This window comes from Haliotis cracherodii, unplaced genomic scaffold, assembly GCF_022045235.1.
Source record: "Haliotis cracherodii isolate W230 unplaced genomic scaffold, xgHalCrac1.p SCAF_16, whole genome shotgun sequence".
NCBI classification, from domain to species: domain Eukaryota; kingdom Metazoa; phylum Mollusca; class Gastropoda; order Lepetellida; family Haliotidae; genus Haliotis; species Haliotis cracherodii.
In genome coordinates, this window is record NW_027266271.1 from 27064640 (window position 1) to 27136728 (window position 72089).

General features: G+C 39.4%; 2 protein-coding genes and 1 pseudogene across 2 annotated transcripts; 1 reads left to right on the forward strand and 2 right to left on the reverse strand.

Annotated features, from left to right (window-relative positions):
* Positions 1–852: 852 nt before the first annotated feature.
* Positions 853–21800, reverse strand: LOC139464040 (cytochrome P450 3A29-like). The gene is made up of 14 exons (XM_071245556.1): positions 21636–21800; positions 18198–18285; positions 16003–16055; positions 15434–15530; positions 15111–15227; positions 13258–13346; positions 12232–12383; positions 11271–11407; positions 10655–10763; positions 9670–9827; positions 8287–8375; positions 7411–7548; positions 4123–4273; positions 853–985 (listed from the first exon to the last, which is right to left on the reverse strand). The coding sequence occupies exons 1-14, from the start codon at positions 21707–21709 to the stop codon at positions 908–910; spliced, it is 1530 nt and encodes a 509-aa protein (XP_071101657.1). The 5' UTR covers positions 21710–21800; the 3' UTR covers positions 853–907.
* A 12240-nt stretch (positions 21801–34040) lies between these two features.
* LOC139464030 (fibrinogen-like protein 1) lies at positions 34041–58306 on the forward strand. Its single transcript, XM_071245545.1, has 3 exons — positions 34041–34337; positions 57198–57300; positions 57648–58306. The coding sequence occupies exons 1-3, from the start codon at positions 34041–34043 to the stop codon at positions 58304–58306; spliced, it is 1059 nt and encodes a 352-aa protein (XP_071101646.1).
* Positions 58307–67775: 9469 nt separating this feature from the next.
* LOC139463522 (techylectin-5B-like) lies at positions 67776–70994 on the reverse strand (annotated as a pseudogene).
* Positions 70995–72089: the final 1095 nt, after the last annotated feature.

Genomic DNA, 72089 nt, shown 5'->3' on the forward strand with positions numbered 1-72089 from the left:
TGGGCAAGCACATCCCTCTCTCATCTGACATTACATCAAGACCAGTGGTTGTGTGAAGATCACATTTTCACCCTGGATATCCAGCCTAGGCCTATTTTGGAAGCTTTGACCACTGTTGCTGCTAGGTGAATATTATTAGACTTTATTGCTTTTACCACTGCTATCATATGCTATACTGCAATTGTAATTGTATTGCCACTGAATTTTGTACTTCAACTCTATTGTGTACTGCCATTGTAATTACTATGCAGTAATTTGCATTGATTTGTAAACCTACTTACTTTTATAATACAATTGTTAGTTGTAATACATTTCTTTGTTGTTTGTTGGTTTCACACTGAATTGTTTGGCGTATAGATTCCTGCTTTAACTTATAGTTTCAAGGGAGCACATTACAGCATGATAGAAACATGATAGAAACATGATTGTGTCAAATCACAGACAGTAGACATTTCCCAACTTGAAAACCATTGAAAAACATTGAGTAATAGATAATGTACTGATTTAACACTTCTGTATGACGAAGAATTGTTCAAGATCTGGGGTAGAATTGGCCTTCAGCAACCCATGCTTGTTGTAAAAGGCGACTATGCTTGTCGCTAAGATGTGACTAACAGGATCAGGTTGACATGCTGCTGACTTTGTTGATACATGTCATCGTCTCACTATTCCACAGATCGATGCTCATGATGTTAATCACTGGATTGTTTGATCCAGACTCAATTATTTACAGACCACCATCAAATAGCTGTAATATTGCTTAGTGTGGCTTTAAACAATAAACAAACATGGACTCTTCAACAAACAAACATGGACTCTTCATAGAGATACAGTTTTGTAAGTTATCCAATAGGCTTTTTCCCTTGATATTATCATTACATGAGCTGCTAGTGCCTCTTCACCTTGGTCAGCATCTGGAAGATAATTTCAGTCTGATGTCCTTTTCTGTTTGAAGAACGTTGGCCACCTTAAACGTCAATACTTCCTGTAAACAAACAACAGTATGAAAGTAGTGAGTGTATTATGCTGAATGTCATTGACAAAAGCTGCTATTCATCTCCACCGTTAGGACTGTGCCCTGGGGGCGTATCAGAAAACATGATGATACGAACAGGACAGTCTTGATGCTGGTGCAGTTATGGCCTCTTCAGTGAGTGAGTGAGTGAGTGGGTGGGTGAGTTAGTGAGTGAGTGAGTGAGTGAGTGAGTGAGTGAGTGAGTGTTTGGTTTTATGCCTCTTTATTAGCAATATTCCAGCAATATCACAGCAAGAGACATCAGAAATGGGCCTCACACATTGTACCCATGTGGGGAATCGAACCCGGGCCCTGGACATAACCAGCAAACGCATTAACCACCAGGCTACCCCACCAGCCCACCTGGCTTGAAGCACAGGAGTCCGTATCTAAAAATAGACGCCCTCATGCATATTCATGACCATCTCCACACGCTTGAAGACTGTTGAATAGTTATATGATTTATTCCTTCAGAGTGAATGTGGAATGTCCCCAAAGACATGTCACCACATGTCTGTCTGAAAGTCTGCTGTACAACAACAGGGACTGATGTCCCTTCGTCGATGTACTGGTTGTGTAGCTGACCCTTCTGACAGAACATATTATACACCTGGAACAACATACTTTCATTAAGGTCATGTGTCATAATAGTCCGGAGAGGACTTTGCATTACAATGTTAATACCACCAGGGTAGGCTTATGTTAAAATCCTCCAACAAAACTTTCAGATACTGAATGTCCATTAAATGTCAATGTTGATAAAAAATAACATGATTCTTTGAACAGTTTAGGAAATAATAACATATTTGTCTAAAGCAAATGCAAACAAATATTAATTGTATATTACACAGGATGTGATTTTCCATTGACAAGGCTGTACTGGTGAAGGTTAAAATCAGCTTGGACAGCCGAAGTTTATAAGCAGACAGCACTGAGTGCAGTCGGTAACTACTCCACACACAGGCTAATACCAGTTGCTTCAAATTTATCATATTTACACCATGTCTACAAAATCTAAACAAATTGAAATATAATTGCATTAATTTCGCATGCAGTTATGCTAACAACCTGTTTATGTACACTACCGAATGCCAATCTTCGCTGTATACCTGTTAGTTAATCAAATCCCTCTTCGTCATTAATTTACACACACATTAATTCCCCTAAGAAAAATGGAAAATGATGACAAATCATATTACACGGTTTCCTCTCTAAGCTAGAAAAAGAAAGCCTAAAAAACATGTAGTCAAGTTTCCAGAGGCTACAGAACAAAGCTGCAGTCTGCATATAAAGAGTTTCTTGATAGTTTCCACCGTAAATACATTAGACAGAAGATCATACAATATTAGAGCACTATAATTTAAAGTTGTCGAAAGAAAACAGTTGATACTGTCTTCCTTTTTCCATTAGAAAAACGTGAAATGGGACACAGTGCCCAAGGTGATCAAAGTTGACATGTCAAAACATGACAAAATCAGCTGATCATACTTATACCGATATGCAACAGACAATGTAGAAACCTAGATCTAACTCAGAACATCCATCACGTAGTGGGACGTTGTCACAGACATCCTCAGGTTTTAGCTACACGAAGAATAAAAGTTAAGACGTACAATTTTCAATCTGCATGAAGTGAGGGATGATATTGGCTACTATATAATGAAGCAGTTGTGTTCATGTACTGTATGTTATGCCAAATATATGTTTTAATTGTAGCATGATTATCATTATGAGGTGATTATGATCATATATTACAGTAATGTTGAAGTGCAATTGTACAATATGTGAGGGCACGGGTGGCCCAGTCGTCTAAGGCGCCGTGATTCGCTGTGCAGAGTTGCGTCCCTTGGGCACGCCAGAAACCTATGATTGTGGGTTAAAATCACAGTTCGCCCCGATTATGTTTCTAGGTTTGTCAGTACCATACCCGTGCTCGTGGGTTTCACCGAAGTGGTAAACGTCTGAGACCTGCATAACTTCGGGCTTTCCTCCCACATTAAGCTGACACACCGTGATATAACTGGAATACTGTTAAAACGGTGTTAAACCCAACTCACTCACTCACTCAATATGTAGTATAATGAGTTAACTAACATTGCCTCAGTTCAGGTCGATTTGTCTGAATTTTCCAGTAACGTATGTAAGTGAGTGAGTGAGTGAGTGCGATTTTATGGCTCTTTTAACAATGTTCCAGCAATATCACAGCAGGGGACACCAGAAATGGGTTACAAACATTGTACCCATGTCAGGAACCGAACCCAGGTCTTCAGCCTGACAAGCAAACACTTTAACCACTAGGCTACCCAACACCCCTCAATAAAGTATGTGGTGCACCCAGTCTATGTGTTGTGTTGACAGTCGTTTACTGCAGCCTGTACCAAGTGCACTGGAGAAAACAAACCCGAAATCGCGCCGTGTTACGTATTGCACCAGTTGGGTCTTCTGGCAGCGTATTGTTCAAACCCTAATAGAAACTTTAAACGCAAGGGACTAGGATCACCTTACTTACAAAAGGTGAGCGAAAAACATACAAATGGCTTTAGATAAGAACATGGATGTGCAGGAAAGACTTGCTGCTCAATATCACTTTTGGCAGATACTCATATAATCTGTTTGTTTGTTCGTTTATTTGCCTTTTAACGCTGCTCTCCAATATTCCAGCTATAGAATGGCGGTCTGTAAATAATCGAGTCAGGACCAGACAATCAGTTACGCCCTCACAGTTGACAACAGCATTACTGCATCTTCCCTTTAAATTAAACCCTACAAATTGGATGTTTCACAAAAGTCAGGCAGGGTTCTTTCTATGCCTGCTAAGAGGCTGATATTCAGTCCCAAGTCTGGAGCAAATATCAGAAAATATCATTAGAAATTTCACAATTCAGTGAAATATAGTTATAGAGATGGGTTTACTTCTTTCGAACAGTGTTCTAGTTGTACCACGACGTGTCAGCTTGAAATGGGAGGAAAGCCTGAAGTGATGCAGGTCACTGACGTTTACACTGGCCCACAAGCATGGGTATTATGCTGACAAACCTAGACACAAAATCAGGGTGAACCGGGAGGATGAAGATGACTGAGGTTACAATGACAATGAGGAATCATACCTGTGTGTCTGGCATAGGTTCCAGCTTTGTAGTTCTCAGAAGATGAATTAGGGCAATCTTTGCCTCCACCAGCGCTAGCCGCATCCCAATACACATTCTGGGACCATAGCCGAAAGCCAGGAAGGACAGTGGATTGGACTTTTCATCATGTCTGAAAATTAATTTATGAGAAATAATATCTGAGACCATCAGTCAACTATATTCATAAAATCATGAAATAGAAAAAAAAACTTTATCTTTATTTCAATGACAGTCCCTTTGCTAACAAAGGTCTCATGGTAGAGCATCAGCCCGGAGAGCGGAAGGTCCTGGGTTCGATCCCTGGCCACGTCATGCTAAACGACGTTAAAAGATGATACTTGTTGTTACCCTGTCTGGCGCTCGGCATTAAGGGGCTAAAACAAGGACTGGTCGGCTCGGAGTCAGTATACTGTGTATACATGTTAAACCGTGGCATGGTATCTGAGTGTGCTTGCACTATAAATCGTCATCAGCCTGGACTAGTACAAGCAGCCAAACACAGACGTGCATGCACGTCGCTATATAAGTGCAATAAACTTGGACGCCATTTCACCTCACCTCATCCCTTGGCTAACATCATGTGAACTTAGGTTATAAGTGTTTGCAGCCTGAATAGAAACAAAGCATACTGAGGATCTGAAAGGGGGATCTGTTTTCATAATGATTGGATACTGACACAAACTGTGAATGGTTTGTGTGTGTGTGTCAGTGTGCATGTGTGTGTCAGTGTGCATGTGTGTGTCAGGGTGCATGTGTGTGTCCGTGTGCATGTGTGTGTCCGTGTGCATGTGTGTGTCCGTGTGCATGTGTGTGTCAGTGTGCATGTGTGTGTCAGTGTGCATGTGTGTGTCAGTGTGCATGTGTGTGTCAGTGTGCATGTGTGTTTCAGTGTGCATGTGTGTGTCAGGGTGCATGTGTGTGTCCGTGTGCATGTGTGTGTCCGTGTGCATGTGTGTGTCCGTGTGCATGTGTGTGTCAGGGTGCATGTGTGTGGCAGTGTGCATGTGTGTGTCAGGGTGCATGCATGTGTGTGTCAGTGTGCATGTGTGTGTCAGTGTGCATGTGTGTGTCAGTGTGCATGTGTGTGTCAGGGTGCATGTGTGTGTCAGGGTGCATGTGTGTCAGTGTGCATGTGTGTGTCAGTGTGCATGTGTGTGTCAGTGTGCATGCGTGTGTCAGTGTGAATGTGTGTGTCAGGGTGCAAGTGTGTGTCCGTGTGCATGTGTGTGTCAGTGTGCATGTGTGTTTCAGTGTGCATGTGTGTGTCAGGGTGCATGTGTGTGTCCGTGTGCATGTGTGTGTCCGTGTGCATGTGTGTGTCCGTGTGCATGTGTGTGTCAGGGTGCATGTGTGTGGCAGTGTGCATGTGTGTGTCAGGGTGCATGCATGTGTGTGTCAGTGTGCATGTGTGTGTCAGTGTGCATGTGTGTGTCAGTGTGCATGTGTGTGTCAGGGTGCATGTGTGTGTCAGGGTGCATGTGTGTGTCAGGGTGCATGTGTGTCAGTGTGCATGTGTGTGTCAGTGTGCATGTGTGTGTCAGTGTGCATGCGTGTGTCAGTGTGAATGTGTGTGTCAGGGTGCATGTGTGTGTCAGGGTGCATGTGTGTGTCAGTGTGCATGTGTGTGTCAGGGTGCATGTGTGTGTCAGGGTGCATGTGTGTGTCAGGGTGCATGTGTGTGTCAGTGTGCATGTGTGTGTCAGTGTGCATGTGTGTGTCAGTGTGCATGTGTGTGTCAGTGTGCATGTGTGTGTCATGGTGCATGTGTGTGTCAGTGTGCATGTGTGTGTCAGGGTGCATGTGTGTGTCAGGGTGCATGTGTGTGTCAGGGTGCATGTGTGTGTCAGTGTGCATGTGTGTGTCAGGGTGCATGTGTGTGTCAGTGTGCATGTGTGTGTCAGGGTGCATGCATGTGTGTGTCAGGGTGCATGTGTGTGTCAGGGCGCATGTGTGTGTCAGTGTGCATGTGTGTGTCAGTGTGCATGTGTGTGTCAGGGTGCATGTGTGTGTCCGTGTGCATGTGTGTGTCAGTGTGCATGTGTGTGGCAGTGTGCATGTGTGTGTCAGGGTGCATGTGTGTGGCAGTGTGCATGTGTGTGTCAGGGTGCATGCATGTGTGTGTCAGTGTGCATGTGTGTATCAGTGTGCATGTGTGTGTCAGGGTGCATGTGTGTGTCAGGGCGCATGTGTGTGTCAGGGTGCATGTGCGTGTATGTCATGTCCCACTGCTAGTGGGAGGGGGAGTGAGCAGCTGCTTGTTCGCTTAACCTGGAGAATTGAGAAGCACAAGTAACTCATGTGCATGTGACCTTGTCCGAAATGTGCCTCTGTTCACCCAGCAGTGAATGGGCACCCAGTAGGATGAGAGGGCAATGTGGTTGTTAATAGTTTGTGTGTGTGTGTCAGTGTGCATGTGTGTGTCAGGGTGCATGTGTGTGTCCGTGTGCATGTGTGTGTCAGGGTGCATGTGTGTGTCAGGGTGCATGTGTGTCAGTGTGCATGTGTGTGTCAGTGTGCATGTGTGTGTCAGTGTGCATGCGTGTGTCAGTGTGAATGTGTGTGTTAGGGTGCATGTGTGTCAGTGTGCATGTGTGTGTCAGTGTGCATGTGTGTGTCAGGGTGCATGTGTGTGTCAGTGTGCATGTGTGTGTCAGTGTGCATGTGTGTGTCAGTGTGCATGTGTGTGTCAGGGTGCATGTGTGTCAGGGTGCATGTGTGTGGCAGGGTGCATGTGTGTGTCAGTGTGCATGTGTGTGTCAGTGTGCATGTGTGTGTCATGGTGCATGTGTGTGTCAGTGTGCATGTGTGTGTCAGGGTGCATGTGTGTGTCAGGGCGCATGTGTGTGTCAGGGTGCATGTGTGTGTCAGGGCGCATGTGTGTGTCAGGGCGCATGTGCGTGTATGTCATGTCCCACTGCTAGTGGGAGGGGGAGTGAGCAGCTGCTTGTTCGCTTAACCTGGAGAATTGAGAAGCACAAGTAACTCATGTGCATGTGACCTTGTCCGAAATGTGCCTCTGTTCACCCAGCAGTGAATGGGTACCCAGTAGGATGAGAGGGCAATGTGGTTGTTAACCTAGTGCCTAACTTGCAGCTTGGGTTGTATACTCCCCAGGGAGATGAGAATGATTCTTGAGTGTACACTGATCCAGGTAATAATAGCGCTTTGAGCATGCCTCTTCATCATCATCATCATCATCATCATTATTATTATTATCATAGAGTCACTGCAACAATATCATCAGATACATCTGGTGGATAGAGTTACCTTTCTGGTTTGAAGGAATCTGGATCCTTGAAGAGCTGGGGGTCTCTTTGCATAGCAAACACTGGGACAAAGACAATTTGTCCCTCAGTGATTGTTAAGTCTTTGATCTGAATAGTATCTGAAGCTCTGCGACTTAACCTGAAACACAGAATCAAGTGTGACTATGGATGTAAACTGCCTCTTGTACATATGCCCTCAAAGTTGTTCAACATGACAAATAATATGTCCATTACTCAAGTTATTGTTATCGGACGAGTGTTTTTACAAGATTTTTCAAGTATGTGCAGTAGTGGTACAGATCATAGATGGAGAACATTAGACTGTGACTATTTTATCAGGCGCCATTGTTTCCTTTGCCAACAAATTCCTAAACATATGGCTTTGACTTTGTCATGTAATACACAAAATTGTACCAGAACCAGAAATACCCTGTAGTCACTTGACCAACGTATTTCGCATAACATATGAAATTGTGCAGAAATTATCAATTCATTTTTGGTATTAATTTTGTATGGATGCAGAAATTACTTTTTCATTTTTGGTATTAATTTCATATGGATGTCAGCAACACTCTGTTTGATGCTTAGGAAATTACTACTTTTGAGGGGTAAAAATCTTTTTATAAAAGCTTTAATGCACCCCTATCCTGCCTCCTGCTAACTCCTTTTAAAGATGCAGCAACTAGAATGATGGAGGTTCACCGGTTGACCAGAAACATCAGTAACATGGACATGGACCACGCATGTACAAACCAGGTTAGTCATGTCTTATGACACAATCTTACTATCACTGTAATCTTACACAAGACCTGGGGTTAATAGCATGAGCAGGTTAGTCATGTCTTACGACACAATCTTACTATCACTGTAATCTTACACAAGACCTGGGGGGTAGAGCCTGAGCGTCTCTGTGATGACGTTGTCCAGATACTTCAGTTTCCCTATGTTGTCATAGTTGGGTTCCTCCTGGGGAAAAGAATAAGGACAATGTCTACTACTGACTGACTGATGTAGCTGTATCGAGTGCTGCAAGCAGAACTTATTTTAACACAAAGATGTCTGTTCCTGAATAAATATACTGGTCATCTTGCCTCATGGTTCCACAAAACAATCTCAGACAAAACGATCGTACACCCCATACTACAACGTTGACTTATGACAGGTATATAACCTGTTCTTTTTCTCATCAGAAGATGATAAATTCCCCAAGCCCCCACAAATTCGAAAAAACAAATCAACGGATTGTTAAAGCAAGTCCAACAAGAGTGATCTGTCTGACTGGATGAGAGTATTCCTGTCTAATCTGTCTGTCTGTATACAAGAGGAGTTATTGAACTATTAAAACAATACCACAGAAATGGGATTTGGAACTTGGGATTTGGATGTCAGGTCTTTTTAGCAATGATAGAAATTAGTGGATGACACACAATTGGTTCATTTGTTTGTTTGTTTGTTGTTTAACCCAGCACTGTCTGTGAATTATCTAGTCTGGATAAAACAATCCAGTGATTGATATTAGTCGCATCGATCTACACAACTGGGATACAATAACATGCATCAACCAAGTCAGCGAGCCTGACCACCCGATCCTAGTCGCCTTTTACAACAAGCATAGTCGCCTCATTTACAATTGCCTTCTTATCATACAATGACAATAGACTGCTTTGTGTTAATCACTCAGGCACGCATGTGTGCCTCATAGTACATACACACCGCCAAAAGAAACACAAATACCACACGTTGGTAATTATATGAAGAATTACTCATATTCATGAGATATTAGATTGGTTCCCTGCACAAACGAACATACTGATATGTTGTGTGAACCGATGCTCATGAATGCATCACATGCGATGTCATCGATACATGACCCGAGATGCAGGATAAGTGTGCAGGATTAGCGTGTTGGAAAGTTTGGAAATCACGTGCAACATATTGTGATAAGAATAAAGACAATGTGATAACACTTGATTGTTAGTCTTGTCATTGAGTGGTACGCATTGGAAACATCTCTTCTTAACGTACAAACCTCTCTATATATTTCTGTGGTTCACGTTTCTTTTGGTGGTGAGTACATAATAAGTTTGTTTGTTGTTAACGCTGCACTCTGCAATATTCCATGTATACAATGGCTGCCTGAACACAAGTCGGGACCAAACAATTCAGTTATCGGTATTGTGAGCAGCAATCCACGCCATCAGCGTACGAGGACACGGCCACTAAAATGATTACAACAATGCACCCCAGTATTTCTACTGACATTTCCAAGCATTGCTTTGATTTCTTTATACGCCTTCTCCTGTACATCTGGGTTCATGGCAAGACTGTGTGATACAAAGGCCAGTGTCGACGCAGTTGTTTCGTAGCCAGCAATGAAGAAAATTATCCCTTGGCCAACTATTTCATCTGTTGTTAGACCTGTAAAAGTCATTTTTTACTTAAAAAATAAACGACAAGTAGGAGTAGTATATTGCATACTACTCCACTGCAGGGAGAATAAACCATGAGGGGCACAAATAAAGAGATATCAATATAACGTATAACCTCTTTAATGATGTTAATAAAATGTACAAGCTTCAAAAACATTTACCTGTATTTAAATAATGATGACTCCCTGAATAGAATCTGACCCTGGCAATGAAGGACCATTTCATGAACAGGAGGTGGGTGGGTGGGTTTGTGTGTGTGTCTTTCTCGCATATTCTCATGATTTGCACATTGATTATCTGTACGTTTTCTCCTAATACCGATTGTAATATCTCTCCCACTTTTGGATGTGATTGTTCGACCATTGCATTAATCTACATTGCCAAGCTACGTCTACGGGGAACAATTCACTGGACACCTCCCTCTCAAAAATAATATCGTCCAATTTACGACGTCATCAAGTTGCTAGCACATTTTAGAATCTCCAGAAATGACAGAAATTAAATGTTTTATCGTGAAATAAACCATGCTTTGTTGTTCATTGTTCTTTATTATGTAGCTATCTCATAATAGAATACAGAAACAAAGTTATGTTATATAAGTATTTGTTGTCCAAAACCACACTGGGCTGCATTCCAGAAATAATCTTGACGGCAGCCAGTGAATAATCTGGATCAACCAAACCAGTGATTGATGTCATGAGTGACGTCCCATGCCATTGGTGTAAGATGGCACCTAATCAACCAAGTCACTACCAGCCACATGACTGACCTACTGTTCAAAGTGCTCAACTCATTCATGAGAGTGTCTGTACTCACGTCTCACTGTATGTTTCTCCGAGATCTGACCACCGGCTGTGTCAATATTTTCATCAGCATCGTCCTCAATCTCAGCATCCATCAAGAGTTGCAGAAAGTCATTTCTCTGCTATTAACGAAAGAAGTTTACTGGTATAATTTTCAACAAATAATAACAAAAACAGAAATGTTCAAAGAGGAAACAGCCACCTTCTCCCAGACAAATTTGTTCCGGTTTGTTACAGTCTGAGTGTTGCTGTTCTTCTCGCCTCATCCCTTGATGGACAGGTCCTATGAACTTTTGATCATACTCTCCATTGATTGGCTACTGACTTCGTGGGCGTGTCAAGTTATGTGCATAAATTAAACAATCACCTGATTCATGTCACACCACAGTATATATTCCTGGAATGTTTATCAATCTCGTCATTTTTGTCTGCTTTCATATATAAAACTGTTGTTGGTCCAACTTTTGTAGAAAACACATGTTTTCGTTGTCAAATTTAATTGTACAGATTGACTGAGGATTTTTTTAGGTTCATTGAGGTATGAATCGAAAAACTGAAGTGCAAACTGAATGAATCCTCTTAGCTGATTCTTACAAAGGTTTGCACATCATTCAACAGGGATATCTAACCTCCTGCTGTTCCTTTGTGTCATTCTGTCGCTGTTTCATAATTTCGGTGACAGTCGTTTGAAAAAAGTTGATAACGTTTTGTGGAAATAGTCCTATTCCCATCTTCAATAGGATCTGTTCAAGTGGAGGAACCAAACCTGCACAAGAGGAAAGTTAGCTGGGTTTCAATAATAACTATTTATATCACGGCAAAGAGACCTACCACTCAGAGATGACGATTAATGATTGGGGTCAGCGTTTTACCTTGGTCAGCTCACTCTCTTGAATCGTGACCAATTGAACGACCTCTAATGGTGAGATTAGAACAAGATCCAGCCCTCCAGAAATAGCCATGACTTAATACATGCACTCATGGAAGAATGAAACCAAATACAAGACGTTGTGTGTGGGTGTATCTTGAAGTCAATGTGGTACATGTGTGAAACTGACTGTGATCATTTTAATTCCATCACACCAGAGTGACTTATATGTCAACAATATGCCATGGTGAACGCTAGTGAGAGAGTGAGTGAATGAGTTTAATTTAATGTCGCATCAGCATTATTTCAGCCATACAGCGACGAGAACAAGTTCGTATATACACAAGTGAGTCAGTAACTGAACACTATTATACAGAAACAGTGATCGTCGTCAAGTAATCTCTTCACTATGACGTCAGGTCACATGATGCCAACTCTGCTCATCAACTCTCGGGAATTTCAGGAATACGGATAGGTTTTTAACATATTTTGCCTACTTATATTGACATTAGAATGTTTTTTTTCAAGATACTTGCTCTAGCATGCTCTGTAAATGATTTAATCCCACATTTAGACTCCATCTCCTTTAAGCTTGATATATAGTGTGGTATAGTTTCTTTTCAGTGTCAGCATATTGCCTGAAAATCAAACCAAATCAGACTAACAAATCCATTCAGCGTAGAATTCATAGGTAAGGCTGTAGAAAGAAGCATGCAACATACCTGCTAGTATGGGCAACATCCTTCTTGCTTTTGATAGTGAAAATATCGCCTTAGCATGAGTGACAAAAGGGTGGTTCAAATCATTTTGAGAATCGATCTTTATACCAAAGACAGTTTGAGAAATGACATCCATAGTGTAAGCTCCAAAGTATCTGAAAGAGATTTATCAAAGATTATGCTTTGTAATGTATTTCCATTTCATGCACCTACTCCTAAAAGGGACACAATACTAGTGGCTTTCTGACATGGCGACAACAACTTGGAGGTTTTTTTGGTCAGACTTATTCACCCCACAGTCAATGATGTTTCAGTTTTAGGTCGGTGGCCTGTAAATAATCTGGGTCAGGCATATCACTGATGATCTATTCTGCCCCAAATCTTGTAAGGTATTAGTTGTCGCTGATGAATACTTCTGATAACACACGATCGAGCAGTTGGGAATAGATACAAGACAAACAATGTTTGCTCTCTGAAAGGATTTTGCTTTTTCTAACATATATATGACATACAGCATGCCCAGGATTTTCTGAACAAATTACTTTTTCATTCTTATTATTTTGTCAGGCCTAATTAAAAAAAAACAAAGATGGGTTCCACAATGGGTACAAGGTATGATGTCCATTCTTGGATTGTCTGCCCTGACACCACTAGGAAACTGCTAAAAGCTACGTAAAACCCTAGTCACGCCTTCATTGACATAGAGAACACTGGGAGTCGTAGTTACAAACAATGTGTCCTCCACGTTATACCAAGACACAAGTATTAATATAAAAACAACGTTCCTCTACATTCGTGTCAAATCCCCAGGATTTGCAAGAGAGTTCAATTATAGGTAGAATGTAATTTCGCAAAAAACATATGCACATCTAACAGTGCTGCTGTATAGCTAGATTAATCTCTAATGCCATGAATACAAAATCTTGAAATAAATAAAACACTTATGTCATCGTGTATATAAAGTTCTTAAAAATTAAAGGATCCATTTCAAGCCATATGATAAACTGAAATGTTTACTACCATACTTACTCCTTCACATCCACCCCTTCCTTTTCCCCATAGGTTTTAGAGAAGTTATTGGACAGAGTCTTTCCACAGTCGTTGATGGCAGCACACATCTTGGAACAGATGCAAAAACTCATTCCTGTACAACACTATATACTGTAAATCATGAAATTAATGCGTCTCCAAAAGAATGTGACCGCTGGTCCCTAGCCAAAAATGCGACTCAATATGAATGCTGCTCAATAAATAGTGATGTGGAATACAAAGTTGTTTGTTTTCAGCGTATATCTAAGTTGGTATTTCTGCTATCCAAAATGTCTTATTGTTGATATAAACCAGCAAAGCAAAAGACCTCTCGCATTTTTCACATTCAATTCACGCTCTCGTTAATTTCAAGATTTACAGTATACTACACCAAAGAAGTTAAGGACAGCCGATTCCTTCATGAACGAATCCGGTTTTCCTCAACTTCTTTTGAGTAGTATCCTGCTATATTTGTCTCAGTAAAATGAGCAGTTGCCTTAGATACCTAACAACATGCATGAAAACTATATTCATTGCAGAGATTAATATGAATTATTTATTTTGGAGGTCAATGGGACTCAAAGCCTTTTCTTGTATGGGTCCCTAGTTAAAAAAAACGAAGGTCCCAGAAAAGCGTACATGCTCAGAGACTGTTAGTTAAAAATGGATACCGAGTTACCCAAATGATATAAATCTACAAGTGCTAGCACTGGAAGGTCGTGAAGCATTCGACTCTGTATGGTATAATTTAAAAGATTTCTACAGAAATTAATTTAAAGTGGTACCAAATCATGAAATAACAGCATTCATTTCTAAACTTGCATACAAATTGTCCCAGTGGATGCACTCTGAATTGTTTTTTAGTCCCATTTCAATTTTTATGAGTAAAAGATACATGATTATGAGTCATCCGGTAAATCCCTTGATCACCTGCTCCAAGTTTCTTTTCAAAATATCAAATTTCTCATCGTTTCTTTATATGTCTACTTCTACAAAGTCAGATGTGCATGTATGGCTAAAAAAAATAATCTTGGTTCTCAGACACAGCCCATATCATCATAAAGTCTGCCGAACATTTCGTTTTTATTTCCATTTTCAAAAGAATATAAAATCCCAATACTTAAAAACAATGGGATCCAATATAGTATAGAGTTACTTCCCTTTACATCAGCACTGCTTTATTGCGCATCTTGTGTTATGGTAATGATGGCAATAGGAGTTTGCATGCAATCCACAGCAATGTTCCAGCTGTTTAACGGCAGCCTGATAAACTTTAAAGTCTGGACCAGACAAGCCAGTGATTGAACATACATGTATCAGCAACTATAAGCATACATGCAGATTGCTGGGGACCTACTGGTATTCGAACCTCTCTACGTGGGATATATACTAGGGCTGGGAGGAATCCAAATTTACTACCCGGGTACCCAGCCCCCTATTACCCGACCCTACCCGTGTACCCGCTGTTGGTGTCAAGAGATAGGTACAAAATGGGGATTGGGAATAGTTTGACAGTAGCCCTGGCAGAATGTATTTCGATACACGTATAAAACGATGTGGTCATGCATATACTGAAGTTGACTGAAGTTTTAGTTTTGTTCAAACATATATAGGTTAGAATTAACGTGTTCATAGTCATGAAGAAATGCGAACATTAGAGACTTAAAATTGGAGTGTAACTATGTAGTTATATAGCGAAATTTTGTCATGAAACAATAAATCATGTGACTAACCACGGGTCCGGGTAGTCCTGTTGGTACCCGGGTTCTACTCAGTACCCACCCCACCCGAGAACCCAAGTTACCCGTCCCAGCCCTAATATATACCCAACAAAGACAATGAGAGTGACTCACCCGTCTCAGTTTGCCGCCGCTGAAACTGGGTGAGATAATGCTTCTCACCCTCTTCCAGGGGGCATCTTCCAGGAAAAATATACTCACACTCAGTGGGTAGGGAATGAGTAAGAATTTCTGGAAATATAGGTACAGAAACTTTAACATTGGATTTGTAACACTTAAATGTAATATGTATGAGTGGTTTTAATATCGCATTTAGCATAATTTCAGTTACTCAATACAAGCCATCGGAATAAGAGCAATTCTTCAATGTTTATGCATTATAGTGTTATGTTCTTTGAAACAATATGATTAATGAGCTAAATGAATACATTGCTTACAATCCGGTTCCTGAAAGTACTGAAGCTCTTGACAAACACCTCCTTCAGAATGTCCAGATCGGATATAACAAGGGCTGGCTTTCTTCCAATGAATACCCTATAGTCAAGAAACAACAAAATACATGAAAAATCATTGTATATGACAAAAGAACATTGCATCCAACACAACAATGTTGGGTACAAGATGTCCTGCTTTTAAACAAAGACTTCAAAACTGACAGTTGTTATTATTGTGACAATTTTATTTTTCTTTCTGCCATGATCTCTCGATGGTTAGTTTGAATCCCAGATTCAGACAGATTATGATCCCTGATTTGTCTGCACCAGTACTGTGATTACAGGTTTTACCTAAATGATAAACATCTAAGACCTGCATCAATTCGGCTTTCCTCCCACATGAAACTAGCATTACATCCCATTCACTTGCCTATATAATGTTCATCGTTGAGTTGATAATTTACTTTGGTCACCAATTCCGACTCTGACTTATATGACTATCAAGGACAGGGTGCTGCCACTCAGAGCATGAAGATACATGTCCAATCTTGATGTGTACGAGATGCACCTACCCATATACATCTCCATATTGTCGTTTCCATTCTTTGAGTTTGTGGAAGAAACTCTGTTAAAATAGAAAGCAAAATATGTTTCTTGAGCATTTCATTTTGTTGTCACCTCTCCTAAAATATTAGCCCCACAGCATTGTATCTCACCTGGATATGTAGTCAACGGTTTACAATGTCAACATCGCTGAAACATTTCTGCATGATAATGAGGAACAATTGATAAACATAAAGTGACTTCATGTCAACATGAATCATGGATTCTTGCAAACAAAGGTTCAGCTTTCTAAGCCTTTGTGTTCTTTAAAAATAAATGGTTTTTCTGTACCTTTGGCCCTAATTTTTATGCAGTTTGGAAAACTTTCATCTGAGAACATCACACTGTCCCAATTGAAATTTCTATGCTCCAAACACCAGTTCAAACGTCGCTCTTGCTGTTCAGCTTTTAGGAGTGGTGAAGGAATTCCTCGCGATTTCTGACAATCCATTGCATGCAAACATGTTCTTTTTGTCTTCTTAGAAACATGAACTGTTCCTCTATAAATCATTTTATGCCAAATATTTCTATGCTAATGTGTCTGTTTTTAGACGACAGCATATCAAGTCGCCTTCTGTCACAAACAGCCAATTTCTATGGCCTAAACTGATAGTGGAATGTCTGTTCTCTCTGTAATGACCTGTGCTGATCTGATTCCTTGATTGTATAATTCACAAATAATCTTTCTTTTTTCCAAAGCTGCCATTTCCACAATGGTCTTGTTTGCCGTCTGCTAGTTTCTTTACAAATATGACACACAGATTTGTCTCCCTTGATTTAAAGTCAGAATACGTTAAGTTCTACATACACATTTGATATGCTAAATACTGATGGCCAAATGTGTATGAAAAATTCTCAAAAGTTTCTGGTTAAACTACATGTTAAGTCCTACTACTAACTCCCAAATTTGACTTGGCTGAGAAACTTAAATGGCTTTTAATAGGTTTTCAATATAGTTGATGTGGTGGCAACTTGGATTGAGCTGTCATAATTGCTGGCAACAAGTACATGAAGTTCCAGCTTCAGTGGTCCAGTCAATGGTTTCTGAAGAGATTTTTATAACAGATGAAGCACAAATCAATGTTGTTTAATGCCACACTCAGCAATATTCCAGCTATATGACGGCTGTCTGTAAATGATGGAGTCTGGACAAGACTATCACTGATTGACATCATGAACATCGATCCATGCAATTGGGATAAGATGACAAGCATCAACCAAGTCTGACCACCCGATGGGCGTCGTCTTATACACAGGGTTGAAGATTTTTTTTTCTCCAACACAAAGACATTACTCTGAGCACGTAACACTGGAGTTACCATGTCAACAAATCCGTACTGAAGTACACATGTAATTACACTATCTGGTTGTAAAAAGAGCTCATAATATTTCTGGACTTATATTGGTAATCTATTTTATTAATTTTATTCAACATTTCATTCAATATTGTTTCAATTCATTTCGGCGAAATCGTATGTGAAGTGATCAGAAGATCACACAACTCAATGTTATTTACAACAACCACGGTCATATTACCGCTATTGACGCCTTGAAACGAACTTTAGTGAATAGAAAAACACTTTCGGGTCACCTGCCCAATTGTCTAGTTGGGTTTTAAAATTATTTTGTTCACTGCAGCAGGCCTCACGAATATGTATATTACACACAACATACAATAACTACAGACATTCTGAATAAATACACGGCGCACATAGTTAATCGGTCTTTTGTAAGTACACAATTTGTGATGAACATTGCATAATTCCACCTCCCTAAAGGCATTGACTTCAGCTATCCAGACATGAAGTGGGCGATCCGGAGGACATTGAGAAGCTGATCAAAAAACATCAGACATTCGAGACATGCAGGACACTGTAGACAGGGCATATATACATCACTGGCTACATGAGAACCAGAGAGTTCAATATAAGCTTATTTCAATACCATCTATGGAAAGTCATTTCTGAAATGCAAGATCATCATGATCATTTTCTGAAATATCTGACCTAACATTTGTTTGGTCATTTAGTTGACAATATATCTTGTACACAGTAAATATTTCAAAGACATTGTTTATCTTGATCAACAGTCTGTCACAAGCATGCATCATCCAAGTTGATATCATAAGAAATTAAATGGTATTAATTATTATTTGTGAACCTACAACGCCAGTGGTGTGTCCAAAAAGGGGTGCAGGTGGTGGTCCTGTGATGCCCCGATCCCTGAAGTAGCTGTAGGTCCAGGTTGCATATCTGTAAAACAAATGTCACGGTTATGCTTTGTTTGTTTGTTAGTTTGTTGTTCAACGCCGCACTCAGCAATATTTCAGCTATATGACGGTGGTCTGTGAATAATTGAGTCTGGACCAGACAATTCAGTAACTGACATGATGAGCATCGATCCACGCAATTGGGATACAATGACATGCATCAACCAAGTCAGCGAGTCTGACCACCTGTTCCTGTTAGTCTCCTGTTCAGACAAGCATAGTCGCCTCTCAAGAAAAGCATAGGTCGCAGAAGACGTATTCTAACCCGGATCTTCACGGATCAAGATAATAGGACGTCACAGTATATACTGCAATACGCTTCAAAGGATACATATTACAGTATTGTTTGTGTGTTCCAGCATATTCGGTACAAAATATGTTACATGTTTCGTTATTACTTGTATCATTAAACCAAGAATCTACACAATAATTCATTCACATCTGATGTTTCCCTTCAAAATTGACTGAGAAAATACAAAATACGAAAGTGATTTTTCTCTCAAGTTATCTCTCCTGCATCCTGATAACAAAATGGCGACTGACCATGCTGAATTTGACATCAATGCAAAAATCGGTGCTTTTGCACAAATTTGGCCTAAAAAATGTAAATAGCTCCCAATATATCGCATTATGTATTGCAATACAGATCCCTGTATCACAATGCCATATTTTTATAAATTTCGCCATAAAAGAATTATATCTGATAGCCGATATCTTAAGCATTTGACACCATTTTGAATATACATGATATAAGGAGCAATTCAAAAGCAAATCTTTTCTCGAGATGAGTGAGTGAATGAGTTGTGTTCAAAGACGCTTTGAATAGTATGTTAGTTATATCACAGCATTTCAAATTCTGAAGTGATTGACGTCTTGGCCATTGACCTCTTTGATGAAACCCAGAAGCAAGGTTGAAGAAAAACCAATCACAATCTGGATAAAGCTTGGATTCGATCACATGTATATTGTCATAGGAATCTGTTCTCAAGATAAACAGATTATATTACATCAAATAATAGCATTTAAAAACAACACACTCAAAGAAAAGAGATGCAGATTCATTGGGATTATAATTATACATCACTTAGATCTCACTATCGAGCCTTTGTTCTCGGACCATATCATATTTCTTGGTTTGACAACACCATGCCATTCTTCTGGATTTCATCAAAGTGGTCAAGTTCTTTAACATTTTCTTTTGGCATTTTCATAAGTTTAGGCATTTTCTCTACTTTGCTGACCATGCTGACAGGACTTGATATAACTACTTCAAAGCGGAATAAAACCCAAACTCATTAACCATGTTACCGTATTTTCTTGAGTATAGTGCACACTTTTTTCTCCAAAAAACACAGCTTTGTAGAAGGGGGTGTGCATTATACACAAATTAATGAGTTTGGATGTTTTTTTCCCCCATGGAAAGTCATTACCGTGAGCACGAAACGCCGGAAATACCATGTCAACAAATCCACACTGAAGTACGCAAATTAATCATGTAATTACAGTCTGGCTATAAAAAGTATTCTTTGTATATCTGGACTTATGTTTGTAACTTATTTCATTAATTTTATTCAAAATTCCTTTTAATATTGTTTTTATTAATTTCGGCAAAATCGTGTGTGAAGCGATCGGAAGATCGCACAACTCACCGTTATTAACAGGAACCACGGTCAGAACGAACTTTTATTGACAGAGAATGGATACATATATCATAAATGCCACACTTTGACTCGTTAAAAGTCATATTTGCTTTTGTTTGACAATTCTATGTCAACATGTAATTCTCGTAGTAGAACTCATTTACATCCTAGAGAGATGCACAAATATATGTTGCATTTAACATTAAATTACAAGGTCAAAGTTACAAACACATAATACCCATTTTAAATAAATCCAGTAAAATCTGCTTCATCTCTGACGTAACTTCCAAAGGACATTATTTATTGATTATTTCCCTTTGCATTATTGTTACGAGGTTAGCAAGTGCCACATGATCATGCACACCGCTTCAGTTAGACAAATTAAATTTTCTGTTTTCTCTAGTATCACACTCAATTTTCATATTCATTACAATTAATAAGAAATGCTTTTATCAATATGTTGTCAGCAAACTGACGTAAATGAATGTTCTCCCAATTCGATTTACACATCACCTTAACACTATGACCATGGATTTCGCGAAATATACAAGGTCTTTTGGTAAAAATAGCTCAAATATATTAGGATTGCATTTTGGGGAAGAAATAACAGACAGATAGTAAACAACGACAGAACTGAATGTGCATTATCATGTTGTTGGATTTTTGTTCATGCAAGAATTAGTCACGTGACACCTCCCGCGTGTCTATTCTTAAGTTGTATTAGAGCAAGGCGATCATATGGTGTTTTTTAATATTTCCTCACAAGAGTCACTTTTGTTTTTCAATTTTTGGTAAATGATTCTCTTTCTAATGAGCAAAAGTGAAACGAGATGCAAACACGTGTGCGCTATAACGAGGACTTGGTGATAAGTGGTCCTCATGCAGTGATAACTGCATGCATGGTTCCTAGCCAGTACAGAATATCTTTCAACACATGTTCAAATACCCTCACCAAGTTCACCATGAAAGGTGGTGGGTAGACATACAGGAAGTGAACATGGCAAATCAGTATCTGTTCCTGTAGTGATAATGTCCCTTTGTACTATTTGTCTCGAGGGGAATTATTCCCATGGAACGACAAACTGTTTCCACGGTACATGTACACAGTCAATATTTGTTCTGGATGGAACTAATTCCATGTGGAACTGTTTTTTCTTGTTTTATTTGTGGTTTAACCCCACACTCGGCAATATTCTAGCAATATGACGGCCGTCTGTAAATAATCATGTCTGGACCAGACAATACAGTGATTGACATCATGCGCATCGATCTACACAATCGGGATACGATGTCATGCATCAACCATGTCAGTGAGCCTGACCATCTGATCACGATAGTGACCTGCAATTACAGAGTATCACGATGGGGGATCATGTAAGGATTCGATCCTGGTCCTTCCACATGATGAGCCAACGCTCAAACAACTGATTCAGATAAGGCTACTCCACCGGACCCATACCAACATTTGTTGAGGAGCAAACATGACAATTACACAGCAATGACATCACATATACTGAGAGATGTCGCAACAGAGCTGCACTGCACTGAAAACACTCATAACACTGGTTATAGATCTGATGGGGAAAAAACCCATTCAGGTGAGATTGTCAATGTCCACCTGAGACACCTGAGGCAAGTTGGGACACCTGAAAAAAGCGCAGAACATGGATATTATGAACAACTGTCAACTTACATGTATAACAGGACGGCTGTCGCTAAAGCAAGCAGCAGATACAGCGGGACATACACTAGCCCCAGGATCTCCATGCTGATGTGACGAGTAAAATCCCACAAAGTCACTTCCTTTAAATACTGCTGGCTGTCAAAGCAAAACAAATATTCTTTTGCACAACGTTCAACGTACGACAGACGGCTAAAACGGAACCGCGTCAAAACAGCACCAACTTGGATAAAATATTTCATTGGCTAAAACGGCTCTAGATCTATTTATGTTTGGATATGTGTGAGCAAAACAAATACTAGTTTACCATTTGTGAAAGCTTTATTGCCTATTTAACAACATTCAAAAGATGTCTTTCTGTTCATACATTCATTCAACGTAGACAACACACGTAATAAACATTCAACATATATTACCGTTTCAGCTTCGTGCAGTTTTGACGCAGTGCCGTTTTACCTCAGACAGCGAGACCAGTTCATGGACTGTGTAAACAAGGTAAAGGGAACCGGCCTACTTCGAATGTCAGTGAGGCGGTGATTCATGAATATGCGTGTATATTTCGCAAGAACGTCGTACTGCAGTTGCTATTTCTTATGTAACTTATTGCGACACACGTACAGGTCTTGCTCTGTGAGAGAGAGAATCTCACCCGAGTGTCTTTTGATATCAAATATATCAACACGAGTTGATAAAAGTAGGTAAACTCTGAAGCTTGTCGAGTTTTTTCCCCACTTGTCAACAAGTGTGAGATTTTATTTATCATCCAACATCATTCTTCCAACTTTTTCAGTTTGTTGACAGTAATAAGCAGTGTTTAAAAAGTACTGCTTGCAGCTTCAGTAGCAGAGCCATTAGTGATGTCATTTGATTGTGACGTCATGTAACAATGACGTCACGATGGTCTGCAAACCATTGTGATGCAATTTCATTGCAGCGATATCTACAGTTTACATAATACTAAACGAGCTCCCGTGTAATACCAATTCTATTAAACGAGTGAATAGTTGTGGTATCTGACGAGCGAAAGCGAGTCAGATACCACAACTATTCACGAGTTTAATAAAATTGGTTTGTTTGTTTGTTTGTTTGTTTGTTTATAAACACGGAAATTAGTTCCTACTTGACCTTTGGTATTTGCATCTCTATCCGCATATGACCTTTTTGATTATTCGTGCCCCCTATATCAGATGTCATTTATTTTATCTAACTATGCATATTTTCGAACTCCATCGTATCGCGGTACAGGGAAAAGTTGTACTTGGAGGTCCAGACCATGCACGGATGTTTTCGAGTAGGTGACATTTGGCGCGGGGCTGGGGTTGGTGTGTATAACTTACTGTCCTCGTAAAAGGAACTGGCTGTGCTTGCCAAAGTTTGTGTTTTTATTGTAGCTTTAAGGCCAGACTGTGCACACATGGAAATGTAGTGGCTGTTGAATAGTTATTTATGTACATACAAATATACAAATATACTCAGACAAAAAAGCCTCAATGTAGAATTGGCGAATTGGGTAGAGTACCACTAAGCATTAAAATTGCTAAACGTGCCATACCATAACTGGTGTAAGTAAGTATTACCTGTTACTGTTCACAAATGGTAAAGTAGGTACTTTTAAAAAAAGCAGTAAAAGTTCCTCAGACATTTGAATGGTATACTGTGACGTATTCTAACATACATGCCATCTAGCTGTACTTCTATTACTGTAATCTTTGTTGTTGTACAACTCATGTACCACCGATGGTTGTTATCGAGTAATAAAAGAGAGAAAAGAAAAGAAGTTCATAGGAAAACATTTCCTTTTCGCGTAACTCCAAACCACGGGTGGGCCTGCTCTGGCAAAGACGGGTTTCGCCGGCTCGACTTCTCCTAGTTATTCATGTACCGGTATATATTCATACATACAAATATACGAACACACTCAGACAAATAAAAGCCCCAATGTAGAATTGGTTAATTGGGTAGAGTACCACTAAGCATTAAAATATTAATAATAAGATTTCATCATTTACGTTGAAACACACAAAAAACTTGGTCATATTATCCCTGGCTGATATTTACTTCTCCATGATCACATTTCTAAACCTTTACTGTTTTTGGAACTGGTAACTACAAACTACCGACAGAAACAGGCCGATTGGAAACTATACCACGAGAACAAAGGATATGTACATCGTGTGACTCCCAAGTAATTGGTGACGAGTTCCACTATCTATTCAGCTGTAATACACCTTTAACCTTATGCACTGAATGTGTTAATGAATACTAGACACACTGGCCAAACATAATAAGATATCGTAAACTGTTCACAAATGGTGAAGTAGGTACTGACAAAGTTCCTCAGACATTTGAATGCTATACTATGTCGTTTTCTACCGTATATGACTTCTAGCAGTACATCTATTACTGTAGTTTTTGTCGTTGTACAACTCATGTACCACCGCTGGTTGTTATCGAGTAATAAAAGAGACCCCCAAAAAGAAGTCCATGTGAAAACATTTGCTTTTCGCGTAACCCCAAACCACGGGTGCGCCTGCTCCCGACTAAGACGGGTTTCGCCGGCTCGACTTGGGTAGGGGCAGACGGGAACGTCGGCGCCGGTCGGAAGGCGAGGGGCCTCGCCTGGGTCAGGCCAGACGAGAGCATTCATGACCAACACGTGTTATTCCGGAACAAGCCGAAAAGCGACTCGTGCCCCTCTCGTGGCCATTTTTGCGACCGGGTTCCGTCTTAGCGCAAACGGACCGCCTCCGTGGTCTAGTGGTAGAGCGTCCGCCCGGAGAGGGGAAGGTCCGGGTTTCGATCCCCGGCCGCGTCATACCAAAAGACGTTAAAAGATGGTACTTGTTGTTTCCCTGTCTGACGTTCGGCATTAAGGGGCTAAAACAAGGACAGGTCGGCTCGGAGTCAGTATACTGTGCCTGAGTGGGATATTCATGTTAAACTGCGGCATGGTATCTCAGTGAGCTAGCACTATAAAATCGGGATCAATCCGGACTAGTACAAGCATTCACACAAACACACACACGTACATGCACGTCGCTATATAAGTGCAATAATCTTGTTAAACCTCATTTCACCTCACCTCACTTTAGCGCAAACGGGCATAACTAAAACAATTGTCAACTCGTTGCGTAATGGTTCACATATATTTCCTCATATATTACATAAATTTCAGATGCAATTGAAAGCACATCGGGACATGCGGAATTATCCAGTTTGATTGAACACATTTAACTGTGTCTTGGGTACATTTTGGGCAAGACATATGTAAAATCAAAAATTATTTCTGAGGGATTCTTTGACGGAGAACTTGAAATCATAGGCGCATTCTGATTGATTTGTCGTATTTTCGCACATAACATTCATTGATCGGGGACGAGTCTTCTTGCAGGTTACGGAAAGGGGCGAGTGGTGACGAATGAGACGAGAGAGGACCGGTCGGACAAAGACGAGTCTCCCCGGCTCGGCTTGGGTCAGGTGAAAAGGGAGTGAGTTGAAATGGTACGGCGCGTCGGCATTATCAGGCGAAAAGATGACTGTTCAGCTTAATTTGTTCAATATTATATTTCATACTGGTAAGACACCAGAAGAATGGTTAAAGGGGTGTAAACAAGCCAATTTGTAAGAAGAGTAAGCCCTAGTTACCAAACAACTACAAAGCACTTCCATGAACACATCCCACAATCCATAATTTAGATAAAGTCAAAATTACAGATGCCAAGGCTCGACGCACTTTTAAACAAAATAAGCGTCAATCGTGGAGGCACCGTGTCTCCAAAATAAATTCCCGTACACCGGTGTCCCAGGTGCGGAACATGTTTCACAAAATGAAAGGCAACGGTTCCAAATCTCCTGTTCACCATCTGAAGGACGGTGATCAATTATAAACTGATAAAATAGACATCGCATATATTTAAACTTGGTGAAACACTTGCTTAACATTCTCCATCATCTAATTATTCCTGAATTTCAAAAATATCAGGAACAACATGAACAAAATGATATAAATGTTAAGTCTGACAATGGTGAAGACTATAATGAAGTCTTTTCTTTACTTGAGCTACAAACTGCCCTTGGGCAAGCTCATGATACTTCAACAGGAACTGATAATATCCACTACCAGCTAATGAAACATTAACCTGAATCATGTCTCGTAATCCTTATAGATATGTAATCAAATATGGACATTAGGGACTGTTCCTCCTTGGCACAATGCCATTGTAGTCCCGATACCAAAGCCCGACTGGAATCATACAGGTCCCTCTAATTACCGCCCTATATCTTTAACCAGTTGTGTCTGTAAAACAATGGAACGAATGGTAAATGACAGATTAGTTTGGTATTTGGAAACCAACAACCTTATCACAAATATGCAATGTGGTTACTGCAAAGATCGTGGTACTATTGATCATTTTGTACGATTAGAATCCTTTTGTAAAAAATGCTATAGTAAATAAACAACAAACCAATGATAGACCTAACACTTGCTAATTTTAGAAAATCCGAAACAAACCAATCAGTCTTCCAACAGGAGTACATTCAATTAAGATCCAAATATTATTCTCACCACTCACCATCAAAGGATGGTGGCAAATTTGTTAGTGCTACTGTCGTTGGATCAAGAATGATATCTTCTAGAATACCAGTTATAGCTCCATATTCACCGCTGAAGCCAAGGCTATACAAACAGCATTCGAATCTATTCAGCAACAAAAACAATGCAAATAATTTATCATATTCTCCGATTCAATGTCATGCCCACAGACACTACAGAATGTCAACACTACTCATCCACTGGCCAATACGACATTGTTTTTTGTTGGATACCCTGCCATGTTGGAATCGTTGGTAACACAATGGCTGATCCAGTAGCCAAAGCAGCTCTCAACAAATCTGTGGCACCACTTCTTCTTCCCTACAGTGACTATAAGCTTGTTATCAGATGTTACATGAGCGATCTAATGCAGAAGAAGTGGGACACCCAAGTGGGTATGAATAAATTGTCCCTGAAGAGTACTCTTCGCCAATTTCTCTGCTGCCACTGCTGTACAGTCCTAGCCCATCTTAGTCTTTGACGTCGGTGTAGAAACGTTAACGTCATGCCCCTGAAAGGTCGATAGGCACGATGACCATACAGGCGGAGTCATCCAGCAACGGTTCTTCTGTTGACTGGATGTCCAAGGATGTTTGCGGAAAAGAGACCCGTGAAGATCCGGGGTAGGATAGGTCTTCAGCAACTCATAGCCGCCGTAATTGGCGACTATGCTTATCGTAAGAGGCGACGAACGGGATCGGGTGGTCAGGCTCGCTGACTTTGTTGAAGCATGTCATCGATCGATATTGCGTGGATCGATGCTCATGATATCAATCACTGGATTGTCTGGTCCAGACTTGATTATTTACAGACTGCCGTCATATAGCTGGATTATTGCTGAGTGCGGCGTAAAATGTGAAGCAGAGGGGCATGTTCACAGGTAAGTTGGATTCCAGCTTTGTGTTCCCAACTGTTTTCGTGCTGTTTGGGAAATGTGTTGAAAACTGACGACCATTATTTATTTGGATTACGTTTCTTTTGCCCGCTATTTTCGATATTGAAAGGTGAGGATCCCCCGTTCTGTATTCCTTGTGATGAAAGAATCACGGTCAAGCATGTCCTGCTAGAATGCGTTGATTTTTCCATCGTAATGGATAACAAGTGTCATTGCTCAAGGAACTTTTTAACAATGTCAGCTATCATTTAATTTTTGTTTCGTTAAAAGAAATAGAATTGTTAAATACATTTTGAAACATGTGTTTTGTAATTAATAAATGTTCTTTTTAATATTTGTAGAATAAATTGGATAACTAAGATTGTTAGTGGCTGTACCCTCGAAAGGGGTTGAAGTAGTGTAAATTTATTGTCCCCCGGAGGTGGTACGTAAGACCACATCATTCACAGTATATTTATTACTTGCACGGTTTTAATCGTAGAATAGGTGTTCTTTTAATTCGGCTAAATTTGTCAATAATCGCCAACACCCGACGGGATGATGTAAATCCTGCTAGGTTCCATGCAGGAAGCGGAAGTACTGTAAGTCCCCATGGTCCCTGGTGTTGTGATCTAACTTCAGTTGTTGGCGATTTATAGCCCGGTTTTATAATCTATTGTTGTGTATTTTTATGTATTTTTATGGTTCCATGCTAGTTTTAAATATAAATCTGTGATATGTTTAGTTATTTTACTGTCCGTTATTGACAGGCTTTTATACTTTCCATGTTTTTCTTATGTATAACCTTTGAAGTCTCGATATGGCTGAGATACCACCAATGTAACATTAAATTTTAACTTATTCACTCATTCACTTTAACCCAGCTCTAAAAGTCTGAAACAAGCTTTTGCTATATCAACAAGAATATAACCAAATACGAACAAAACATAATTCTCGTAGATCCACTTTTGCAGACGGGTCTTAGGATGGTGGCAAACTTGTGTCACCATCATTGGATGAAGAACTGTCTCCTCAAGAAATCCCAGATAACCGCGCCAAATTTAACATTTGAAACCTCACGCTGCGCGTTCGGTTCCAAATTCAATTTAGCGGGGTTAAATCTACAGGTAACCTAGCTCTACATTGAAAACACAGTATGTTTATCTCCTAATTGTCAATGCTGATTTATGTGAAAAGACATGTTAAACGGAGGTAATGGTGTTTTCTAACAGAGGACTCTGTGACGCTTTGTGAATATGTATCCATGGACAGAAGATTGAGGTTATGTCATTTTATAAATATTAGGTTTACTATTTACACCCAGACCAGCTTGATCAGAAACACAACCCTGCCTTACACTACACACAAGTGTTCAGATATCAAAAGAGAGAAGGTAATAGTTTTTTAATTGTTCATGTCATATTTATTGATGCAATGGTTACACCAATAGTGTGCTGTGGGTCAGAAATTTGTGAAACAACTGCTGGAAATGTCATACACAATGTGCAAATATTTCCCGAAAGAACCACTTCAACTTACACACATGTTATGGGCTGTTAAGTATTGGTGTCGATTAATCATTAAAGTCTCTTTGGCTACGCATATGAAAAATATTCTATGTTAATTTGGGCTTCGTTTTGTACGGATAAGGTTTCTGGGAATATTATGCAACACTTTTTTGAGAGGCCAGAGACGTTGTAGGTAGGTTGGCTGGTTTTGATTCTGTTGATTTAGTTGTCCTGACAAGAATATGAATATGAGAAAAAATATCCGTGGATTGTTATTCCTTTACATGTGGGAATGCGTTTCACAAGACTTAGATCACAGTAGGCGAAAGGACAAAATGCACATAGAAAATGAAATTCGGGTTTTACTTGTATGTTATGTATATACCTCTTGTTTGTAAATATATCAGCAATAGCTGCAGTAAACACATTCTTGACTATAATGAAAATTCAAGAGACACGAACAATGCATGATCTGTGTTTGTACATATTAAATATGCAAAATATACACCACTTAATATGAATAATATAATACTACTTAGAATACTACAAATGATATGTGTCTCCGCGCTACATGTGTATATATGTCTGTCTACGTACCACCTACCCCATGCCAAAAAACATCTATCACACTCTACCTTTCTCCTAGTATCCATAAGTTGTAACGCTTAGAAATGTAGTCCGCGAAAAGTTTGTATTTCGAGCCTGTGACCTTTATATTAAATAAAGATGTGTTTCTGTGTTTCACAGGATTTGAGACAAGTGTAAATGATACCATGTGGATTCTCATATTGTAACAGCCTCCTTGGAATCAGTAAATAAAAGCACCGCCTCATGACCATTTTCATTAACCCACCTTAGAGCTTGAAGAATAGCAATAGGTTCAGCAGCAAATGCTGAGAGATGGTCATTTAGCCTTAACACACCTGAACTGCAAAAATCCGGAAAGCCTGAGATACGGCTTTCATGGCATTTGGACTCATTCGTTCGCAAATGATTGAAGTCAGATCATAACAAAGCCCTGGTTTCAGAAGCAGCCACTGAGCAGAGTCTTGGGTCGCACTGTGTTACCCGATGAATAACCGCACGGCCTTGCTATGTGTCTAATGGCAAATTACATACTTAACACAATCATCAACAACATCATAAGCTGCATTGAAGTTGGTTTTAGGTTTGAGTTTGGGACAATGTTTGAGACACGAGTTCACGACAGAGGCCTGGTGGCAATTCTGCGAATTCAACCTTTATGGTTGAAACTGCATTAATCTTTCCATGCTTTTGCAGAAATAGAAGTTGGTGAAATTGGTCTGTATGAAGCAGGCCTTGTTGGATCTTTCCCTGGTTTTGGTACTTTGACAGTTATGGCATGTGTCCAGGCTTTAGGAACTCCAACAAATATTAAGCAGATCTGAGATAACTGAAAGAGAATAATCAGGCATGTGCTTAAACATCTCATAACATAAATCATCTGCTCCAGGAGAGGAATTGTGTGCTTTGGATATGGCATCTGTAATTTCATCGTATGAGAAAGGGGTGTTTAAGTCAGAGCTACATTCCAATATGACCGCCAAAAAATGTCAGGTAAAAACGCGGTCTCACAAGATTCTTTGACTTCTCTGAAATCCCTTTGGAAGTTATCAGAGCTACTAACTGTTTTAAATTGTTCAGCTGGTTCATTAACATTCTGAAAATTGGTCTCTATGCTGCCCTCTACACTTAAAACAGGTATAGGACGCTGTATATGAGTCCCATTGATACTTTTCATTCTCGACCAAATAAAGGAAAAATGAGTAAATATATTGATCCTTGAAATGTAGTGATGCCAACTCCAGCGTTTTGCCCAACGAAGAACACTTTTAAACTCGACATGCTTCTTTCTGAACCCAGCATGATCACAATGAATAGATGTATGACAAACCCTACTATAGGCTTACATTCCTTATATATTCCTTGTTTGGTTTGCCTTTTAACATTAATCGTTCCACCACACGATTTTCCAATAGTAGCCTGTGATATGTAAATAATGTATGAAGTAATTTGAAACATAAATGTCTTCATTTATTAGTTCAGAAACAGTATGGTGTTCGCAAAGAGAAAATTTGGGCCAGTTTGCATTTCAAAATTTCCATCGTGGAATTTCAATGAATTGTGGAAAGTGAAAGCATCGTCTTGGAACCCATCCCAGTTACATTTAGATGTTTATGAGAAGGATATCAGCGAAAGCCCCAAGGGAGAAACCATCCATCTACCCAAAGCACCAGGTTGTCCAAAACGTTTTCAATAACTATTCCGTTGTTGTCTATTTTATTGCTTCCCATAAAAACACTGTGACTGTTCGCCACTAAACACTGTGACTGTTCCCCACAAAACACTGTGACTGTTCGCAACAAAACAATGTGACTGTTCGCCACTAAACACTCTGACTGTTCCCCACAGAATACTGTGACTGCTCCCGACAAAACACTGTGACTGTTCCCCACAAAACACTGTGACTGTTCTCCCACAAAACACTGTGACTGTTCGTCACTAAACACTGTGACTGTTCCCTACAAACAATGTGACTGTTCTCCACAAAACACTGTGACTGTTCGCCACAAAACACTGTGACTGTTCCCCACAGAACACTGTGACTGTTCCCCTCAAATGAAATTGGGTTCATGACCATCCTCTGTTAATTTGATATAATCGTATAAATTAGGCTTTCCAGTGTTGTACACATTAATCATTGTCTTTTTATTTAGTTTCATCAAAGGAAATGCATTGGCTTCAGTCTCCTCTACTTGGAATCGCGACATTTGGATTGCTCATTACTCTACCCTGTCGGAAACTGGCGTATCCCTTCATATTAAAAGTACCCTTTGGCCACAGGAGTGAGTGAGTGAGTAAGTTGGGTTTAACGCCACTTTTAACAGTTTTCCAGTTATATCACTGCGTGTCAACTTAATGTGGGAGGAAAGCCCGAAGTCATGCAGGTCTGAGACGTTTTCCACTTCGGTGAAACCCACGAGCACGGGTATGGTGCTGACAAACCTAGAAACATAATCGGGGTGAACCGGGATTCGAACCCACAATCATAGGTTTCTGGCGTGCCCAAGGAACGCAACTCTGCCCAGCGAATCGCGGCGCCTTAGACGAGTGGGCCACCCGTGCCCCCTGGCCACAGGAAGGTCTCCTGGACACAGATAACATCTGTAAGCTTAGATTATTTGAAATCTATTGTTACAGATTATCACCATGAGCTACCAGACTCTGAGAATTCCATTGCAAAATGGTAAGGAAAATATTAGTTTTATCCTCATTCGTTTTCAACACGTGAAGTGTGTATTATATCTTTTGAGACATCAATCAGGAGATGAGTTTTAAAAACTGACACTATTCAATCTCTGAATATCTGAGGGGAAGTGCCGAGGATAGGAGTCTGAAGTACCGTTTGATACAAGTATTTGGCAGGTACATAAACTACCAGGAACAACGTGTGGACCAGCAGACGAACTCTGTTTTTATCAGGAATGTCTTATGATTATGGGAAGGGTTTATCTGCGTTGGTCTTGCTTTATGGTCTGGTACTGCATAAGGACAGGTTAACCAGCTCACGTTGTGTCATGGTGTCGGTCTTAACCTTATTGCCCTGTTAATCGAGCCACTGGAGGAATGGCGGGGAAAGGAGGAATGTGATTGAATCTGATCCATGGAATGTAATTTTCCAATCACTGTCTAGCATCTTAACATATTGTTGCTTGTTAAGAGTGGATGCTTTCGTAGATTCACATTGTTCAGAAATATATAGACATAATGTAAAGGGATTTTATATGTTTTATATGTCATATATGCATATTACCACCCACTGATATGTGAATAAAATATATCACCGTTTGTTCAAATGATATGAATAATTACTTGAGTTCTAGCGATTCGTCACACGATTGGACTAATCAATTGTAGTTGTTTGGTTTGTTGCCTTGGTACATATTCTTGGAGAGTTGTTGTGTTCACGGTTACTGGTTAGTCGTCATGCATATACAAACGCAATATGTATCACTATAAAATACCCGAGACCACATTAATCGATTTCGATACTCTTATAATTGCTGATCAATGAGAACTAATTTGTATTGATTCACACAAAAGCACTGAATTCAATACCCTCAATAAATGAATTCTTCTTGGTGTGTTTATTCTACCAGATTATTACAAAAATCGAAAAGCATATTGATCTGATATGTACAGGTTACCTTGCCATAGGATGAACATGTCTCTTTCGGAGAGGGCAAAATGTAATGCCAATGTTTACATACCGCTTAATTAAAAGCAACGAATCCATGTCCAAAATAATAAAATATGTCGCAGAGTTTGTATACAAATGTGAGTGTTCGGTGCCTGACGCTCTTCAGCAGTAATCCTGCCATACGACGTCATTGTAAACAACCAACACTTGACCAGACAATTAAGCAATAAGATGACATAAATGATAAAATATATTCAATTGTATGAATGTTGCCAAGTAATTTTGACATATCTGCCAGTTCACACAAGGTACACGTATGTCAATGTATAACGCCTACAGAATGCACCGGCGACAATATATGCCGTCATGTAACAGGTTTGATGCCATCATTGATACCAACAATACTGTAACCCCTATGCTTGTATTTACAAAGAGACTACTGCACAAACATATTTGTCAACATTGTACAAATATTCCAACTGATACTCGTAATTGCTAATGTGATCGCCAAAGGGAAGCTACTCCAGTATATGCCACGTCACATTTGTTCAAGAGTCTGCCTGGTCTGCTATATCACGTCATGAAATGCACTAAGATTTCCAACACTGCAACAAAATGAGACAAGGTAAAATATTTCGACCAAATCAAACTGTCTTGAATTCTAGAAAAGATGGTCGATTAGTTATGGAAAAGGATCGCGGTAGCGTCCTCGGCAACAGCAAAGGTGTCAGCTACGCCCTTGCTAGACACTGATTTTCTTACTGTAATTTTGATAAAGGTAACTGTATATACTGTATTTCCTTTTCGGCTAGGCATTGGTTTATATGCAGGAGGTTTGAGTATTTTCCCGTAGATTACGCCGGACATAGCAATCATCGGTACATACGTCTCCCAATGTACACAGAATTGCCTTAGTGGTCGTGCTATGAACAAACCCTAAGTGTTTATGTTTAGATAAAACCTTATGGCATTCCCTTGAGGATGTTTAATAACTACATTTGCTTTCCCTATGTTAAAACAGTTTATCGCATAAGCAGTTTGTGAGGTTTATGTGCATAAATAACATCCGTATCTGTTTAGTTCGTGGGCGTACCAATATAATTATCATATTATGTCATATCATTACATCATCTCTCTGCTTCAGTGTCGTAATTGTGAATCGATGAACACTACTGCTAATATCACAGGTGGAAGAGCAACAGTCATTCCTACAAGAGAAATGGCAGCCCTAACCATGCTCGCTATTGTCACATTGTTCCTTCATCACAAAACTAGTGCTGAAGATCATACTAGGAGTATCTCTGTCAAACCGTATTCTGAGTGTACTCAGTTCGTCTCTCCCATAAATGAGACTGTAGTTGACAACATACATAGCATTGCCTCATGTGCTGTACAGTGTGCCACAGACACCAGATGTGTGGCTTTCAGCGTGTCTGCAACTGACCACATGTGCTTGCTTCACCATGAGATGTTCCTGACAAATATCTGCTACAGTGGAAATTGGCGCCATTACAATGTGAGTCAAAACAGTTTTGTTTCATCATATAAATATATTTGCAATGGTTAGGTTACATGATATCCGGATTTGTTGCTTATCATTTAGATACTTAAGTCTTGGGTGTTGTCGTATATCCTCGACCTGTCGACCTATCCTGGTAAATAAAACAAACCTATTGAATACTCATTGGGAATCTTGTACGACTGTACGACTATATCATGAGCATGTGTTTATAAGTAACCACCAAATAGGGATGATACCAGATGTTTGCGGAAAAGTTGATCGTGCCCTGTACAATCGGTTGCACCTGCCACAAACATATGCAAACAAAAAAAATTCAAAACTCCCGACAAGATGCGAGTATACTGGTTGATGACAGTTACATCGATTTTGATAGGATATAACGTGTCACACAGGGGTACAATAATGTTACGGCACTTCAACATCCTGGACAGAGCCTTCAATAATGTCAGTTGGTAAAATCATCACACCAAATTTATAACGAGCAATTATTTATTCACATACGTTTTTAAAATTTATGATGCAGGCCAGTTTCGTTCAAGTAGCTGAGAATAAGATGTCCGCTTACACGGAAAAAAACAGATCTTTCAGATTTACTGTTTGATAATGTGAATCCCTTGCGATTGCAAAGTCCACACAGTCAAATAATATATGTTTGACGGTGAATCTTTCATCACAAGGAATACATTTAGGAGGTTCGTCCTCATCCCCCTTAAGCAGATATGCGTCGGTAAACCGTCTGTGGCCAATGGAGTAAAACAACCTCATCGTGTCTTGACTGACAACTCTAGTAGGTATGACCAACTGTTGGTATAAATTCGTGAAGTTTATTGATTCCTACCTGGGTGTGCCACCGTCTTTGCATGAAATCCCGAGTATAACTCTTGATGGTTGGTTTGAAATCAATGTACGGAATAAGTAGTGGAGTTCGGCTTCGGAGTTACCTGCTATGCCTACACGGCTTGGTAACCAGCAAAAGACGATGTCACATTGGCCAGTAGAAAGATCATTGTATAGTTCTAAAATGTCTAGGATAATAGGATGATATGACGAGACTCTTTTAAGTGCCTGAAGGCAAGACAACGGAGCAGATAAAATGATGATTTTGTTGTTTAATGCAGGTCAAAGCTGTTAATATAGCTTTGGCCTTAGCAGTGGTGATTGAACTATTATCTGGGATTCTTGACTAGACAGTTGATGATGGCATTTGCCACCATCCTTGGACCCGTCTCTAAAACTGGATCTGTGAGAATTTTATTTTGATCGTAATTGGTTATATGCTTGTTGATAAACCAAAGGATTAGTTTCAGTCTTTTCTAGCTGACTTGGAGTTAGATCTACCACTGGCTTCACCATCTGCCAGGGAGGAGAAGACAGAAGTCGGGAATATTTAGATCTATTTTAGCTGCAGTGATGTGTGGTTGAATTCTGATTTCCAGTGTTGGACAGATTTCTAAACAGGTTTTCATATTTCTGGTGTATGTTTCTTGGAGACAAAAAGCTGATGGTTTAAAATCTTGGAATAAGGGAATAAACTATAAACAAACAAACAAATCATCTAGACGGATGGTAGAATGGACCCGGGTTCTATCCATTGGCTGGTCATGTCAAGCCCTGGGCAAGAAAACAGTTTGTTTATTTTGCTTTGTGACATTCTATTTGTGCTCTAAATGTTAAAATTATTATGACTATGTTTACCTAGAGTCTTAGGTGGCTAATCCGGTGAAGTCAGCGGCTGAATAATATTATTCTGTTTGTCTCAAATATCTTGTTATGGGCCAAGCCAGTCTGAATCATATTTGGTAGACAAATATAAATAATCATGTTGTATTTTGCTGCTACACCTTGTAGCCCTCCTGTTGCAGACTGGGTGCTCATGTAGCATTGTCTTTGTTGACACTTGATGGCAGGTGGGGATCAGGGAAAGCCAATAAAACATCGTCATCTGATAAAGATGTCTCTCCAGACGTTCTTTAAATTCTTGGCCAAGGTTCATAGTAATATCATCTACTGATAGAAACCTTCTCAAACATAATCCTTTTGCTGTCTCCTAGGGCATTCAGAGTGCAGAGAAGAAATAAATGTAACCGTCTCTGAACTGGTGTGGAGGTAATACCTTACCTACATTTTGGACATAGTGCCAAGACCTTTTACTGGTGCTAATGTATACATGCATTACAGTGGCACTAATTTGAGCCCTGAGTGCACTAAAGAAATCAAGTGATGCCAAAAACCCTTAACATTAAGTACACAAACAATATATCTTTTTCTGAAGCAAAAGAATGTTCCCCTTCAGTGTCTAAATCCTTCTTTTGCATATTCTGCTGTAGTTTCTATTTGTGTTACTACGGAAGCGTAGTGGGACCACGGTGAATTTTGTTTTCGTCTAAGTATCTCCTACGTAGGACTTAGTATCTCCTACATAGTTCTTACTATCTCTTACGTAGGACTTAGTATGGCCTAGAATCACTAGGAAGTCCTACGTAGGACTTCCTATCTCCTACATAGGAGATACTAAGTTCTTCGTAGGAGATGATAAGTCCTACGTCGGAGATAGTAATTCTAGGCCATACTAAGTCCTACATAGTAGATAGTAAGTCCTACGTAAGTCCTACGTAGAAGATACTAAGTCCTAGGTAGGAGATGATAAGTCGTACGTCGGAGATAGTAATTCTAGGCCATACTTAGTCCTACGTAGGAGATACTAAGTCCTATGTAGGAGATACTTAGACAAAACAAATTCACCGTGGCCCTACTACGCTTCCGTATGTTCCTGCTCTAGTTCCAACTACCCCCAAGGTTACTAAAATCAATAACATATCAAACATTCATATCTTGAGTGACAGATACACAGGTCACACGTTGTGACACATTTATGCTACAAACTTCACAGACAAATTCATAAGCCTCTCAGACAGAGATTCCTTCACAAGATCCAACTGAACCACCATATGAGCGAACATCCGAAAAAGAAATTGAGACAGTTAACCTATAAAAGAGAAAGGAAACCGTTGAGGAGAAAGGACAGGACATTCCAACCTGCACATGGGAGTGACCAATCCACACCTTCTAGCTTCCCAATTGAGCCTCCCTAAATTTGATTCAGTGGAATTGCAGAGGACTCAGGAAGAATTTCAATGCGATACCATGAAATCCATTTAAGCCAGTACAAATTTCATCATTCCTTTTCTGGAGGATCTATTTTTGTGAAGCAGGGTGTCAATAACAGCCCTGTTCTTTTTAATACAAATCTTCAAGCTGTTGCTGTTTGTTAACCTTTCAACATAGTATTTTCTCTGTGGTAATTGCATTTTCCACCGTCCACTACACTTCGACGACCTGATCTTTAAAATCTACATGATCAGCTCCCTAAACCATGCATAATCATTGATGGCGTGAATGGGCATAACCCTCTATGGGGGAGTGTAAACACAAACAATAAAGGGAAGGTACTTAAGGAATGTTTTTCTGATTATAATTTATGTATTTGTAATGATGGTTCAAAAACCTATTAACATCTAACATCAAGTAACTGAAACGTATTCAGTACTTGATTTATCTCTCACAGATTCAAACATATTTAACGATTTTGAACCTATCACTTCTTCACCATTCTAAAAGCCATCAACCCGATGCTTATCCATCTTTACAAATGCCAATGACTCATTGTATGAAATAGTATGTACTTCAAAATTAACCCCTGAATAATTCAAAGATATTGAAGATCCGATTCAGTTGTTTCAGATCAACTCAATGAAATATATTTATCTGCAAATCCACATATTCGTAAACCATGATAAGTCCTACGTCGGAGATATTAAGTTCTACATAAGAGATACTAAGTCCTACGTAGGAGATAGTAATTCTAGGCCATACTTAGTCCTACGTAGGAGATAACATTTAAGAATGCAAAAGCATGGCATGCTTTTAAACAAAGTAAGCGTCAATTTAGTAGGAACTATGTCTACAAAATAAATTCCCGCACTGCTGTGTCCAAGGTGTGGATCACGATACAAAAAAATGAAGGCAAAGGTTCAAAGTTTTCTGTTCACCATCTTGTGGAAGGTGATCAGTTATTAACTTATAATTCAGATATTGCCAACAAACTTGGCGAAAGTTTGGCTAAGCATTCATTGTCGATTACTTATGTCGCTGAATTTAAAATACATCCGAAACAACAAAAGAAACATATTTATTTTAATTCTGATAATGGAAAGACTTTAATAAAATGTTTTCGCATCGTCAGCTACATACTGACCTGGGCAAGCTCATGATGTACCAGTAGGTGCCTATATTATTCTCCTATCTACTCTTGGAGGCGGTCGGGTAGCCTAGTGGTTAAAGCGTTCGCTCGTCACGCCGAAGACCTGGGTTCGATTCCCGACATGGGTACATTGTGTGAACCCCATTTCCGGTGTCCCCCGCCGTGATATTGCTGGAATATTGCTAAAAGTGGCGTAAAACCATACTCACTCACTCACTTGAAATATTTGCCTGATTTATGTCTTGAAACCCTTTTACATATATTTGATCAAATATGGGATTCAGGGAATATTCCTCATTCGTGGCATATTTGTACTCCCTATACCAAAGCCTGGACGGGTTCATACAAATCCCTCTTATTACCGCCCTATATCTTTAACCAACTGTGTCTGTAAGACCATTGAACGAAAGATAATTAGTTTGGTATTTTAAAATCAATAGTCCCCTTTAGAATCCTTTCTTTAGAATGCTATTGTAAACCAACAACACGCAGTATCAGTTTTTTTCGATCTTGACAAAGCCTATGATAGTACCTGGAAGCATGGCATTTTAATGATTTACGTGGTTTTGGTTTGAGAGGCCGTTTGCCTCAATTAATATCACAGTTTTAACAGAAAGAAAATTTCAGAGTTCCACCCTGCCTCGCCATGATAAATATAATGGGATCATGGTAGCCCACAAGGCAGTATTTTGTTTGTCACATTATTTAGTATCACGATAAACAGTCTGTCAAAAGTTTTAAATGGCTCAGGTGATGGGTCGTTATTTGAGAGACAACTGCAATTGCGTCTCAATAAAATCAACAAATGGTCGCTTGTATATCGGCTTAAAAGTTTATCAGACTAAAAGTTGTTGTATACACTTCTGCAGAAAATATAGACAGCACAAGGACCCGGAACTATTTACATCTGGCATACCCATCAAAGTAGTTGAGGAGGTCACGGGCATGGGGCTTACATTCGTCCGACACATGGCCTTCTTGCCACATATAAATAATTCAAAGCAAAGTGCCTGAAAACAGTCAACCCTTCTCCATTTGAATACGGTTCAATCATGTATGGTGAATCCTGTTGACAGTGTAGAGTGGAGGCTGATGAACCTTCTTTAAAAACAACGTTGTTTAAAACGTGTATTACAATATATCAAATTGAAAATCCAACCCGTCAAATCTACCGAATGAATGCGTTTATTTATCCTCTCAACGAAGCAGCAGCAAATATTCATCTTGTTATTATTGCTCCATACCAATTAGAGTTAATCTACATTTAATCTTTCAGCAATAATATGTCCAGTTAAGATCTATTTACGATTCTCACTGCTCCATCTTCACTGATGGATGTAAGGATGGTGTCGATTTTAAAAAAAGCTTCTGACTCCGTTCATCGTTATAAACCATGGTACTGTTTAAGAACTACTGGTCTTCAGGGGAAAATGTAATCTATATTAATCTATACAGTTAAAAGCGGTGTTAAACCCAACTCACTCACTTACTCACTATATTTAAAGCTATGTATTCAAATATTTAATCATGTGTAAGATGTGCTGACGATGTAACCGATTCTTACGACAAGGATGTATCTTGAGCCCGATATTGTTAACATTTTATTAACATTTAATTATATTATGAAATTATGGCTGAGGGTAAACATGGTATTCAAAATTTTAATGTTCACAAATGTGTCAGAAATGTTGATGCTATGTTTTGCCGATGTTGCCATTTTCGTATTAGATTCTGTTGTTGGACTACAAAAACAAAAAGAATGTTAAACTAAAGAGCGGAAATTATTAGTTAACTATGATAAAACAAATGTCGTCATTTTAGGAAGAGGGGGTCAGGTTACACTGAATGAAAGATGGTTTGTCTATGGTAAATGTGTTAATGTTCTACATAATAATACATCCAAAATATACAAATTTGTATATTTCTTACCTCCAGAAATATACAATTTTGCATATTTGGTATATCCAAAAATATATAGTTTGTATATTTTGAATATCCAAGGAATATCCAAGGTTTGTATATATTGATATATTCTACCACTACTTCATTCAGTTTCTTTTTTATTTGGTTCCATACAGAGTGTGGTTGGTTGTTATTCCTTGCGAATATCTTCATTGGAAATGTCCCTGATAATTACGTACCGGACAGTATTCTTGTACGTGTGACAATAATATTTGAACACTATTTTCATATTGACAGCATTTTACAGTATACAAAAATAGAAGATTTCAGCAGACTTTTGTAACAGAAAGATCAATAATAACATTGAATAAGTATGCCAGCTTTTTATAGATAAGATGATCTATATATGCAATTCGTTCACTAGTAGTTTTGTACAATGACGCTACAATGGATATAATGATATGATTGACGGCTTTCTGGGAATTTGTTTGTACAACATTTTGGAATTAGGCTATATATCATTTACAATCAAACAGAGGTAATTTCATTTAAACCATCACATGTCTGTCCCTCGGCAACACAAACATCACATCCTTCTTTTCACACTTTCCGAATATCTTTATGAATTTACTTTTGATACGTTGAATTGACATGAACGTTCCAGGATCATTGTCAATATACATTAGTAACAATTTAAACCCCTTTATTATCCCTCGCCACGAAGTGCAAGGTGGGTATAGGAATGGATGCCGTCTGTCCGTCCTCCCGTCTTTCCGTCCGTCACATTTGGTTTCGGGAGAAGAAAAAAAAAACATAAGTGATATCTTAACCAAACATGGCACATAGATAGGTCTAGTGGTGAACTGGTGCCTTTTACAAATTGGGATATTTAAAGAAAATATTTTTTTGAGTTTCCCTGGCAACGACTTTGACTTACACTGAAAATGGCCGTAGTGCTCGTTTCCGGAGCAGATCTTGAAAACTGTACAATATTTCTTCACCAAACTTGGCACATTGATAGGTCTAGTCGTGAACTGGTGCCTTTTGATACTTTGGGATCTTTGAAAAAAATATGTTTCGAGTATCCCTGGCAACGACTTTGACTTACACTGAAAATGGCCGTTGTGCTCGTTTCCGGAGCAGACTTTGAAAACCGTACAATATTTCTTCACCAAACTTGGCACATTAAAAGGTCTAGTGGTAAACTGGTGCCTTTTGATAGTTTGGGATTTTTGAAAAAATCAAGGATAAAATTTGTAGGTTTTGCTGAACACAAAATTGTAGTAAACAAAAAACATTGGATGAGATGACTAGACTAGTAATTTACAAGTGAGACGACAAATGTGATTGAAACCACAGCAACAAGTGGCATATATAACTCATTCATATCAGCGTGCGTTACATTAAATGAGTATTCCGAATGTTGTTCCCAAAATTTAATTACAAAAGTTGGGACTATTATTTTTTTTATATAAGTAGTTTCTTCTTCACAGATCCTCTGTGATCAACGAGGAACAAATATACTAAATCTGCACCCTTCTTATTTAATGTTCCAAAATGCATATGGACTATGATAAGAACGATGTTAAATTAAAATTTACCATTTGAATGGTTAACATTTTTTTAAAAAACGTTTCGTCACTCGGAGTCTAGTTTCCAATTATGCAAAAGTGATGACTCCAATTTGCTGAGGATATTTGCTATATTAGACCCGTGAAGATCCGGGATAGAATAGGCCTTCAGCAATCCAAACTTGCCGTAAAAGGCGACTATGCTTGTCGTAAAAGGCGACAATCGGGATCGGCTCGCTGACTTGGTTGATGCAACTCATCGTATCCCAATTGTGTTAATCGATGCTCATACAATCACTGGAAAGACCAGCTCATTCAAAGAATATTTATATCTACCTCCATTTTAACTGCAGAATATTTGTTCACTTTTAATCTCTGGCTTATCTTGCAAAACTCACCAGTTACTAAGGGAAAGGTGTTAATCCTACTGGGGAACCATGCAGGTTGCAGGGGTACCGTAAGTCCCCTTGATCCCTTGTATGGTGACCGTACCTTTGTTGCTGGCGACCTATAGTCCCATTTTTATATAGTATCGTTACCCATTTAGCGTTTTTTAATGTTCCCCAACTACTTTTAAGTCAATCTGTGATATATTGCCAGTAATTATACTGTCCTTCGTCGACAGTTTTTATTTATCAATAGCGTATGACTTGTTCAAATCACACACACAAACAAAATCCTCACAATAACGATAACAACGAAATGTGCAAATTAACAAACATGATGAACCTTTTGGTTTGATGTGAATTTTTGTACCATGCATGAAAATATAGCTATATAAGTATATATTTGTTTTCCAGTTTGTGAGTATCCTGGCATAAATGCAAGAAAGGTTAATGATGAAATTCTTGAATACTATTTTTGACATTTATATTTTTGTAATTTCATCCCAAAACCAAAGTCTACTGTTATCCTCAAAGGCGCAATAATATTCAAACATTATTTCAGTCCCTTTTCGATACATACGAATCACGTAAAATCATTTCTTACACACCTGTGGGTGAGAAACTTATTTGAGATAACTTGTATCAAACATGTGTGTGAGATCATATTTCAGGCCAGTGATCAGCTACTCCATGGTGATGACCTGAGGTCAGATTATGACGGACTACTTTCTAGATCGTAAGTCATTGATAAGTTGCTGGTGCTTCAGTCGAATGTCCACCTACGTCTGTTGTTGAACGTAATGGTTTTAGAGTGCAAATAGATATATTCCCGTGTTATGGATTTTCGGACGCCTAAGAAACATTCGCCAATCACAAGAAACGTTAAACATCTCAATCCCTTATCAAAGACAGCTTTATCTAAAAATTAAGCCACCTGAGTATTTACAATGTCTGTTGACACCACAACCCTCGTTATAGCGGGAGGTATTCGCGATAAACATGGCCGTCTGAAAACGTTTGATGTCCGAAAACATATGATCCGACGAATTATATGTCTCTCCTCTTCAACCCTCACTTCGAAGTCGACTAAACTTCGAAATATACTGAACCAAATTAAAAACTTCAAAATCCTAAAATTTTAACATTTTGACCAGTTATCATTGTGGGCCCTTATTGTGTATTTAAACAGCAATGGCCACGTATTATCTTCAGATAACACCCGTTTTTGTGCAGGTGAATCGATCAAAATCATGTGCACAGCACTATAGTGGCAAAAGTGTTTTTTCACGTGCAACTGGTCACGTGGCCATAATACCGCACGTGTTTTCAGCCATACTTAGCAGTCAGTAACCAAAAAAGAAAAACACAAGAAAACAAAAGTCTTTAGGGCCATTTGTCATGCCACGCTTTTCAAATGTGCAACGTGAACGTGCCATTGGCATGTTGCAGACGGGAACGTCCGTAGCTGAAGTCGCATGGGCGATGGGTTGTAGTCGACGGACTGTTTTTTATTTACAGACGCGTCTACAGCAAACGGGTACCACCGCTGATCGCCCTCGGCCAGGTCGACCACGTGTGACGTCACATGTAGAGGATCGTCAGATTGTCTTACGTCACCCCCGTAACCGATTTTTGACGGCTACATCAACCAGAAATGAACTGTTTAGGGGTAGACTGAGTGCGCAAACTGTTCGAAACCGTCTGAGAACTGCTCACCTTCAAGCACGACGGCCATACTGCGGGCCGATTCTGACTCAATTACACAGACGTCAACGTCAATTGTGGGCACAGCGACACTTACGATGGACTCAGAGGAATTGGAATCAAGTCGTCATCAGTTATGAATCCCGATTTCATCTTCGATTTGCTGATGGTAGGGCGAGGGTGTGGAGGCGCCGTCATGAACGTTACGCCCAGTGTTGTGTACAGGAAGTTGACAGATTTCGAGACGGAAGTGTCATGGTGTGAGGTGCTTTCTGTGGCAATGCACGTTCCAGGCTCCTTGTCATCCGTGGCAACCTCAACGCTGCTGCCTACCGCGACCATGTACTGGCACCAGAACTTCTGCCTTTTATGGCAGCACATGGACCTGGTTGGATCTTCCAACACGACAATGCCAGACCCCATACAGCAGTCAACGTCATGGACTGGCCGTCAAGGTCTCCCGACCTCAATCACATCGAACATGTCTGGGATGCTCTAGGCAGAAGTCTGCGCACTCTCCAGAACCAACCACAGAATTTGCAAGATCTTGGCACCATTTTGCAGCAACAATGGCGTCGTCTTCCCAATCATGTGTTCACATGCGGAGGCGTTGTGTGGCAGTTGTCAACGCACATGGTGACCATACACGCTACTGAACTTGTGTGCCATCAGATTCTCGTGCTTGGGACTAAACCGTTGATGTTATTACCGAATACCGTAGGTGCTTGGAACAGATTATGGCTACCACCGTTAATTAAAATCCTTCTTTGGACAATTATGATTAAAAATTACCTTCTCTGAAACATTTGTCCGTTGTATATCATATATGGGATTACTTGTGAAGTTTTTAATTTGACTCAGTATACATCACGCACACTAAAAGTTTTGAATTCTGTTGGAAATTCCCTCTTATAAGTTAAGTTGATTCGTGTATTGGAGGCCATAGGCCCATGTGCATTTCAGTTATATATATATATATATATATATATACTGAACCGCAAAAGAAACGTCACCATGGATAGATATGTGAGAAACCTTATTTGTCCAAACACTGTAAACATACTTTGTGACATATTAAAAAGATGAAACATGTTCTTAAAGTGAAACACAACACTAGTCTCTGAGAAAATGGCATCACAAGTCAGTATCTCGTGTGTCCACCATGTGCATTGATGACTATCGTGCAACGTCGATACATGGAATGGATGAGGCGGTTGATGAAGGCCATGGGCACTTGAGCCCACACTCTGAGAAACGCCTGACGCAGTTCAGCTGCAGTTGTCGCCCTTGGTCGGACGTCATTCAGCCGTCTTTGAATCTCGTCCCATATGCGCTAAGTGGGATTTAAATCGGGACTGAGGGCAGGCCACTGCATGGTTCTGATGCCATTCTGCTGGGGGAAGTCTCTTGTTGCTCTCGCATTGTGGGCACGGGCGTTATCATGCTGAAACGTGCCAAATGAGGTATGGCGTGTAGTCTCAAGACTTGATCAATGTACCGAGCTGCTGTGACACCATTGCCTCTCCCCGGATCGATGTTCTGGAAGACTACAGGGCCGACCCTCTGTACAAGACCAATTCCACCCCACACCATGATGCTCGGACCACCCCTAGAGTCTCCCTCAACAACACAAGCATCCAAATAACGTTCCCCACGGCGTCGCTACTCTTTCTCTCTCTCTCTCTCTCTCTCTCTCTCTGCTGCTGAGATACAGCAACGACTCTCGTCTAAGAAGAGGACTCTTCTCCACTGCTGGTGGCGCCAATGCTGGTGCTGTGTTGCCCACTGAAGACGGTCCCGGCGATGACGTGGTGTCAGAATGGGTCCTCGGTGTGGTCTGTGATAGTGGTCTGTGATAGTGTCTGCTCGTCGATCGTCGACCCACGGTGTCCACTCTAATGTGTCGCTGGTGTATCCCCATAGTCTGTCGAGCACTTTCCGCAGCAGTAACGAAGCGATCTTGAAGATGCTGTCGCACAATCTGACGATCCTGACGTCGAGTGGTGACCCTTGGTCTTCCACTATGTGGTCGGTCATCTGTAGTGTTGGTGGTCTGGTACCGTTGCTGGAGCCTGCATATGGTCCTTACGTGGACTTGCAATGCATTGGCTACTTGCCGGGCAGTTTGTCCAGCTTGCAATCGTCCAAGGGCTTGGTGTTGCTGATTTCTTGTCAGTCTCGGCATGTGGTAGCAATTCAAAAACGAATGAATGTTATCCCATCTGAGTGAATTTTTTATAGGGCAAGAAATGGGGGAACGCATGTGCATTTCAATTCACACGGAACTCACGTGCATCGGGTTACCATTTCCGTTGCCGTGATGCGTTTGGGCGATCGGTTTTATTGTCATCTGCTTTGTGTTTTTTTTAATCATCAAATGTTATTTTTCCGGACAAGGTAATGTTAATTTTTAGAAACTTTGACAAAAATTACCCAGATATTTAAATGACAACTTTTCAAGCAATGTTACTTGGGGTGACGGTTCTTTTGCGGTTCAGTATAGTAACATATAATTGAGGCAATTTACATTGAAAACAATACTTAGGGTATAATATTAGGTCTTTGTACGTAATAATAGAGCTTCCTTCACATACTTAGCTACATTTGTGAGTATACAGTCATTTTGGCTATTTAAGAGATTGCTAAAAGTATTAATACATGGATTGTTATAGAATCTTACAGGAATATACTTTTGCCTTAATGATGTGTAAAACGGGCAGACAAACACAAAATGGACTTCGTCCTAAATACAACCATTGTTACATAGCCGACAATAGCGCTGTGAATAAACAATATCCTCTCTTCTGCCCAGATTACTCCGTATAGGCAATTCACTTAATCTCAGCAGGTACAGCATACGTCTATGGTCTCTATTTCTGAAGGCTGTGACATAATATTCCATGTCCAATAATATCTTGACATGTGAATAATACCTTAACTTACAAGACTCATAAATATTCATCTGTATACTCTGTGTGTTACAATCCAACAAACGTTGTCTAAACAGCTGCAAGAAACAATTAACATCACCAATATTCTGTTCGTGCCACACATAACCAAATCTATAAATGTCGAGGAAATATTTAACATGAGTTGCCCGAGTAAGTCAACCACATCCATCCAGCTTCTTCATTAACAAATAACACTGTCAGGGATATCTTTCATTCATTCTAATAGGTTTACACCAGTATTTAACACACTTCATATGATAATCCACATGCAAACCATATCTTCCACATTCAGCTAATATTGCTGTGCTTGATATCTTAATATCAAACAGTTTACATAACATGTTAACTGGCATATTTACAAAGTGAAACTGCAATTGTTTGATGGCAAACAAAGCCTTATTGAGGGTATCAATGCATTTAGTCCAAGACAATCTATTTGAAAACGGAACACCCAGATAACTATAGTTAAGTACTAACATTGATACGTTTATCATTCAAAAAACATCGTTCATCCTACCTTAAAGTGCCACCTCTTCTGAAAACCAAAATTTCGGTTTTAGACATGTTAATTCCACGTCCCCAGATTTTACAAAATTTGATAAAATATCAATTTTTCTTTGCAGACCTATTACTGTGTCATCGAATATACACAAATCATCTGCATATAGTAAAAGTAACATGTCTATAAACTCCTCTCCATTAAAAATCCCTCGCAAATGACTACTTTCTAACATAGATTGTAATTCAAGGATAAACATGGTGAACAGAAACGGGCTCAATAAGCAGCCCTGTCGAACGCCGCTCAATGATTCGAAATAATGTGAAAGAGAGATGTTTGATGTCCTGACAGCACACTGAATCTTAGAGTATAGATCCTTCAAAACAAACAATAAACGACCGTGTATTCAATTTTTCATTGTTGAATACATCAAGAGCTTTCGGTTAATCGAATCGAACGCTTTACGGAAATCAACAAACGAACATCAAATCTTCCCCGACGTTTAGTGAGATATTTTTGTGCTAAACACTGTAATGTAAATATAGTATGAGTTATACTGTATCCGCTTCGAAATCCTGCCTGAGCTTCAGGAATTGTGTCATAAACGTCCACAAAAGCCTTGAGTCTATCATTTAATACTGTTGTCATCAACTTTCCAAATATATCCATCAGCGTTATTCCTCTATAATTATTGACATCATTTATATTATCTTTCTTATGCAGAGGAACTTCTATACCCTTTGCCCACTCGTAAGGGAATACACCACTATGCATAATCCTATTAAAAACTATAGCTAGGTATGGTATGATTGAAGTGCTGCAACATTTCACCATCGCCGTGTACGTACAGTAAAGTCGATATCTCTGGTAAATAAGTCACTTGAACATAAACAGTTATCAACCAAACTTGCTCAGTCTCCTTTAAAACAAGCTCCCTCTGTATCACCCGAACATCTCCCATTCAGCATGTGAATGTTATGAGTTGAACACGAATCTAGGAGTTCCTTTTCCATCGTCTTTACATATATCATCACGCCTTTGTCTGGGAGTGTCAAAGGAATCAGACACATAGTCATGTTCTCAAAGCTCGGTATATACCGATTCCCATCATGCACAACAAAATCGGACTGATTTCCACACCTGGCGTTAAGATCCCCAAATACTATAAACTTACCATTTTGAAAACGATTAGTAATAAATAAAAAGCTTTGCTCCAGATACTCTATGCTTTGCAGTGGTCTAACATCTGTTACCACGGAGGAGCCAGTAGGATGTATATATGTAAATACAAAGATGTAATCATACAATGAACTGAACAAATTTTTCTCAAAAACTACCAATATAAAATCGGTGAAATCTATACAAACATACTTGATATAGCGCTCAAGTTCAGACCGAACACATACAACCACACCGCCTCGCGGATTGTAATCTATGTAATTTACATAAACACAATAGCCGGGGAACACTGTTGCAATCGTGTCTTTCTCACAGTTTCTCCAAGCTTCGAGAAGACAAAAAATGTCAAACTGAACAAAAATCAATTAATTCAGCATTGTCCAACTTACCCCTTAAACCATTAATGTTCCATGACATAAACTCAAAATGTTTAATAAATTTACAGTCACTCAAGGCAAAGCATACTTACTGTGTGTTTAGAAATCTAAATATCGGATATTTAGTAGAAGGATTGAATTTCAAAATAGCACATTAGTGATCACCGGAATCTGTTTTTCACCAAAACACCAATGATAATTCTGAAACGTATTGGATAGTGTTGAAAAAAATCACGTTTCATGTATGCGGGTAATGAAACGCCTATTAGATCACGTTCATTTCAAACTCAGCTGCGACACATGCATCCCTGAATTCTTCCTAAATTTTAGAATCAAGTGACAAATGGTCATTGTCACCAATACAAATTATCACGATGACATCAAGCGAAATAAAGATAGGGGTGGAAACGAACACCGTGCTCGGAAAACTAAACAAAGCAAAATTAAGATTTTTCACTCTCCGATTTTGAAAGATCAATTGGTCTAGTTGTTGCATACATTGGCTGTCGCGTTTGAGAATATTCGTGGGAAGAGTATCGTAGCACGAATTATGGAATTACTATATATATACACAACAATTGGCAGGGAAATTCAACAGAAATCGTAAAAAGTTCCCGTCCTGTGTGACGCCATGACTGGCGCAAAGTCACGCACAACGCACGCGGTAGTTATCTGCATTTCTGACACATTCTCTTTGTTAAGTTGGAAAACATAAAAAACAAATAACAGTACGCAAATTGTCTGATTGTATCTGATTACTTACATGACACATTTATGTATATACCATCCCTCAATCAACGAAAATCCTCCCCTGAAAATCACGCGTACTGTTGTCAGTGATCACGCCATTTTGTAGACGGTCACCGGCAGTGATGTCATACGGTAATAAACATTGTTGTACATATTTGGTAATTTCTTCGAGGTGATTTTTTAAAATCGGCATCATGCGGGTTCTTTGATCTTATATAGTTTGCACAATCATCATCGCCTTTGTAATCCACAGACGGCGGAAACGATTTTAGGTTAAGGTGTAGGGTCACATTTTTTATGAATAATAAGCAGTACGTCGGATGACGTCACTCATGACCGTTGTGTTATGTATTAATGCGCAATTGCGATCATGGGAAAAGACAAAATGCATCGATTCGATGCTAAAAAGGTGCGATTTTAGGGTGTGTAAGAAACAGATTACTGCACTCGTGCCTGTCAGATACCATTTATCTTACAACGCGTTGTAAGATAAATGGCATTTGACAGGCACTCGTGTAGTAATCTCTATGTCATATGGATTAAATTAAAGTTGTTACAGACCCATGGAATTACTAATCAAGGTTTATTAAATGTCATAAAAATTGAACTCATAAAAGGGGCAATATAGTGGCAATACATTCTCTTCTAAACTCATGTCAAGGACAGGCCGTTTGGGTTCGTGCTCAGGGATAGTGTTACGCAATTGGTGTATTCACGAAATAACATTCAACAAATTATCTACTTAGTCCTGTTCTTTTTGGCATAAATGAACTTGTAAATAGATCATTGGTTATGCTGTCCAAATGCGAGCGGATTGATCCATGCATACTTGGGCTAAGTAAATGAACTACACATTCGTTCTTAAATAGATCATAACACGTCATTTACACGTCATTTGTTTTATCCTGATGGAAATCACGTCCATGTTACTTTTATTGAAAAATGTAAAAAAGGTCTGGTTTCCCCAGCCGACCCAGGTCACGTTTTGCTATTTCCCAATTCTTAGCAAACTGTTGTCTACCCTAAAGATCTTAGATTAAAAATCAGTTATCAAGATTTTTATTCTACATTTAGTTGCTAAGAAATAGTTAATCTTTACATGGAAACTCCCATCGTGTTGCATTGAATGTTCATTTTCAAGATCTCATGTATAAATTCCTAAACTGTTAACACATGTAATTTGTATATTCTGGTTAGACGATAGGTTAATATCTAATTTTTATATAATATCCATTTTTATGAACCTCGCGAAAAGTTGATACCTGTTCACTCGTTTCCTACACATCGTACTACACGGGAGGTCGTATAGTATTCTACATATACACGAAATGAGTGATATTGTGCAAATAACAGTTCATTTTGAAGTATGAACATATCGTTTTTGTTCTTCAAATACCACGAGGTGCAAATTCATATCGTCATTAGGTTGATAAACGGCCTGATTGTAAATATGTTGAGATGTTTCATTGCCTTGCCTAACATCGGTACAGTTTTAATGGTTTTGATTGCATATTGTTCACATTGCATGGAACTGGATTCTTCTTAGCACAATAATCAGAGTATCTCACTAAAGATATCGGGAATTTGTTTCAAACTCTGAGCAAGTTTTGTGCCTGGTGAAATTGTTTGGCATGTACATAAAGGTATATTAGACAACATTTTGCATTTACATAAGTAAAAAATATCAATAAAATCTTAATAAGCCAATGAGTCAATTTCGTCTTCTGAAAAGTGTCTTCGAAAAGGTATTCATATTCATATTCCCCATATTTATAATTTTTATTTGTCCCATTTTTAAAATTAAAATCGTAGTTTGTTGACTCTGCAAACAATATTAAACTGAGCTAAACTTTATTTATATCTAGTAATAAAAAGCAAAATTCCATGGCCATTGCATCAAAACATGATGACTGTTCACATACAATGTACACCGTTTATTTAAACCGACAGCTCAGCACAAAACAAATTCAACACTTTCAAGTGCCTGTAATAAAACCTCCGCCAATCGGCCTGTGCAATCGCACTCTGTGGGCTCATCTGCTTTTTGCACGAGAGCATGTAACTGATCACATTGTGGCAGACCGTAAAAAACCAATCCAAGCTCAGCACTTTTTGTTTTTACACTTACAAGTGATTATAATAGAGATGCAATTATCTCCGTCTGCCAATCCGCTGAGCGCATTAGATCATTATGTTACTCACATACAAAGCAACGCGTCATGAAAAAATACCAGACGCCTCATTCACTGGCCTAAGTACAAGTTAGCTCCCTTGGGGAGTGGTTGCATTCCGCTTTGTCTCTCGTAAAAAATTGAAAAATATTGACATCGGAGCCTAGGCCAATCTAATTAAGCACTTTGGGACAAAATGGGAGTCTCTATAGATGTCTGGAGAGCCAGGATCGGATGTTTTGTACCGCCCCGAGGACACAGGCAGATAGAGAAAAACAAACCCTATTCGACGACATCGGAATGGACAGCCGGGACTGACATGGCCTATCGACACCTCTTGTGCACAGTACTTCTTCTCTCAATATATACCTCAGGTACGATCATCGAAGATAAGATGAAGTATACATGTGATATATTGACAAATCCACCACTCAGTATCGTGGATGCGAACTTTTGTCCTACTGATTGTAACACATCGTCTTTGTTTACATATCGAATTCCGGACCGAGGTGTGGTGCGACTGTTTTGTCCTTGTGTATCATTGCTAATACACCTGTCAGGTGATGTTGAATCGAACCCTGGCCCATTTAGTAAGGATCTGGATGATATGAAATCGGCAATTATTCAACAAATCAAGGCATCCGAAGACAAACTATTAAAGGAAATTGGTTCAGTGAGAGAAGAATTACAAACATTACGCTGTGACGCCACAGATTTACGAAATCAAGTGAGTACGAACAAGGGAGAACAAGATATCATTCGGCTTGATGTGGATGCGGTCTGTCAAAAACTAGACGATGTATATTATGACTTTGACAATGTTGATACACGTCTAGAGAATCTTGAGAGAAGGGGTCGAAGAAATAATATCATTTTGTATGGTGTTCCAGAGGGACCGAGCGAATCCTATGCAATCTGCAAAAACAAAACTTTGGAAGTGTTGAACAATGCCAGGGAAGCCAATAACATAGATCTGCTTGTTCCAAGAGACATTGAGAGGGCACATAGAATAGGACAACGTATCACTGATAGACCACGCCCTGTGATCGCTAAACTTGTGCACTGGGAGGATAAGATGAAGTCTCTAAGTTTGAGAGATTCCCTTCGGTCAAAGGGATATGGAATTTCCAATGACTTAACTTTAAAACAGAGACAAGAATTAAAGAAATGTAAAGATGAAGACCAATCTAAACATTATTTTTACAAAGGTGGTAAAATTATGTCAGCACCCAAACAGGTTACGGATGCTTCAATCAATGTCACGGATAGGAGAAGAGGTGGGGTCTCTGACACAATCAACAATTCACCCAGGAACGAGGGGAGTTCGCGCCCCACTACCCGCAGTCAGGCTACCAGCTCTAGGGGCAGCCAGCAGGACCGCACTACCTAGGGGTGTGGCCGGGGCCCATACCAAGACTCAGAGGATTTAAAAAGTGATGACTCTCCTACAATAAAACTCTTATATTGGAATATATCTGGATTGAAATCTAAATTAGATGACTGTGACTTTGTTTCATATTTACATTCATTTGACATTGTAGGCCTCACAGAGACGTGGATTCAGAAGTTAGACTTCCAGAACAAGTTTGCTGATTATTTATATTATAATAGACCAGGTGATAAGTTACCAAAAGCAGGGAGACTCTCTGGTGGTATCATAGTTATGGTTAGAAAACAGCTGAAAAAATATATTAAGCGGAATTGGGTGAAAGAAAGTGGTATTTACATTCTATTAGATAAATTACTGTTTGGTACTGTAACAGATGTGTTATACTGTTGTGTATATATACACCCAGAAGGCTCAACCTATTATGATAAATGTGCTACTTCTAGAAATGGTGTACTGATGTTTCAAGACGAGCTCCTGGATATTTTAAATCAGATCGATGACGTTTCATGTATTTTGGGGGGAGATTTTAACTCCAGAAGGGGGACAGAACCCGACTTTGTGGACGACGACATTTTGGATTATCTTGAAGGGCGTGATAACTCGTCTTGGGACTTCTTGATAGACCATTTTGATCTGCAGAGATACTCCGCTGACACTATTTTGAATAAGTTTGGTAAATGTTTGTTGAACCTATGTTCTGTTTTAAATATTCATATTATGAATAGTGGTTGTGGCAGTGACGCTGGTATTGGGGACTATACATTCATCAGTAGTACAGGGGCAAGCGTAAATGACTATATTATCTCCACCGTACATATGTTTGAACTCTGTAAAACATTCGACATAGACACACGGTACGAGTCGCAACATTTTCCATTAACAATGGCTTTACGTACGTGTAGGCTTCACTCAGTCATCGAGGGTCATGATGATATTAATTATGCAAGTACATTTAGATTTACGTGGAGAATTGATAAAGAAGAAATATTTCTTTGTAACTTAGCTTTGGACAAGTGTGTATCACTGGTTGAAAAAGCAGTAGATACCGTATTCACAAATATTGATGAAAGTATTGAGTTTATTAGAGAAGCACTCTCCTATGCTGGGAACGAAATGAAGAAAGTGGTTCACGTGGACAAGAAAACACAAAAATGGTTTGATTGGGAATGTCAGTTACTAAAAAGAGAGAGATGTACATGCCTCAACAAATTCAGAAGAGATAAAGATTTACAGTCATTAAGGGAATATACAAGAATTAGAAATCTTTACAAAACCACGTGCTGGGAAAAGAAAATTATATTTCTTGAAAAGAAAAAACAATATTTGGAAGATAACATTAAGTCGTCGAAAGAATTTTGGACAACCCTCCACAAGCTAAATCCACATTATGAGTTTAAAAATAATATTGAAATTGATAAATGGTATGATTATTTCAAAAATATGTTTAGTGGTAATGGTGTTGGGGATGATACCTACTTTGAATTATCAGATCAGGAAACATGTGATAATGACATAACTGCTACAATCCTTGACTCGCCAATCACAAGAGAGGAAATTCAAAAAGCTATCTACGATTTGAAAAACAGCAAGAGTTCCGGCATAGATGGTTTAATTCCAGAATTTTTTAAACATTCTGTTAATATTCTACTCCCATACTTTGAATTACTGTTTAATAAGATTTTAGAAACGTCTTATTTCCCAAAAGAGTGGACTATCGGTGTGATTGTTCCACTACATAAATCAGGATCACATACCGATACCAAAAATTATCGAGGAATTACCCTTCTGAGTGTTTTTAGCAAAATATTTATTTCTATTATTAATAAAAGGCTCACTTTTTGGTCAGATTCATTAGATAAAATTTCGGAAGAACAAGCAGGTTTTAGACAAGGGTATTCAACCACGGATAATATTTTTGTACTTAATGCGATTATTCACAAATACATGCAGAGAAAAGGTGGAAAATTTTATGCAATTTTTGTTGATTTCAAAAAAGCGTTTGATTCTGTAAACAGAAATATAATGTGGTCATTGTTTCTTTCAAATGGGGTGAGTAATAAAATGGGTAAACTATTATGCAATATTTATCAAAATGTAAAGTTATGTGTTAAAAATCGGGGAATATACTCTGATGTCTTCACATGTAACATTGGTGTACGCCAAGGCTGTATTCTTAGCCCATTTCTGTTCTGTTTTTTCATTAATGAACTAGCTGCACAAATTAAGGAAAATTGTACGGATGGTATACGGCTGCATCCAGATATTGTTAAGATATTTCTGTTGCTTTTTGCTGATGATATAGTCCTGTTCTCTAGTACGATAAAAGGTTTACAGAATTTGATAGATCAACTGGAGCTGTACTGTTCTAATTGTAAACTCCAAGTGAACACTGAGAAAACGAAAGTGTTAGTTTTCAAAAAGGGAAATAAACTATCAAGTAGGGAAACATGGTTCTTCAACTCACAACCGTTAAAAATTGTCACTTCTTATAACTATTGAACTGGTCCATCTATATGCTTGTAAACGATTCCTTGGTGTAAAAAACTCTACATCGAGTGTTATGGTATATGGTGAATGTGGACGTGTACCACTTTACATATTTCAGCATATTAGAATTCTCAAGTATTGGTTCAAGATTCTTAAAATGCCTATTGATAGATTACCTAGAAAATGTTACAATATGATGTTATTGTATGAAAAACATGGAAGCCGCAATTGGGTATATGATGTAAAGTCGTTATTAAATGATTGCGGCTATGGGTATGTTTGGCGTAATCAATGTGTACCAAACAATCCAGATTCATTTTTAGTTTCTTTACGCCAGAGACTTAAGGATATATACTTGCAAAAATGGGCATCACATGTTTTAAGTTCAGAAAAATGCAATTATTACAAGCTTTTCAAGACAACAATTTCCCCAGAATACTATTTGTTTGACATCAACTTTAAAAGGTTTAGAATAGGTTTAGCACAATTTAGATGCAGCTCTCATAGACTTAGGATCGAAGTAGGCAGGCATAGAAACATAGACAGAGAATTGAGAATATGTGAGCAATGTGATTTAAATGTGAATGAAGATGAGTTTCATTTTCTGTTAGTTTGTCCAAAATATGACCACCTTAGAAGAAAATATATTGATCTGCCTGGTTATGTACATCCCACTATACAAAGATTTACAACGATCATGTCAACAACTGATAAAGATACTCTAAAAAATCTATCAATGTTCATTTATCATGCTATGTTAATTAGAATATGACCTGTGAAACGGATCTGTAACCACTCCCGAAAACAGAATTGTACTATGGGCCTGAGGCCTTTCAGTATGGAATAAAACTTATCCTATCCTATCCCACTGGCCTGTCAATATCATTGGAAGGAGAGTACGCAATCCCCCCAACAGTGCAGAGTACTAATTTAACATTCCAGTAATGTTACACGCAAATTTAATCGAATCTTGCTCACAATATTGATAGACTTAGCATAGTCCATTTTACACATACAGAACAATTATATAACAATACATAGCAAACAAATTGAGATGTTGTCATTGGTGGGAACAAGCATGAGAAGTTGTTCAGTTTGTGATAGACGATGTAGTTTTTGATATCGCATTTTCAGCTTACACTGCGTCAAAGACGCAGGAATGTTGCGCCAGCCTGGCTTGAAGAATTAATTAATCACACTGACAAATCACTTTTTAACAACTTAAGGTACGGAACCGCTGCATGAATGGGGGCGAATATGACCAGGAAAAACTTACCTGTCAATGTTATGGTGGCTACATCGGTCAGTTCTGTGAAAGGATCATGCAGGGTATGACTTTACATCATAACTGAACTGTCCTTTCATGTTTCAACAATTCTGGAATCCAGACAAAAATGTTAAAGTAAAAACATGCAATCATAAATGCTTTGTTTTGATTAATCCTTTTCTTGGAAAGTGAAAAAGTGAAACACAATTTCATTATTTTAAGAGGTAATTGTCATTTGTAACGTCTGTTAAAAACTAGATCAAAGTCTGTTGAAAGTATGTTTCACGGTTACATCTACGTCTAATTACTTTGAACCAAACAAATCTGGGAACAACTCTTTTTCCTTTTTAATCCTATACGGTTGGGTCGTGCAAAACGCACTTAATAAAAATGCATTTTATTCTTTCAGATTGTTCGGAAGGATTTAGTACGGGCCATTATAACGAGTGGTCAGGGCTATACTTAATTCAACCAAACATAGCGCCTACCCCATTCAAAGTCCGGTGCTCGATGAAAAACGGTGGTAAAACATATATGCAATGGCATGAATATGGATCTACCCATTTCAATCGGTCATGGCAAGAGTACAAAGATGGTTTTGGGGACCTTAACAAGGACTTCTGGCTTGGGAACGAAAAAATTGGTTACATAACAAATGGACGCAGTCATATGCTCACTTTTCGAACTGCGGATATCAGTACCACTGTTAAAAGACAGCGGATATACACACAGTTCAACCTGTCTCAAGATGGCCTGTACAGAATGACATATGAAAGAACATGGGGACATGGGGAGGATCCCGACTATAATGGTGGTGATTGTTTGGGTGATTTGAAGGGACAGCCCTTCTCCACCTTCGACCACGATAACGACGACAGTACTCTGAATTGCGCCCAAGAACACCAGTCTGGATTCTGGTTCAAGAACTGCACTCCCTGTAACCCCAATGGTGTTTGGTCAGATACTTCAGATGGAAAGAGAGCTGGAATACCCGAGGAGATGTTCTGGATACCTGTTACCGGAGATAACCTGATATTGTCTTGCTTGGCTTATTTAGTTGCCATATAATTGCATTTATTGAGGTAAATGTATCATCCGTAATTGTCAATGTGCACAATATGCACGTTGGTTAGGGATTATGGTATTTTGCTGAACATACCATGTGTTTTTTGACTAATACAAATTAACACGTTTCATGCCATGCATTGATATCTTACATAATATAACCAAGGGTTTCATTTTCGCTTTAAACATTCAGATAAAATATTATAAGCAAACTTTTACTTGCTAGTGTGTGTGTGAATAATTGTTGAAAATATATGACATTTTCAACAAACACACAGTGTGTCATTTAAGCAGCTTTGCAAAACTGATAGGTAAGAAGTGAGTAGTGGGACCATATTTTTCACAATTCTTCGCTTTTATTGTATGTGTTCGGTTCGTTAATATGTTCTTATGGTTTAAGATCAACAGATATAATGTCTTGTTCACCTGGATATATGTCAACGGGTTAAAATGTCAACAAAATACGACAAGGTTTCTGTCGTTGATACTCAATTTTATTCTGCATATATGCTGAGAATAAAAGCAAATTCATCTTTATCTTACTTTGTATTTTGATCACGGTGAAACCCGAAACTTCTTGAATGTTGGAAGCAGGTAGAAAAGTCAGTGAATCCAGATAGGTATTCCGTCCACAGTGGGTAAGTAGAAGTACAGTCAGCCTTCTAGAAACTGTGAACTCGCGAAGGCTACTGGAATGGTGTAGTGTGTCCCGCGAGTGAATCAATGTATGTAAGCAAGCTCCTCACAGCGCACGTCTCTACACTAATGCTCTATGGACCTGTGAAGATCCGGGGTAGAATAGGTCTTCACCAACCCATGCTTGCCGTAAAAGGCCACTATGCTTGTCGTAAGAGGCGACTAACGGGATCGGGTGGTCAGGCTCGCTGACCTGATTGATGCATGTCACCGATCCCAATTGCGTGGATCGATGCTCATGATATCACTTAATTGTCTGGTCTAGATTCGATTATTTACAGACCGCCGTCATATAGCTGGAATATTGCTGAGTGCGGCGGTAAACAACAAACCAACCAACGCTCTATGATACCATACTACGTTATATTCCCTATATACTACTTTTTGCAGATAATGTGATTTTGATCCCTAGTACTATTATTGGTCTACAGAAGCAGATTGACATACATTCGGATTATTCAGTTAAATGGAAACTCATTGTTAATCTTGATAAAACAAATATTGGTATATTTCGTAGAGGTGGTCGAGTGGCGGCAAGAGAGAAATGTTTATTTGAAGGTTAATGTATTAATGTTGTGAATGACTACAAATACCTTGGCATATTGCTTACCTATACACTGAATCTGAGTAAGACTGTAATTAATCTCACTAACAGAGCAAAGAAAGCTCTGTTACAAGTCCACTCTGATATCTCTATACTTGGGATTAATTCAACCAAATGTATTTTAAGTTATTTGCTTCTCAAATACAACCTATTTAACTGTATGGGTTTGAATTATTGAGTTGTAAAGTGTTCTATACAATTGAACAGGTTCATCTCTTCCATTGTAAAAGAGTTTTTGAAGGTTGGTATGTCAACACCAAGTAATATTGTTTATGGAGAATGCGGGTCATTCCCATTGTACATTGTTTCTTACACTCGTTGCTTGAAGTTTATGTGTAAAATAATAATAATGCCTGAACAACATGCTTGTGCACCTCGATAGTCTTGGTACATGGGCTCCTTGTATACGTACATTACTTTTTATTACATTTCATTTAGCTGTCCCAATTGTTTATGCAAATGTTTTGATTAAATACTTTCGCATGCGTTCCATTGATATGTTTAATCAGAAATGGCATTCAGATATTTACGAAAGTTGAAGATATGATACTTATCGCCAGTTCAAGTCATTACTTGAAACAGAACCTTATTTATCACACTTACGGTACAGGAATTTTCGTAATATCATTATTCGTTTTAGACTTGGCCTGGATGATCTAAAAATTAACACAGGTAGATTTTCATCTGTTGAGAAATCTTTAAAGTTACGCCCATTCTGTGACATTGTTGTCGAAGATAGATACCATTTTATGTTTCTGTGCCTTATATACGAATATCTAAGAAACAAGTACTTACCACAGTGGTCTTTATCTCATTTTAATACTAAAAGATTGTCTTCATTACTGTCCTGCAAGAATCTTCTAATACATCAACTGGCTTTGTATATACATCATGCGTTTTTGTTACGAAGAGAATTGTTACTTCGACTTTGTATCTTATAAATATGTGATGTAACTCCAATGTATATGGGATTGTGTATCTTATATATAAGTTATGTAACTCCGTTGTATATGGGCCTGTGGTCTTTCATACATTAAAGAAGTGAAATGAATTGAATTGACTGCAAAAAGTCTATTCCATCTGCCACCTACCTTGGCTAAATAAAAGTAGTTCATCTCCGTCCAGTCTTCACGAAATCTTGATGCAAACTACATACTTTTAATACTAGAGCTGCTAGATTTAAAAAACAACAACCGGCAATTGAAAATACATCCCGTCCATACTGTAACCACCCAAATGAAGATGAATCTCACATATTATTGGGGGCACGGGTGGCCCAGTCGTCTAGGGCGCCGCGATTCGCTGTGCAGTGTTGCGTCCCTTAGGCACGCCAGATTGTGGGTTCGAATCCCGGTTCGCCCCGATTATGTTTCTAGGTTTGTCAGCACCGTACCCGTGCTCATGGGTTTCACCGAAGTGGTAAACGTCTAAGACCTGCATCACTTCGGGCTTTCCTCCAACATTAAGCTGACACGCCGTGATATGACTGGAATACTGTTAAAAGCGGCGTTAAACCCAACTCACTCACTCACTCACGTATTATTGATATGTCCAGAATATGCAAGTTTAAGAAATGAGTACATGCAGCATTATTTGAGAAATGGACCACCTCTAGAAAAGCTGTATGATGTAACTTGTATAATGTTTTTGTACGCATGATGTACATTTCGCTTTTTTGCCACTTATACAAATAAACTCTGCCTGATAAACCAGGCTTGGTTGCAAAGTAGTAAGCAAAAGGCCAGATGAAACCATGAACAATTAACTTGAGCACATGCTTTGCCCTTTTCTACGCGCTCCTCTCTTTCTTCGGTGCCTTCGTGCCTCTTGATCACCCAGGTCAGGTTATCAGGGTTGAATCTGTGTATTCGGTCTGGAGATCTTGGTGTACTGCCATAGTGTGATGTGAAAGTAGTAATGAGACACCATTTCCCATTTGGCACGCTAAGCCTTGGGAGACCTTTGATTTTGGTCAGGCATATGCTTATTGTCTGACCCGATGATGATCAAGGCTTGTATTTCTTAACTGAGATTAGGATATATAAGTTAGGACGGACATTTGGAACTTCATTTTCAATAATCTTCAGCAAGTCGTAGTGTGCCTCAGCAACTTATTCAAAGAATGTGTTCTTGATTTTTTTGGGTTGCTGTCACTCGTTTGTTGGATTATGGGCAGATTCTGTTGTGGCTCAAGCTTGCAGGTTTTCCATTGTCTACCACATTATTATTTAAAATATAATGTTTCTCTCTTCACAAACAGCCTTTTACATTTGGAAATATGCCACTATACGACAACAACCGAAGTACAGCATGGCTTAATGTAAAATAATGTGAAATTGAAGATTTTCTTTTATATCAGTGAAGCATCATACAGTCGACCGACAAATGATGCAACTTTCATGCATTATCTAACATGACTAATGGAAATGCTATGAATAGGACGAAATAACAGATGGAACTTTGATTCAACATCCATTCACAAAGTATCGACAAACAGCGTTTGCAGATCGTGATTACAGACCTGGGCATCTGCTAATGTCTTTCAGTAACTGCACACCTACTCCCAGTACGTACAGTGTCTGTAGAAATACTGAATTAAAGGGTTACTTTGTGTGACACACAGCTAAATACATAGTATTTTGGAAACAGTGTTTCTCACCAAGAATTGTCGGCCTTTGTCGGACGTCATTCAGCCGTCTTTGAATCTCGTCCCGCATGTGCTCAACTGGATTTAAATCGGGACTGAGGGCAGGCCACTGCATGGCTCTGATGCCATTCTGCTAGGGGAAGTCTCTTGTTGCCCCTCGCAGTGTGGGCACGGGCGTCATCATGCTGGAACTCGTGTTTGAGGTGACGTGCCAAATGAGGTATGGCGTGTGGTCTCAAGACTTGATCAATGTACCGTGCTGCTGTGACACCATTGCCTCTCCCTGAACCGATGTTCTGGAAGACCACAGGGCCGACCCTCTGTGCAAGACCAATTCCACCCCACACCATGATGCTCGGACCACCCCACGAGTCTCCCTCAACAACACAAGCATCCGAATAACGTTTCCCATGGTGTCGCCAGACTTGCTCTTTGCCATCTGCTGTTGAGATACAGTAACGGCTCTCGTCTGAGAAGAGGACTCTTCTCCACTGCTGGTGGCGCCAATGCTGGCGCTGTGTTGCCCACTGAAGTCAGAATTGGCCCTCGGTGTGGCCTGTGACAGTGGAGGTGTCTGCTCGTCAATCGTCGATGCACGGTGTCCGCACTAATGTGTCGCTGGTGTGTCCGCCTGGTCTGTGGAGCAGTAACAAAGCGATCTTGAAGATGCTGTCGCACAATCTGAGGATCATGACGTCGAGTGGTGACCCTTGGTCTTCAACTACGTGGTCGGTCATCTGTAGTGTTGGTGGTAAGGTACCGTTGCTGGGGCCTGTATATGGTCCTTACGTGAACTTGCAATGCTTTGGCTACTTGCCGGGCGGTTTGTCCAGCTTGCAATCGTCCAAGAGCCTTGGGTCGCTGATTTCTTGTCGATCTTGGCATGTGGTAGCATTTCAAAAACGAATGAATGTTATCACATCTGGGTGGAATTTTATAGGGCAAGAAATGGGGGAACGCATGTGCATTTCAATTTACACGGAACTCACGTACATCGGGTTACCATTGCCGTAGCCGTGATGCGTTTGGGCGATCGGTTTTATTGTCATCTGCTTTGTTTTTTTCATTTTTCCGTACAAGGTCATGTTAAATTTTAGAACCTTTGACAAACATTACCCAGATATTTAAATGGCAACTTTTAATGCAATGTTTCTGCGTTGACGTTTCTTTTGCGGTTCAGTATATTTAGATAGTGATATCAGTATTCACCCTATTAGGATACACACGAAAATAAAGAAATATATGAATATGTGTGTTTATGGTCTCATGTAAATAACCCCGGGGTCTAGAATGTATCCCCAGCACCCAATTGCTGGTCGTGAAAGGCGAGCGATTTGGGCAACTGTTTGCCGTGGTTGCGCTCCTGTGTCGGTTTGAGGACGTAAGTCTGCTGGTATAGGGCACTTGTTCTAGGAATAGCGTTCCTTTGCCCAATATTTGTACCCTTATTTCACCTTGACGGGCTTGTTGTTTTTGTTTGTTTGTTGTTTAACGCCGCACTCAGCAAAATTCGAACTGTATAACGACGGCCTGTTTATAATTGAATCTGGAACAGACGATCCCGTGATTAATGTCATGTTTATCTGTACATGCAATCAGGCTACGATCACATGCATCAAACCAAGTCAGGGTATCCGTCTTCACGGGTCCTGATTATTTTAATGAATATACTTGGTTTCAGCTAAGACTTGTTTCACAAACACACACAGAGGGAAGTCTATTGTTCACTTGAAAAAGACGGGAACATATAGTGCAAGTCAAGAATTGCATCGGACATAATTTCACCGATGCGTCAAATTTGGAAATGAACTCCACATGTCAACCATAAAACGTTTTAAAAGCTTCACGGAAGCCTTGAATGTTGTAACCTTGATCAAACAACTTTAAAGCAGAAGCCGTATGTCGCTCTTTGAAATCTTGGTAAAAGCGCATGCTCTATTGTATCCAAAAAGTTGTGAAATGTAAACACCAAAGGAGGGAATATTGCTCGTCACGAAGGGAAAGTTGACAACGGGAAAATTGAAGTCATCCCTCTTGTCATACAGTCTAGGGAGTGTTTTGTCACCCTGAATCTTCATGCGTAGATCTAAATATGAGGCAGATGAGTCGGTCTCACTGTTCTCCTTTAATGCTCATTCAGGAGGGTAAATCAGTGGAAGAGAATTGGCTATTGGATTGTTTTTGAACGATGTCAGATCATTGATATACCGGGAGCTTAATAAACTTGTTTTGACTTTGCCAATCCGAACATAAATTCCGATTCATGTGCTTAAAGAAACAGATCAACAAGAATTAGTGTACAATAAGAGATGTTTTCAATGAAGAAGTCCAGCATTTCACATATTGTTTTCTCAGTAAATTTCAGATGGCATTTGCTCTCATGTTTCACAAATTGTCCTTAACCTCTGAACAGAGATACGTAACGGTATCTTAGGTCACAACGTTTTGTAAGGTGAGGTGAAATAGGGTTTAACGTCGCGTCCAAGATTATTGCCCTTATATAGCAACGTGCATGTACATGTGTGTGTGTGGCTGCTTGTACTAGTCCGGACTGATGCCGATTTATAGTGCTAGCTCACTGAGATACCATGCCGCAGATTAACATGAATACCCCACTCAGACACAGTATACTGACTCCGAGCCGACCAGTCCTTGTTTTAGCCCCTTAATGCCGAGCGCCAGACAGGGTAACAACAAGTTCCATCTTTTAACGTATTTTGGTATGACGCGGTCGGGGATCAAACCCCGGACCTTCCGCTCTCCGGGCGGACGTTCTACCACTAGACCACGGAGGCGGTCCACAACGTTTTGTAACAAAGGAACTTTTTCCTTACGTTTGTCACGTGGGAAAGTGTGTACAAAGTTGAAAAATCAACTCTTTTGACAGAATGGAACTTGATTCCTTTCAGAGATTGCAAAAGATCAAGCAAATCCTTTGAGTTTTTAAGAATCCGCATGGTATTATTTCAACTTGTCTCAAATACTTTCTGTGAATATAAAGAAAGTCCTTCCTTGATTGTATCCTCAACAAAAGTTCCTGGGACACCAATATTTTAGTGTATTTTTCAAACAAGTAAAGTTTGGTTTTCAATATTGTAGTACATGTATGGACTCAAGTCACAAAAACGCAACTGCTACAGAAAAGCGTGCATTCCATGCAAAAGTTGATTTTTATGCAAGCCCCATGCATTTCACTACCCAAGAATGGGCATAAAAATATGTGCGTTAACGGGATTCCATATGGATTGTCCAGCATCGTGCTGACAACAACCACTCAGAAAAACAACAAAACTACGCAATTATTCAACATTACGAAATGCCACGCCCGTCCGAAAATGAGAGTCTGAGAGCCATTGGTATGATTGAAGCAGGATCGAGTCAACGTGATGTTGCAAGACAATTTAACGTCCACAGAAACACCATTTGGTGTTCATGGCAACGTTGGCAACAGACGAATGCAGTCAGAGACCATCCTCGGTGTGGCAGGCCACGCGTAACCAATAATCGACAAGACAACTTGATTCGAATACACACCTACGAAATCGATTCCAGCCAGCAACAGTGACTGCAAAAGGCATCCCTGGCCTTCGACGAATATCTTCACAGCCGTACGTCGTAGCCTCAGATGTGCAGGGATTGTCGCCAGACGACCCATTTTGACAGGAAACCACTGTCAAGAACGTCTACAGTGGTGCAGACAGCGTCTACGCTGGGCGGCCATGCAGTGGGCACAAGTTCTGTTCACTGACGAGTCTCGTTTTCACCTCAGCCACAGCGATGGAAGGATTCGAGTGTACCGACGTCGAGGTGAACGTTATGTCAATCATTATGTCATGGAAGAAGATCGGTCCGGGGCGGCAGCGTTATGGTATGGGGTGGGATTACAGCAAGACAGAAGACCCGTTTAATAGTGATAGAGGGAAATCTCAATGGACAGCGCTACCGCGACGAGATCATGGGCCCTGTTGTTCTACCGTTTTTTGCGTCGTCATGGCCTAGGCATTACCTTTCAACATGACAACTCCCGGCCTCATATTGCTCGACTTGTTCAGGAATCTCTTCAACAAAACAACGTAAATATCATTCCCTAGCCGGCTCGCTCCCCTGATCTCTCACCAATCGAGCACATGTGGGATGAGATGGATTGGCGCCTTCGACGTCAACCACGTGTTCCACAGACACTCCATGAACTTCGAAACATTCTCCAGTCCATGAGACGAAGATGTGCTGCTTCCATCGCAACCAGAGGTGGACACACGCTATTGATTTGTAAATTGACATTTTGGCATGTTCATGTTTTTTTTTATGAAATCACGGATTTTCTGGAATCCAGTACGAAAGATGAATGGACATGTCTTTAGGTTCTACAGTCAAAAGTTGACAGTACTGATCGTTTTGGCAGATTTTTTCCTTGTTAAAATACTTATACGAAGTTCTTTGATCAAACAATAAATTTAGTAATGCTTACATGTAGCGGTTATGTTATCTGAGGCCTTGTCAGTAGGCACAAATACAAACTTACGTTTGGTTTGTTTGTAATTTAACGCCACACACAGCAATATTGAAGCTATGTGACGGCGGTCTGAATATAATCGAGTACGGACCAGACGATCCAGTATTTGACATCATGAGCATCGATCCACGCAATAGGGATACGATGGCGTGCATCAACCAAGTCAGCAGTCTTGATCACCTGATCCCTTTAGACACCTCTTACGTCAAGCATAGTCGCCTTTACAACAAGCAGGGGTTGCTGAAGGCCTATTCTACTCCGGATACTCTGAAATATATTCAACAGGTTTCTCTTCAATTTTGGCCAGTTTTTAGGCCTATTCTTCGACAATACCCATAACGATTTTAAAGTTGTTATTCCCAACTGGTAGGAGGTTGCTCACGGTATTTTGGTCCATATTTGACAAACTGACGAAGGTTGTTATTGTCAACAATAGAGAAGTCACCTGTGATTATATGACCTAGTCACCTGTGGTTATATGACCTGCAGGTTGATAGCAGTATGGCGAGTCTTGGCAGCCACAAGTAGTTGAATGTTTACATCGTTAGCTGCCAAGTCCACGTTCTAGTCGACACTTTGGGCTCTGTATATCCACCACTCAGCAAAAAGCTGCTGGAGCCGTTTAATTTCCCTCAATGACACAGTGTACAGTCTATGTTCTAACTTAGTGCAGTCCCAATGGTTCTTGAAGGAGAGGCAACAGATCATCCAAATGAATGGCATCCTTTGGGCTTCGTCCTTTCGTGTGACCGCCTTTGAGAAGCCGGAAACAGACTTATAACTATGATAGTTCAGGGCAAAGCTGTACTTTATTACGCGACACATTGGGGTAGAGCAAACTTTATTTCAGTAAGTAAGGGTATACATTTCACACACGTGTTTGCGTTTAAAATAGAATCTGAATTTTGCGGTAAAACGTGGTATTTTCGGCAATATGATTTAATCCCTACCGAATGTGCATATTGGGCACATGGGACAATTACAGATGATACATATACTGCAATAAACGCAATTAGATGGCATTCAAAAATATCTTGCAAGACAACAACAGGTTATCTCCAATAACAGGTATCCAGAACATCTCCTCAGGTCTTCCAGCTCTCTTACCATCTGGAGTCTCTGACCAAACACCATTGGGGTTACAGGGGGTGCAGTTCTTGAACCAGAATCCAGACTGGTGTTTTTGAGCACAGTTCAGAGTGCTGTCATCGTTATCGTGGTCGAATGTGGAAAAGGGCTGTCCCTTCAAATCATCCAAGCAATCACCACCACTTCTGTCAGGAATTGTATGTCCCCATGTTCCTTTGTATGTCATCGAGTAAAGGCCATGTTGGGACAGGGTGAAAAATGTGTATATTCGCTGTTTAGTGGAGGTGGAACACATATCCTTAGTTATTTGCATTTGATTGCGTCCATTTGTAATGTAACCAATTTTGTCGTTTCCGAACCAGAAGTCCTTGGAAAGGTCCCCAAAGTCATCTTTGTATTCTTGCCATGACCGATTGAAATGGGTAGATCCATATACATGCTGTTGAATATGTGTATAGCCACCGGATTGCATCAGTCATCTACTTTGAATGGGGTAGGCGCCATGTTTGGTTGAATTAAGTATATTCCTGACCCATTGTAATTATGGCCTGTGTGATATCCTTCACAACAATCTGAAAGTTCGCAATGTATATTTTATGAAGTGTTTATGAAGTGTTTAAGTTTTATTGTTGCAAGACTCAAATTTACAAGTAAACATTCCATGAGCGAATCTTTGGAAAGTATTATTCCCAGATAAATTTGGCCCAGTGTAATGCAACCATGAAACATGTTTTTTCTTATCAACAAGTAGCTCGTTTACAGCAGACTCTAGAACTGAGCTTTAAAATAAACTTCTTCTAATAATTCATGTCTTTTTCACTTTCCAAGAAACGTATTATTCAAAACAAGATCATCTATGATTGAATGTTAATGATGCTGTTATGTTAATGTGTGAATTCAAGAAGTGTCTGATCTAAAAATGACAATTATGATGTAACATCGTACCTTGCATGATTCTTTCATAGAACTGACCGATATAGCCACCATAACATTGACAGGTCAGCCTGTCCTTGTCATATTCGCCCCATTCATGCAGCGGTTCTGGACCTGTAAGTTGATAAGAGTAATTTGTACGTGTGAATAGTTATTGTTTAAATAAATCATGATTGTTCCAAGTTCCTCCTGTCTATTTGGCGTTTGTAAATCCGTCGAAAAAAACCCAATTGCGTCAATTAAATCAAAACGTACATCGTCCGTCGCAAACTGGAACAATAAACTGACACTTGACATCATTTGTTCAAGGGGTTCGAATCAGCCACGCTGAAATATCAATTTACTGTCATCACTGATTCATTTTTGTCAAACAAACTGATGAAAGAACTTTTCTTCATTTGCGGGTTATGGTAGTGTACCTTCATGTCACATTACTCTCATTAATACATCATCATAATACCTGTTGTCACAGCTTACATTCACAAACATTATTCAAGCAAAAGGCATAAATGTGTCAAACACATGAAAGTTGACTTAGATATTTTCAGAAGTGTTTAAGAGTGAGTGAGTGAGTGAGTGGGTATTTTTTGCTGCTTTTAGAAATATTCTATCAATATCACGGCGGGCGAAACCAGAAATGAGATTTACACATTGTAACCATTTCGGAAATCGAACCCGGGCCTTAGGCGCGACGACCAATTCTTTAAACCTTTAGTGGAATAATGATATTACTTTAACCTCAACGGGAAAGATGTAAAATTGCTTTGAAGCCTATATTTAGGTCTGAAATGCATATTTAGTGCCCCGTTGAGATATCATATTGTTCTTACAAGTGATGTCATGTTCACTGCATAAGTAGGTCGTTGGTATAAAACCCCTTTAACTCACTGAAAACTGTGTCAAATCTGTAAGTTTGCAAATCGGGAGCTGTGGGAGAAGAATTTCGTGAATGTTTTTCGTGCAACTGTCTGTCACCTAAAAGAACTATATTCTTACCTACTAAAAGTCTTCTATTCATAGTCGTAGCCACTATATTACACTAGATAGACTACAAACGGTTTACAAACAGTAACTCTTAGATATTATGGCGCCTGAACACATTTATCAAATGCATGTTTGATAAGATAAAATTACTCTTTTGAAATGTATGTCCATAATTTTCACATTTACAGTATCATTGCCTCAACTATTATCTTTATAACAATAATGTATATACTTTGTATCACTGTGAGTAGGTTATAGGGAAATAAAGAACATGAAAAAAGGGACTTGATTCATTCTCTACGGCAACATTTCTCCGATGCCACTGATCCAAATTTGGCAAGTGGCTAGTCAGAATATAAAGAAGTCCCACAACATTCATAAGAATATTTGAAGGTTCCAGTGACTTTAGGATTGCCAGGGGTTCAAAATACGCCCTAATTACATTTCTTCCTGTGCTAGAGTTGCGATACGGAAAAATATTTTTCCATAATCATAAGAAATCTCTAATATACGTAATGTCCATTGTACGCTTTCGACTTTGTCGCAAGAACTGCTTATGGATCACTGTCAAATAGTAATGTGACCAGGTGTTCGCCAAATGTTGGGCGTATCCTGCCCCATCACAAACACATGCAAGGGCAAGTGACTGATTTTAAAAAATGGCCGACACAATCAACGTGGCAGGGGAAATTTGAGAGTATATGTTAGTGATTTTTGAGCAACTGGTCCATCATCCAAATGTTATCATAAAGATGTGTCGAATAGGATGGGTCGAGGATATTCTATCACGGCATTTTGTCAAACACTCTTTTTCCAAGGTATTCAAATTCTCTCAAGTGTAGTGTCTGGAAGATAAGAAACAAATCCGCATATCATGTAAACTAAACATTAAAGATTTGTATAATAAAACACAACACAGTTTTGACTCACATTGTAATGGCGCCAAATTCCACTGTAGCAGATAGTTGTCAGGAACATCTCGCGGTGGTATACACATGTCATCAGTTGCAGACAGGCTGAAAGCCACACATCTGGTGTCTGTGGCACACTGTACAGCACATGCGGCAACGCTATGTATGTCTTCAACTACAGTCGCATTTATGGGAGGGACGAACTGAGTACACTCAGAATACGGTTTGACAGAGATACTCCTGGTATGATCTTCAGGACTAGTTTTGTGATGAAGGAACACTGTGACAATAGCGAGCATGGATAGGGCTGCCATTTCTCTTGTAGGAATGAGTGTGTTACTCTGCCACCTGTGATATTAGCAGTAGTGTTCATCGATCCACAATTACGACACTGCAGCAGAGAGAAGACATGATGATATGACATAAAATAATTAAATGGGAACGCCCTCAAGCTTTGATCTGCATGTGGATCTGATAACCTCGTGGGGAGTACGTTTTACAGTGGACCCTGGTACTCCATGTGCCAGCCTATAAGTGGGTTGTATGGTAACAATTTTATGTCAGTGTCATGGATCTTTGTTCATGCGATCTACTACTTGTTTACAGGCCGCTATGATAATATCGAGAATATTGCTGTCAATTGGCGTTAAACATTGACTTACTTGTACATTGTGTGAAAAGGTAGATATGTAAAAACAACTTGGCAAAATTCATACAAAAGACTCTGCTTTTAACAGACAGATATGCATGATCACTCAGCTCAACATATTACATGATTGTCTGGTCTAGTTTTGATTCTTTACAGACCTCTGGTGCATGGCAGGAGTACTGATGTGAAGCGTTAGCAACCAACACTTACCTTCTTTAAACATTTTTGCATTAAGATTTTTCCAGAGGCTTGATCATCCTATGGCAATATCACCTTTTCCGTATTAGATAAATGTGTTCAAATAAACTCAACAAAATCAATCGATCAATATTTGGGATTTCATAATGGATTAGTGGTGGTAAAACAAAGACAAGAAGAAGAATTAATCTATTGACAGCATTGATTTAGTGTTGGCGTGTGTTAATACAATTAGTTCTCATTTGATAAGCAATTATCAAAGTTGTGAAATCAATTAACGTGGCCTTGGATTATTTCTGGTGATACATGATGCATTTGTATATGAATGGCGTCGTACGTGTAACCACCAACATAATAACTCTCCAAGACGTTTGTAATAAGAGATGGTGCATAACAAATGTATCCAGGCAACCAACCCAACAGCTGCATGTACCAATGTTTAGGCCAATACTTTGACGTATGTGTACTCCTCAAGTTATGATTTACTGGTGTTTTCTTAACATACAAGTGATGGGTAATGAGTAAGATATAACATGTAAAACTTTACATTATCTCTTTGTGT

What these genes read in the sequence shown, in the direction of transcription:
- LOC139464040 (XM_071245556.1), bottom strand. Translation starts at nt 21,709, where the DNA reads ATGGAGATCCTGGGGCTAGTGTATGTCCCGCTGTATCTGCTGCTTGCT. An exon ending in ACAGCCGTCCTGTTATACAT is followed by an intron (nt 18,286 to 21,635) that starts GTAAGTTGACAG and finishes TTTGTTTTACAG; the next exon opens with ATATGCAACCTGGACCTACA. An exon ending in GATTCCTTCAAACCAGAAAG is followed by an intron (nt 4,274 to 7,410) that starts GTAACTCTATCC and finishes ATTAATTTTCAG; the next exon opens with ACATGATGAAAAGTCCAATC.
- LOC139464030 (XM_071245545.1), top strand. Translation starts at nt 34,041, where the DNA reads ATGGCAGCCCTAACCATGCTCGCTATTGTCACATTGTTCCTTCATCAC. An exon ending in GAAATTGGCGCCATTACAAT is followed by an intron (nt 34,338 to 57,197) that starts GTGAGTCAAAAC and finishes TAACAACTTAAG; the next exon opens with GTACGGAACCGCTGCATGAA. An exon ending in CTGTGAAAGGATCATGCAGG is followed by an intron (nt 57,301 to 57,647) that starts GTATGACTTTAC and finishes TTATTCTTTCAG; the next exon opens with ATTGTTCGGAAGGATTTAGT.